Source organism: Phyllobates terribilis, unplaced genomic scaffold (genome assembly GCF_046119375.1).
Source record: "Phyllobates terribilis strain yellow unplaced genomic scaffold, ASM4611937v1 Scaffold_13__5_contigs__length_258822181, whole genome shotgun sequence".
Taxonomy (NCBI): domain Eukaryota; kingdom Metazoa; phylum Chordata; class Amphibia; order Anura; family Dendrobatidae; genus Phyllobates; species Phyllobates terribilis.
Window position 1 is genome coordinate 55,488,595 of NW_027362773.1, and position 72,089 is coordinate 55,560,683.

The window sequence follows — 72,089 nt, forward strand, 5'->3', positions numbered from 1 at the left end:
CTCGTACTCCTGAACCACCCGGTAGACTCCTTGTTTTTGGTGCAGGGGAGTGGAGTCAGCACCCACGTGGAGTTTCTGGCACCAGTCCTCCTTTTGTTTCTGGGAGCCATTACCCTCCGCCTGTGGAGATGGGGGCAACGGTTCCACGGCCCTGATAACTTTGTGTTCAACAGCAAACAGTTTGGCAAATGTAGCGTACCTGGGTAAGTGTACCTCCCTCTCCCCAATGTTGAGGATGCGAACGGGCACCCTCCCATGACAGACATCAACCACCCCATGGGCTGTCAAAATGGTGGGCCTGCTGTCTGAGTACACGGGTTCTACAATGGCTTGGTAGTCTCTGCCTCTCAACCCGATTGCAGTCCGACACCAGATCATCATTTCTCTTTTGGGAGGCATGGAAATGGGGAATGGGTCACTCCTTGTTACGCTACCGATCTCACCACCAGACAGTTCTACCTGCTGCCGTCTCATCAGAGCCTTTATCTCTTTGTTGAGGACTCTCTGTTGGCTGGAACTAGCATTCACCGCCACCTGCTGTAAAATTACAATTATCTCTGAAAGACAATTTTCAATCACGTTAGTACCCACAGATATTTTAGGGTGACTTTCACAACGGTCAATGTCCACAATAATCACCCCCTGTGCCGACAGTTCAACTTTACCAATCTTAATGGTCATCTCTTTGAACCCCATCTGCGGCAAGGGCAAGCCATTACTGGCGATGATGCTCAAGTCATTGTCTGGATACCGTGTTATATCAGCATCAGTCCAATACTGCTTAAAAAGTACATAAGGGATAGTAGTTACTTGCGACCCGGTATCCAGCAAGGCACTCATGGGGATACCGTCCAGCACCACGGGTAAAACCGGGCGCCCCCCGACGTACTTATTACGCCAATTGTATGGGCCTGGTGATCTTATGCCTGGGGGTTGGCCCTCTGCCCCAGGTTGGACCCGTTTAAATTACAGTACCTGGAAATATGTCCGGGCTGGCTGCATCGACGGCAAATGGGCTATCCATCCTCTGCGTAGTGGTCTGTGGGCCTCCCTTGGAACGACGGGGTCCTCCTCTGTCGACGCCACGGGACATCCTCCGGACTTGAAGCCAACTCGATGGGTCTTGACGGGTCCACTTGTAACGCCTGGACGGTCCTGGTCAACGCCGCGATGCTCCTGGTCAGCTCCTGGACTTGGTGGTGCAGATCTTTCGATGGGGCTTGGTTCAGGGCCTGTGCATCGGCCCCCACAGAGTCCATAGAAGAGGGCGCCACCTCCTGGTGGTAGGTGAGAGCAGGGCGCCGGGGGTTTATAGCGCCACTTGGTGCAGGTTCACGGAGCACCCTTATGGCCCTGTCCTTGAATTGGGCAAAGGTTAGACCAGGGTTTTGAAAGAACATGAGGCGCAGCTGGTTTCTGTGCACGCTAGACAGCAGACCTTCTATGAATTGTTCTGTTAGTAGCTTATCTGTATCCTGCACGCTGCCAGGGTCAGCTTGTTTGATGGCTCTCAAGGCTTCCTGCAAATTTAGGGCATAGTCTCTGATGCTGTCCTGTGCCCGCTGTTTACAGCAATAGAACAGTATTTTGATCTCTGCTGAGGTACGGGTGTCAAAGGGACTCCGCAGCCGGGTCAGAATGTCCCTTACAGTCCTTTTCTCCTCACCTGACCATGATTTCACTTCCCGCTGGGCTGAGCCGGTTAACTGCCCCGTCAGAATGCTCACTTTCTGTTCTTCTGTCAGGGGATAAACTTTAAATAGACTGTGTAGTCTTTCTTTAAAGTCAGTTAAGGTATGGGATTCCCCTGAGTATTGGGGCAGCCAGGCTGCTCCGGGGATGTAGGGCATGGAGAATGGCATCACCGCTGCTGCAGCCACGCTGGTGGTAGAAGGTCCCTCCACGTCCGTCATCTTCCTCCCCCCTAGTTAAGCGTGGCCTACCTTCCGTTGATCCTCTTCCGTAGGCCGCGGCTCCGCTGGTGCTGCTCCGGGCGAGGACCTTGCGTCGCATCCTGGTGACGTCAGCGTCGCTCTCACTCCTTCCAGGACCTTGCGCAGCGTCGGTGCATAGGGCGGGGCTTCGGTTCTCGCGCGGTTTGGACGTCCACGCCCCTCTTCTTCCCGCGCGGCATCTTGAAGATGGCGTCCTATGGCGGGAACACGGCTGAGGATGGCGGGAAACGGCTGAAGATGGCGGGAAACAGCTCCGGATGGCGGGAAACCTCTTTTGCAGGTAAGTATGACGTTTTTTCCAGGCACGCAATACCCATTTGTGGCGGGTTGGTCACAATCCTGCCAAATATGCCAGAAAGCTGACTCGCCCCCTGGGCCGTGGGATACTCAGGGCCGGGCCTCTGGATGCGGATGGGGAGTAGTAGTGGCGACCCGGTCCTGTGCTCAGGGTGTCAGGCTTAAAGGGGAACCGTCTTTTGTTATATGTATGGGAAGTTCCGACTACGCCACCAGTGGATTGCGGTCAGGGATAACCGCCGCTGCAGTGCAGACCACTGGGTTGATGTAAGTGTGCAGCACTGAGTAGTATAACTCCCTACGGGAGGAGTGTAGCCCCAGGGCAGTGTAAGTGGATGATGGAGGGGATGATTCCGATCGCAATAGCCAGGAAACGGAGGCCTCTTGAACAGTTCAGGGTCTTTATTGGAACAGGTGAGACGACCCAAAAACAGTCCCGGCTAGGAGGGGGCCTGGATGTCTGAGAACAAGTGGGAAGCCCTCCTGGTCAGGGTGAGGGTGAAGGCCTACCGTGCTATCTGCACTCTTTCTGGCTATTTCCCTCCTCGTGGTGTAACAGCCAACGTTCCTGAGCTCGCCGTGTCTTCTCGCCCGTATGGCTTGCAACTTGGGTCCCTTTCTACTCTTGGCCTGGTGCAACTTTGCTGGTCCCTTCTGCTGTGGCGGAACCTCCGGGCTTCTTAGGCCAAGGGACATACAATCCCCTGCGGGCTGGTTATTTGCTGTAGGACTTGGAATCCTAACAGCCTCGGACACCAAAGTCCGGTAGATCAGTTTCTCTCTCAGCCAGGACAGGCTCACCTCGCCTTTCGTCTCTGGCTCGTGGCTCCTCTACTGCCACACGACCTCCTCAGCTACAGCTGAACTGACTCTCCCTTCTCTGGGACGCCTCTCACTTCAGAGACAGGTCGTCCAGCTCTCTCTAACCCTGCCCCCAGTTCCAGCTTTTATAGGGGTAGCCTGCTCCCCCTACTGGCCTGGGACAGGAGGTGCTGCATTCGAATGGTCCCTAACCAGGGAACCTCCCCCTTGCTCTCAGACACAGCTTTATTAAACATTTGTGGCATCCAGGCCAGGATGACACATATACACAGCCTGCCTGATATTTCTACAGATGGATTAGTCCTCAGAAGGACTGTTTGTTGAGATGGATATGTGTAATATACTTGTTTTCTTACTACACTACCTAATACACAACGAAATCTCTTCCTAGTTCAGCAGCACCTCTCCCTACACTGCCTGATTGCAGAGTAGACTGACGAGCATAGTGGCGCCAGGTCTGATATAGACCTGATGATGCTGTGCGGCCAGCCAGTCACTATAATACCACAACCAACATGGCTGCGGCATTACAGTGAGTGGCAGGCTCTAAAGAGCGCCAAACATGCAGGGAGGGGACCCGAGCATCCGCCCAAGCATCTCGCAAGTACTCGGCGAGCTCTGAGCATCTCGAGTACTGAGATGCTCGGGCAAGTACCGAGTACTTGCGAGTATGCTCGCTCATCACTAATAGACACACATGTACAAGGCACACATATGTATATGGCACACACTTCTAGACACACATGTAGATGGCACACACTTATATTCACACATGTACATAACACACATATGTACACAGTACAAGTACACATGTACATGACACACACATACATGTCACGCACTTATAGACACACATGTACACAGCACACACATGCTGCACAACAAATGCTCAGAAGATATACACATTAAACAAAGAACATATACGTAGGACAACTAATGTTCATATAAATGTGACACAGGTACTTTAGATGCAGTGACACAGAAACACAGAGCAGCCAGTACAAGGTTAATAAACAGGGGGGGGGGGGATTTATTGTAACAGGGTCAATCTCCACGCAGGGAGTAACAGGGGAAATATGGGGACAACAATGGGAGTAGCAGGTAACAAGCTATAACTGACAACACAGAGTTTGGCTAGATGTAGCAGAGTAGAAACGGTTGTAATCGGAAGTTTTACATTTAGCTGACTCTTGTTCCCACAAGGCAGTTGTCGGCTGATGCCAGTGTTGTTTTCTTCTGGCTTCCCCGCCTAAACAATGCTCCGTCTTCTGGCAGCAGCGGGCGGCCTTCGATTTGACCCACTGAGCCCCTAGTCCATAACACTGCACCTCACTTGCTCGGCTCCACGGACCCTGTGTCTCTTCTCCTTCTAGTCGGGCTTGACCCCAACTGTCCACTGCCTGCTTTCCCGTGCAAAACTCCTTTTCCTCCCTCTTCCTAGACACGCGCCCAGCTCCCCGGTCACCTGACCCCTGAGCTATGGCTCTGGACACGCCCCCAGCTTCCCGGTCACCTGACTCCTGTGCTCGCAGTCTGTCTTCCCCCAGCAACCAGAGGCACGGCCCCGGCAGTTCCGGATCCCTTGTTCTGAAAATACTTACACCCCGGTCTTCCCCCTTACACTCCCGCTCTCCGCTGTTGCCATATAAACTGATCTTGTTCTTAACGGTGAGGGGTCACTCCTGCTGTTGTCCGTTCTGACCAGTGTAACTCAGCTTGACTGATGGGGGGTGCAGGGTCACTTGGATTCCCAGTCTCCACCTGCCCGGTGGCTTCAACCGATGGTGTTCCCTACCCGCCTGCACTGGGATCTGCAGGTAATCGAGTGCTGGGGCTCGGAGGTAGAATCAACAATTCTTCCTCATCCACATTGTGGCTTGGGGCAACTGTGACAGGACCCTCTCTAGAAGCAGGTGATCCTTCTTCATCTTTGTCATCTTTAGACAGACAGGGCCGCAGCATACTACGATGAACCACTCTGGTAGGGGCTCCTTCAGCCCCCTCGGGTTGAACTTCATACACAGGTCCTTCAGCGCCATCCCTGCGCTTCACTCGGTGCTTGGTCCATTCTCACCGCCTACTTAATTTGCCCCGGGGTCGCCTGTCTCGAACCAACAGCCGCTCCCCGGGCCTCAGACCTGTCCCTCGAAGAGGCAATGTCTCATGATGTTTGAGCTCCCAAAACTTTTGCTGTACCAACCATCGGAGGGTCTGCAGTCGATGCCGGTGTTCACAGACCCAGGAAGACATCCCCGTCCGTGGGTAGTCCTCCTTGGGGTCCAGCTTTAACTCGGTAATCTCTCGCCCCTTTCACCCGAACAGTAAAGCATAAGGAGTGAACCCCGTCTTACTATTCACTCGGTTGTTGTAGACCCACACCAGCTCGGCCACAAACTCAGGCCATCGTACCTTCCGATCTTCCTCCAACGTGTGGAGCATTTGGATCAGTGTCCGATTAAAGCGTTCACAGGCCCCATTTCCTTGAGGGTGGTAAGGAGTAGTCCGTGACTTCTCAATCCTGTACAACCGGTGCAGCTTTTCCATCACCCGGCCTTGGAAGCAGGCGCCTTGATCGGAATGGATCCTCTTTGGGCAGCCGTAGACCCGTATGAAGTCTCGGCAGATGGCCTGCGCAGCAGATTCGGTGGTCTGGTCTCTGGTCGGGGTCACCACCGCAAACTTTGTCTGTCATCACCAAGCAATGTTCATACCCGAGATGCGCCGGTCCAACAGTCAATAGATCATCAGCACCTCCAAGGGGGCAGAAGTCACAATGGTTTGTATGGGGACCCGCTGCTCTGGGGGCTTAACCAATTCACAGCTCCGACATCTTCGACAAGTGTCTTCTATTGCTGCTCACAGTTGGCTGTGATACACCAGCCCCTTCAACCACTGAAATGTCTTCTCTGGTCCGAATTGAGCCCCTCGTTCATGAGCCTCCTTAGCCACTACTCCGACCAACTTCTCTGGGATCACCACTTGCCAGGTGATCCCAAACTTTTGCAGTAGCTGTACCCATCGGTACAGCAGCCCGTCTCGCAAACAAAGTCTCTCCCATTGTCCCAGCATTTTCAGCGCCCCGGGGGACAGGGTACTCCTCTCCTCTCGACTGGGGACCTGTCTCAAAGCCACCCATTGATGTAATTGGCCAACTTCTTTGTCAGTCTGTTGTAGTCAGACCCAGTCATCTCAGAGTCGTGAAGGGAGCGACTGGCGTACGCAATCACGCTCTGTTTCTCCTCCTGTACTTGGGATAACATGGCTCCCAGACCATGTAGGCTCCCATCAGTGTGGAGTATGAATAGTTGGGAGAAATCCGCATGGGCAAGTATTGGGGCCTCGGTCAGGTCCATTTTTAGGGCATGGAAGGCCTCTTCCTGGCTGCTTCCCCACCGAATCGCCCGATTCTTGGAGCCCGCCGCACTCCCTTAAGTAGCTCCAGCAATGGGTTGGCTATGCGGATGAAGTTCTTCACGAATCTTCGGTAGTACCCGGCAAGTCCAAGGAAGGCCCGAACGTCCTTCACTGTCTTCGGGGTAGGCCACTCCTGTGCGGTGGCCACCTTTTCCCAGGTGGGCCTGACTCCTTCACCGGTCACAGTATGACCGAGATATTCGATCTGTTTGCCGAACAGGTGGCACTTCTGGGGCTTCACCTTTAGGCCATGACTCTGTAGGCTACTCTGTATTTGCTCCAGTCTCTGGAGGTGGTCCTCGAAGGTGACGGCAAAGACAATTATGTCGTCAAGATAAATCAGTGTCACCTCGAAGTTCAAATCGCCCAGGCACCTCTCCATCAGACGCTGGAACATCCTAGGGGCGTTAGTCAGGCCGAAGGGCATCCGATTGAACTTGAACAGTCCCATGGGTAATATGAATGCCGTCTTCACACGGTCATGTTCGGCCACAGGCACTTGCCAGTACCTGCTGGCCAGATCCAAGGAGGAGAAGTATCTTGCCTTCACTAAGGCCGATAGGGAATCTTCGATTTGGGGTAGTGGGTAAGAGTCTCGTATTGTACAGGCATTCAGTCGTCTATAGTCCACACAGAACCACAGGGTCCCATCTTTCTTTCTAACCAGGACAATCGGGGCTGCCCACGGACTCTGACTCTCCCGTATCACACCATTCTGTAACATATGGGCTAGCATCTCCTTAACCTCTTTATACATCTGGGGAGGTATCTGCCGGTATCTCTCCTGCACTGGGGCAGCGATCCCCATGAGAATCTTGTCGGTAATGGCTTCGGTGCAACCAAAATCATCCTCATGGCGAGCAAAGACTTCCTGGTACTGCTCCAGTACCTCCTCAACCTGCTGCACCTGTCAAGGTGAAAGTCCCGTCAATTCAGCCCGCATTTGTTCTAGGATTCTTCATCCCCCCTTCGCACTAGCACTGTGGGATTCCGGCGGCACGGTGACTGCCAGAGTCCAGGGGTCTCTTCGTACAGCGGACAGCTGTACCACATCAGGTTGCACCAACTTCTCTGGCATTCCCAGAATCTGGGCTATTTCCGCCCTGGGAGTGAGTGTGAGATCACCTTTGCCCAGATTAATGCACCGCACTATAACATTGCCACCCTGGATGGTGGCCAGTGTCCGAGCCACCAGGAGTCTGGGGGGTACTTTGTCCATCGATGTTGGTTCTATCTGAACTTTGACCCCCTCAAGAGGTGTGCAGGCCCATGCAGGTAACGTGAGTACAGTTTGTCCTGGTGGTAAGTTGAGCGCCGTAGCTGCTGGTACTATTATTTTCCCCTGGACCGTCCCTTCACTCGACGTCTCCTGAGCCTGGGCGGCACGAATTAATTGTTGAAAAGCTCTCCTTTGAGGGATTCGTGTGTCCCACCGGTCTAGAGGAATTTCCTTTGGCTCAATAATCAGGATTTGCCTGATCTCTTTCAGCATATTCATTCCGAGGGTCACCGGGGGTCCACTTCCGGTTCCCCCTGCGACCAAGACGACCCCTTTTTTTCCCACATCTTTTCCACACACTCGGATCTTCATCCATACCACCCCTGCGACTGGGATTTGCGAGGTAATTGATTAGCTGCCGTGAGTCTAATTACTGGTCCGCATTCAGGCTGCGCTATCTCTGGAAATTGCTGTTGAAAGTAGGCTTCTGTCATCGCAGTCACTTCGGATCCCATGTCAATCAGGCAGTGAAGAGCCCGACCGCTTATTTCGGCCCAGACAGTCGGGTTGGTAGAAACTAGGTTCTTGGGACTTCCTCTTTTTCTTTCCCCTTCCTTAGGCTTTGGGCTGTGTCCCCCAAACACGGAGCCTTAGTTTAATGGCTGCCTCGACAGGGGCCGCCCTCGGCTAGCACAGCCCCTGGCGTAATGTCCTGCGCCTCCACACTTCCAGCAGGTCGTGTCTCTGTCTGTGTAGTGCTGCCTCACTTCTCTATGGAACTATCCTGCAGGGCAGGGCCTGAATTCAATTTTTTCCCTAACTGGGGCAATCGATCTGGGTATCTCTGGTGTCGGTGCAGGGGTCTTCTTGAGACTGGAGCATTCACCCCGTATCTCCTGTATCTCCGTTCGCATCTCTCGAGCCCATTCCGGTTCAGCTGCAGGCGGGGTGGGTACCTCATTACTCTGGACCATCCCTGCCAGGGCTGTCGCCCCCATCTCCTGCTCTCTCACATGTGCCTCCGCCCCCACTTCTAGAAAAGTCATACGTGGGTTAGCGCGCAGGCACTCCCGCAAGGCCTTCTTCAGCTGCACATCCCTGAGGCCTGTCACAAATTGGTCCCTTAAGATCATGTCAGGGGGGCCCATTCCCAAATTCTCCATGTTGTCTTTTCTAGTGATACAGGCATGCACCCTCTTTAATGCATTAACATACTGCATCACAGTCTACCCCTCCTACTGCACTTGGTGAAACAGCCGTATCCTCAGCTCTCTTACATTGGTGGGATCCCCATGCATCTCCTCCACTTTTTCTACAGTATCCAGGTCATGAGGAGGGCGGTACATCACGGAGTGCTGGGCCTCGCCGTCCAGGGCCAGTAAGGCTATTTCGGCTTGTATAGCTGGGGTCATCGGATGCATACCTAACATACTCCTATCTCTCTCAACCCAGTCCCACAGCATCATATTGTCCCCGGTGTAATTTGGGAGATTGCTGTGCATGGCCCCCAAGCTAGATCTAGGGGCTCGCAGGATGGACTGATCTGCAGTGTCTGTGTCTAAAGACTGCATCCTACCGACTACGCCAAATGTGACACAGGTACTTTAGATGCAGTGACACAAACACAGAGCAGCCAGTACAGGGTTAATAAATAGGGGGGGGGGGATTTATTGTTACAGGGTCAATCTCCACGCAGGGAGTAACAGGTGAAATATGGGGACAACAAGGGGAGTAGCAGGTAACAGGCTATAACCAACAATCCAGAGTTTGACTAGATGTAGCAGTGTCGAAACGGTTGTAATCGGAAGTTTTACACTTAGCTGACTCTTGTTCCCCACAAGGCGGTTGCCGGCTGATGCCGGTGTTGTTTTCTTCTGGCTTCCCCGCCTAAACAATGCTCCGTCTTCTGGCGGCAGCGGGCGGTCTCCGGTTTGACCCGCTGAGCCCCTAGTGCATAACACCGTGACTCGCCCAGGGGGATATGTGGGACTCAGTACCCAGGCCTTTACCTTCTTGGGATGTCACGGCAGTCGGCTCCCGGGCCCGTACCCTGAGGTCACTCTTTAAAAGGGGTTTGTTACTCAAAGAGATGAATAACAGTGTTGCCACCTGTGGTTCCCTGTAATGGGTACCGGCGCTGCTGCAGAGCTCTGGAGCAGATGCTAGGGCAGCTTGGTTGGTGCTGCTCTCCACAGGCAGAGCACAGCTTCAGGGCAGTGTAGGTGTAGATGGTGAGGCTAGGCGTTGTAGTGCAGGAGGGATAACCTGGTAGAAATAACTGACAGAAACAGTGGGGTCCAGTCATCCGAGTTTACTCAGTTATTTAGGTTCTTCAGGTGGCACTGTACAGGTGTCAGCCTCCCACATCGCGCTGCATTTACCAGGCAGGGGTTCAGCACTCCCTCAAGTATCTCAAGAGCACTTAACGGGACCCCTTTCTGTATGTTCCTTCCTTAGCCGACTTCCCACGCTGGGTCTCTCCCTCCTGCCCTGCGCCTCGCCACACAAAGTCCCGATCAGGTACCTTCAGATCCCTCTGGGCAACTTAAAGTTCCCAGACCTGACTTGGTGCCCTTTTCGGCGGCTTAGGTGTGAATGTGGCAACTGCACCTTGAAAGTGCAGAAGCCTCCGGTTTTCCAGCCGAGACTTGAAGTAACTCGGCTAGTCCAGGGACCGGTGCCCTTCTTGTGGCCTGATCCCTCTGATGCCTGGCAGATTCGGGCATACGGGTGCCGTCCTGCACTCACCGTACCCCCTGGGATCCCTTCTATTCCTGGAGCATTCCTCCCTGACTCCCCTCTCACTCGTGGGCCTCTCTTACTAGGCCCCACTCTGGAGCAGAGCTCCTTAGGAGACTCTGCTCCTCTCCTCTCTCACTGAATCCAAGACTGACCTGCTACTCTAAGATGGCTCCCCTTTATATACACCTCCTATTCAAGTACTCCCCTGGTCTACGTCCTCCACCCACACCCAATACTGGTTCCCCCTCACTTTTGGTTCCCCCCACTCCAGCTAGGGACGGGGCAGCAGAATAAGTGCATAATGCCCTTCCAACCGGCCTGGAGTAGTGTAGTGTTGAATGCAGGTGGTGGGGTCCCGGGCAGTACTCCATCCTTACCTGAGAGAAGGAGATGCCACACCTCTGGGTGAGGTGCAGTACCTCTGTGGCGACTGAACCCTCAGGGGCGCCACAACTGCACATCCTGTGCTTCACGGATCCTGTGTCTTTTCTCCCTCTAGTCGGGCTTGACTCCAACTGTCCAATGCCTGCTTTCCCGCGCAAAACTCCTTTTCCTCCCTCTTCCTAGACACGCGCCCAGCTCCCCGGCCACCTGACTCCGGTGCTCGCAGTCTGTCTTCCCCCTGCAACCAGAGACACGGCCCCGGCAGTTCCGGATCCCTTGTTCTGAAAGTCGTTACACCCCGGTCTTCCCCCTTACATAAACACATACAAATATCTCACAGACAGCACACACTACACATACTTCAGATACCCACAATACACACACTGCTTTGTGTTGGAGAGAATGAGATGTTCCACACTATGAGTTGCAGCTTCTCCTGCTCACAGCAGCATTGTCCCAGCAGACACCGCCCTGCCCTCTCCTCTGCTGGGAGCTGACAGGAGCAAGAGGAGCTGACATGAGAGGAGCAGTTTCTAACATCACCATGAGCAAACACCAGAAAAGAAGAGATGGAGTAGCCATGAACCATCAAGAAAGGAAAAAGACATATTTTATTATTAGAACATATAAAACAATTTATTCTATGTGCCCACGATGCAGAAATGCTCTGGACTTTTCCTGAGCGTTTCTGCATCTCCCTGGCAGAAAAAATGCATGCGGATTTTACATGCATTTTTTCTGCCAGGTAGAAACGTAAGTGAAGCGTTTTTAACATGCGATTTCGCATCACTTGGAAAAGTGCTTGACAACTTGGTCAAACTATATAAATCCATGCAACCGGCATGGATTTACATAGTGTGACCAAGTTGCGATGCTGCAAATGCAGCATCAATAGTAAAAAAAAATAAAAAAAACATTATACTCACCTTCAGATGGCCCCCGGTCTCCTAAGCGATGAGTCCGGTATCTTCGGCAGCTCCCGGTGCTCTAAAAAGGACCTTCCATGACATCATTTAGTCATGTGACGGTCACGCGTAAACATCACATGACTAAATGACGTCACGAAAGGTCCTTGCAGACCACCGCTGGAAGCCAAGGAGACAGCAGCACCGCTCAGAGAAGACCGGGGGGCGCCAGAAAGGCGAGTATAAAGTTTTTTTTTTATTTTAATTCTTTTTTAACTACAGGTACTATGGTACCGGGGCTGGAGGAGAGTCTCCTCTTCTCCAGACCCAGGTACCATCCGCGCATTAAACCGCATGATATCCGCATGTGAACGTGTAGTCATGCGGATGTCATGCGGTCCAATGCAAGTCAATGATGGCTAAAATGCTGCAATTCCGCAAAATAAATGGTAGTGCTGCGGATTTTTCCGCACAGCCATGCGGATTATCATTGGGGAACATTGCAGACCTTCTATTTTTTAAGCATTTCCGCGGCGGAATTGGCGCTGCAGAAACGCTTAAAAAAACGCATAGTGGGCACACAGCCTTACATACAAAAAAATAGGTCTTTTTTAGGAGGAGCAAAGAAGTAGGAGGCTATCCATATAAAGTATCATACATGGGAGTGCAAAAGCAATTCGCTTTCTCAAGGGGGAGGTGCTCACACAAAAGATCTCGTATCAGGATATATAAACATGTCCCAGCCGGTGGATCCAATTAGGCGGCACATAGACACAGTAAACTGAGCCATATTGGTAGATGGCCAGTGGAATACCCTGGCATCTGAATACACTGAGCATGCCCACATTGGTGGCCATTTTTAAGAAGTCTGGATGAGCACAGCCATATTCTGGGTGTCTAATAGGTAAATATACATCATTCTCTGAAAAATGTGTGTCGAGCAAACACAAAAGAATGACATACAAGATAACTGAATGTTGTTTCACAAATATGAAAAAAGAAAATATAATATGACAAAATCAAAAATACATAAAAAAATATATATAAAAGGAGAAAAGGGAGGTGGGAAAAAAGGAAAGGGGAAGGGGAGGGTAAAAGAAAAAAACGGGGACTATGAAGAGAGGCAAAAGTGACAATGAAGTAGAAAAATATGATTAAATGATACCTAAATAGGAAGAACACCAGAATGAAAATGAAACAAGTAAAAAAGTGAACAGAGTAAAAAATAAAAACTGTGTAAATATAAATAGAAGACAAAAATAATACATGATTAGGGGTGCAGGTGGCACCATGACTATTGGTGATAAATTAATTTCCATTATAGTGCAAGAAAAATATAAAGTATACTACAGCCAAGGGTATATATACAGTGCTGGCCAAAAGTATTAGCACCCCTGCAATTCTGTCAGATAATACTCAGTTTCTTCCTGAAAATGATTGCAATCACAAATTCCATATATGATCAGAACCTCAATAGGACAAATAAACAATGCGCTAAAAGCAAAACAGAAAAGACACATTAAAATTTAATTTCAGGAATCCAAGAACATAGCTCATAATATGCAAGTCCGGGAATGTATAGGGGAGGGAATGGGAGAGAAGCTATGAGTCTTAAGAATTGAACAAAACTGAGTTTTTCATTTAAAGCAATGGGTGACAATGTATTCACTCGTCACTATCCATTTGCATTCTCGTTGTGCCAAAATTAGTCTCGCATTTCCACCCCTAATACCACAGTGAACTCTATCAATGCCCCTGACTTTAAAAGGGTTGTACACTACTATTCAAAATAGCCCAATGTGTTTTTATGATGAAAAGAAGCTTCTTTCTAATTACCTCCCGCTGCTGTTTCTGCCTGTGAGCGGTGCTATCACTCCCCGCTCACAGGCATCACATGACCCCCACTGACATGACGTCAAGCGAGGCGTGACTCAGCGTTGGGGTCCCTGCAGTGGCTTCTGGACTGTGGGCGGGGTTACCGCACGCGTCACACCTAGCATCCACGGCGCGCTTTCCCAATGAATGGGGAGAGGAAGAGCGCTGGGTGTGATGCGTGGGGTAATTCCGCCCACAACCCAGCATCTACCGTGGAACGCAGAAGAGAGACCGTCGGCTGCATCCGGAATCATGACGTGACATCAGCGGGTGTCAGAGTCGGCAGCCAGGAGTCACGTGATGCCTGTGAGCGGCCAGTGATAGCGCCACTCACAGGCAGAAACAGCAGAGGGAGGTAATTGGAAAGAATATTCTTTTCATCATAAAAACACATTGGGCTATTTTGAACAGTCATGGACACTTTGGCTTTGCTTTCAACAGTGAAAAATACCTTTACCGGTAAATGACATTTTACTACCTTATCTGCCCATCCTGTTTCATTTATGAAGGAGGGACTCTGAAAGTCACAAAGCCTATTTTTTTAGGGCCATCAGGCGGCCCTTACTATTGTTAAAGGGCCAGCAGTCGGCCCTCACTATTGTTAGCGGGCCATCAGCTAGCTATGCTTTGTTGTTCCCATTATTAATGAGCGGGTCTCCTACACTGGTATAGCATATGCAGTGACTGTAAGGCCTGCCAAAAATTTAGAAAAACCCCAATACACCTTTGAAGACACATAGAGGGCCTGATTTAAAAAAAGAATTTCACATTATTAAGGAGCAAATCTCCTATACTGTTATAGCGTATGCACTAACTGTAAGAGCTGCAATTAGGACACACTCCAATACCCCTTTGAGGAGGCCTCAGTAAAAAAAAATGTTCCCTTTACAAAGGAGCGGGTCTCCTATATGGTTATTGCGTATGCAGTGACTGCAAGGGCTGCCAAAATTAGGACGCACTTCAAAACCCTTTTGAAGAGACATAGAGGAGGCCCTCAGTAAAAAAATGTTCCCATTACAAAGGAGCGGGTCTCCTATACTGTTATTGCGTATGCAGTGACTGCAAGGGCTGCCAAAATTAGGATGCACTCCAAAAACCCTTTGAAGAGACATAGAGGAGGGCCTCAGTAACAAAAAAATGTTCCCATTATGAAGGAGCTGGTCTCCTATACTGTTATTGCGTATGCAGTGACTGCAAGGGCTGCCAAAATTAGGACGCACTCCAAAACCCCTTTGAAGAGACATAGAGGAGGGCCTCAGTAAAAAAAATGTTCCCATTATGAAGGAGCTGGTCTCCTATACTGTTATTGAGTATGCAGTGACTGCAAGAGCTGCCAAAATTATGACGCACTCCAAAACCCCTTTGAAGAGACATAGAGGAGGGCCTCAGTAAAAAAAAATGTTCCCATTATGAAGGAGCTTGTCTCCTATACTGTTATTGAGTATGCAGTGACTGCAAGAGCTGCCAAAAATTAGGACACACTCCAATACCCCTTTGAAGAGACATAGAGGAGGGCCTCAGTAAAAAAAATGTTCCCATTATAAAGGAGTGGGTCTCCTATACTGGTAATGCCCATGCAGTGACTCCAAGGGCTGGGAACAAATTGGACGCACTCCAATACCCCTTTGAAGAGACGTAGAGGAGGTCCTCATTAAAAAATTACGAATGTGGTGTGGGTAATACCATCTGTAGCAGGAAACCAGCTCCTGTTTCTCTTCCCCCTTATTAGCACCCAATCCACGTTGAGATGAGATGAGGCTGGTCTGTGTGGCATCACCCTGTATGGTTCTTTGTTCCATCTCATCGTGCTCCGCCTACAATGCCTCATCTTTTATTGTGACCAGCAAGCATTTCAGTAGACAGAGAATCGGGATGCTAATTATGATGTCATCACCGCTCACCATCTTGGTGGAGTCCTCAAAGTTTTGGAGGACAACACAGATGTCTGACATTCATGCCCACATCTCAGTACTTATGTGTGGAGGCTGACCTGAAAGCCGACAGGCGTGTTGAAGCTGGTACTCAACAACTGCCCTGTGCTGCTCACAAATCCTTCCCAACATTTGCAAGGTTGAGTTTCAACACGTGGTGACATTGCACACCAGTCGGTGAGCTGGAAGTTGCAAATGCTGCTGAAGCACAGCAAGGGCGGTAGAAGCTGTGGGTGACTTTCTGAAATGGGCACACATGCGTTGTACTTTGACAAGCAGCTCAGGCAGATCTGGGTAGGTTTTGAGAAACTGCTGAACCACTAGGTTGAGCACATGGTATGTGTGGGAGGTTGCCTAGCTTAAGAGCCGCCACCAGGTTCCTGCCATTGTCAGACATGACCATGCTTGGCTGTAGGTTCAGCAGTGAAAGCCACAGATCTGCCTCCTCTGGTACAGCTATAAATAACTCTTCAGAGGTGTGCGATTTGTCCCCTAAGCATATTAGCTTCAGCAGTGCCTGTTGCTGCTTGTCCGAAGCAGGGCTGCAGTGCTTCCAGCTTGCGACTGATGCGGTCATTTTGGAGATGGAGGTTGAGGAGAAAGAATTGCAGGAGCTTTAGAATGTGGGGGCAACTCTGAGAGACCTCTACGTCGAGAGTATGTGTTCCATCCCAAGGTCTGACTGGGTCCCGGCTTCCATTATATTAACCCAGTGTGCAGTCAGTGAGATATACCGTCCCTGGCCAAGTGTCTGTGGTTAGGTGGAGCTTCCCAGTAACTGCGTTGTTGAGGGCACGGCTAATGTTCTGGGACACATGCTTGTGTAATGCGGGGATGGTACACTGGGAGAAATAGTGGCGGCTGGCGACTCATTACTGAGGGACGGCTGCCGCCATCAGGTTGCGCAAAGATTCCATCTCCACGAGCCTAAAAGGCAACATTTCAAGCTTAAGCATTTGAGAAATGTTTGAGTTCAGTATTGTGGCCTGTAGGGCATTGGCTGCGTATATGTGCTTGCATTGGTGTCACCCGCAGACACTTTTTCAAGACCCTGGCGTTCGGCCCACCTAGTCGGGGGCTTTGCTGTCATGTGACTGAGCATGCTGGTAGTTGTCAGGCTGGTAGTTTTTCTGTCTTTGCTAATGCTGGCCTGGCAGATGTTGCAAATGCCCTTTTTGGGGTTATCTGGACAGTCTTTAAAAACAACTAGACTTGGGAAGATCTAATAGTTGTACTGGCAACTTCCATTGTGTTGGTGTTCCAGGGAACTGTTGGCCGCTTTGTATCTGTGGCCACCATACTGCTTGTTCCTGCCTGTTGTGGTGTTATGCCTCCCTCCCCCTGTGTGCTGCGGTCCTCGCTCTGCAGGTCACCTTGCTAGATTGGGTCAGTGACTTCATTGTCCACCACCTCGTCTTCCACTTCCGCACCCTGGTCTTCCTCCTGATTTTCTGGCAATTGTGTCTCATCATCATCTACCTCTTGCGACAGTAATTGCACTTTCCCACCATCTCCTTCGTGTAACCATGGCTGCTCAAATTTTTGGACATTGCTACATACGATCTCCTCTTGCCCCGCTTGAAGCTGGCCGGGCGAGAGGCCCGAATCTATAGATGGAAAAGTGAACAGCTCTTCGGAGTGTCCAAGTGTGAGATCACTTGTCTCCGGGCACTCGGCATGGTGGGAGGAAGGAGGATCAGGATGAGGAATATATGGTTCTGATTCACGGCATCTGAGACTTGACGGTGTGGAAGACAGGGTGGTGGTGGCAAAGTGCCTGGAAGCATTATCTGCTATCCAACCAACAACCTTTTCACACTGTTCTGACTTCAAGAGTGGTGTTTCGCGCCCCCTAGTAATTGGGACAGGAAGGTAGGTCAACATAATGTGGGTGTTTACTGTGCTCCCTCAGCAGGCACAGTTTCATCTTGCCCATGGCCTCGGCCTCAACGTGCACCATCACCATCACGTCCACTTCCCCATCTCTTGCCACGAACCTCTATAATTTTAAATGGAGCGTAATATTTGGCACGCTCCACAATATGTCTGTATTATTACTGCACTAATATGGATCACGTGTGACGACCACGGTTTTAGGCTTTGGCCTTGTAGTACAGTATTGGTCAGCGACCAAGTGTGAATAGGTTTAACAATACACAGATGGCTGACTTTAAATGGAGTGGAATATTTGGCACGCTCCACAAATTGTCTGTATTATTGCAGCAGTAATATGGGATCACGTGTAAGGATGGAAAAGTTTCTCTGCTTGCACAAAACAGCTATGTGAATAAAATAAAAAAAAATGCCTGTATTCTGCTAACACGCAAATGGAGAAGAAAAATAGAGTACTGTATTGCTTTTTAAACAAATAATCAGGATTAAGAGCAAAAAAATAGCCCCGATATGTAGGGTTATGGATATCTGAAACAGCAGCAGCAGACAGAACGTGCACAGAATGTGGAATAGACCCTATTGTGCTTTATACACTGTCCACAAACCCAGCCTAACTCCTACTATCCCCAGTAATATATGCAGCTGGATTAGTCCTCAGAAGGACTGTTAGTTTAGATGTATGGGCATCATGGCTGCGGCATTACAGTGAGTGGCTGCCTATCCCTGCATGTTAATTGGCTCTCTAAAGAGTGCCAAACATGCGGGGAGGGGGCCCAAGCTCCCGCCCGAACATCCCGGAAATACTACTAGAGCGCCGAGCATCTCGAGCGGTGAGATGCTTGGGCGAGCACTGAGCAGTGGCGAGCACTCTCGCGCATCACTAATATTTACCTATTAGACTTCCAGAACATGGCTGCATTAGTCCGGACTTCTTAAAAATGGCTGCCAATGTGCACATGCTCAGAGTATCTGAATGCCAGGGTATTCTGCCAGCCATCTATGACGCATAGAGCAAATGTCATTGACGTCACAGGTTCATATTGTACACGACATGCGAGCGACGCAATGATTTGCGATGGGTGGTGTTACCAATATGGCGCAGTTCACTCTGACCATGCGCCGCCTAATTGGATCCACCGGCAGGTACATGTATATATATCTTGATAGATCTTTTGTTTGAGCACTTCCCCCTTGAGAAAGTGAAACACGCGTTGGGGCAGGGTCAGGTGTCCCTATCTCAATATACCATGGATAAGTTTTGTACTATGCTTAAATTTGCTGGCGTGCTGTGTTTTGCTACTGGCATATGATGCATTGTGGCTGCTGCTTCTGACAAGTCTATGAATTTACATTAGATTTACATGTTTAATTGTGTCTGTGGTCCTCTACATTTTTGGGCTCTTGTTTTGCCCTTTCTACTGGTCTATGGAGTTTATTTAATCCAAGTCAGTGACATATGTATATTTACCTAATGTTGCTGGTGGCATGATATTTTGCACTCCCATGAGTGATACTCTGTGTTACGGGTCCAAGTGGTAGAACCTCAGTGCTGGTCTACCTGCATAGCTTCAGGGGAGGATGCCGTGGTAGAGGCCTGTAGGGAGACTGGCCTTTGGAAGGTTGGTGCAAGGTGCAAAGATTTCTTCTCACGGATCACTTCCTTAGAACCCTCCTGGTACCGGATGTCGATCCGTGTGGCCAAAGACACCAGGTCGTCAAGAGAGGAAGGTATGTCACGACTGGCTAGTTCGTCCTTGATCCATCCAGAAAGGCCCTCCCAAAAGGTAGACACCAGGGCCTCGTTATTCCAGGCCAGTTTAGACGCGAAGGTCTGTAACGGCACCACGTACTGGCCCACAGTGAGACTCCATTGGCGTAGATGAAGAGAGGAGGCAGACGAGGATGTACGGCCGGGTTCATCAAAAACCCTGTGGAAGGCCGAAAGAAAAGCCTGAAGATTCATCACCAGGGAATCCCCTCTCTCTCATAGGGGGTTGAGCCACGCCAACGCCTCTCCGGTAAGATGAGACATGATAAATGCCACTTTAGCCCGGTAAGAAGCTAACTGATGAGGCAAGAGCTCGAAGTGCAGCGTGCACTGGTTGATGAAGCCCCGACATAGAGCGGGATCACCGCCAAAACGTGGCGGAGGAGATAGCCGGGGTCCTAAGCCGAGGGCCACAGTGCCACTGGGTTGAGGTGTCGCCAAAGCAGATGCTGCTTGGTTAGAGGCGACAACAGCCAGAGTGCACAATGCATCCATGCGGGAGTTAACAATCCGCAGATAGGACAGAATTGTAGCAGGCTTGGCTGGCAGACTGACAGGAGGACACGGCTGATAGACAGGCAGGCTGCACTGGGACCTGAGAGCTGGAGAGAGTGTTTAGAACACAAACAACAACTTTGCACAGGCACCTCCATTTTGGAGGAGGTGCCTTAAATAGGGGCAGTCCTCCGGCCATTGGCTGGTGATTTTTTTAGGACGGCGGGTGCGATCACTTTAAGAGGGAGGGCGTGCTCGTGCCACAAGTACAGTGCCTGGGGATCTGCGGCGGTGTGCGTACCCCGGGCAGGCACTGCCATGAAGCCAGAGTGTGGAGCTGGGGACGTCGGACCAGGGCCGCGGCGGTGAGTGGATTGGCGTCTCTGATGGGCTGGAGGCAGAGATGCCGACGCTACATTCTGTATGGATAGGACCACCTTCTTTGTTCCTCCTAAAAAAAATACCTCTTTTTTTAATTGCATGTAAATTGTTTTATATATGTTTTAATAATAAAAAATATGTCTTTTACCTTACTTGGTGGTACATAGCTACTCCATCTCTTCCTTTCTGATGTATGTATGGTATTGGAGTACTGCATCCTTCTCATCATTTCCTTATATATTAGGTGTGGGGAATCACTCCACCTTCCCTGTTCCTAGCCACATTTACCTATTATGTGCTTTTTGAATATTTTGTTCATCACCAGGAGTAGCACAGCACACAGGTAGATACTAAACAACTTATCTGGGAACGCAGCTTGGTAGGTGCTGGGTCTCTGGCTCTCCCTGCTCCTCAGAGGCGCTGTGCAGGAGGACAAGAGCACTGACCAATGAGCACTTCTATCGCTCTGATGGGGAAGGTTCAGAGGCCAGTGCTCTTATCCTTCACTGCACGCTCCTCTTTCAATGCCAGGCCCTCACCAAAGGTCTTGAAGTTCCCCAGAGTGCAAGGCCTGTGGTGACATCACAGTCACATGACAGGTCACATGATTGTGATGTCACTACAGATTCTGAACCAGTCTCTACATTGGAAGCTTCACTGATAATACTATTATCAGTGAAGTACTTGTTGTTGACTCTGGGGGCCTCCAAGGGAGTGGAGGCCCAAGCAGATGCCTAGTCTGCCCTGCCCTAATGCTGGCCCTGTGTATTCTGAAGGATGATGGGGTCTGTATTCACATTTAATATACCATAAACACTGGCCAAGCACTATATCCCTCACAACAGTGTCATCGACAGATCCCCATAACAATGCCTCATCCACAGATTCCCTTAACAGTGCGATAACCACAGATCCCCCATAATAGTGCAATATCCATAGATTCCCCCATAACAGTGCGATATCCAAAGATCCCCCTTAAAAGTGCAATATCCACAGATCCCCCATAACAGTTCAGTAAATTATCGAGTTTCCACTAGTGCTTTTATTAGGACTTTGGCTAGGATAGTGGTGCTATATGATGAGCAGTCGGGACAAGTTTGATGGGGGGAGGGGGTGGGGAGAGGTCAGAGGAGCAGCGGACTGTTATTCTTTTTTTAACTTAGTGTTTGGAGATTCGGAAGTCAATCAGGGTGCAGAAACCATCCACAATGTCCAGACACAAGGGCTTGTGTATTTGGCTGCCGAAGTCACATGTCCCTCTCCATATAAAAAGTGGACATGTTGTTGTTGGTGCCATTTTGTCAATGTAACAGGGCAGAGAAGCTGCTCCTTCTGCAAGTAGTCAGATAGTTAACTAGGCGGTTTGTTCTCAGCTAGTTCAAATAGATAGGATCCTGTGTGAAATCGACCTTCCAAAATTATCGGTCCACATTTCAGAATCAAAACCCTTTGTACTAATAGTTTGGTCAGACACCAGTCCACATTTCAGAATATAAATCCTTTGTGCTACTTGTATGATCCAGACACCAGTCCACATTTCAGAATCAAAAACCTTTGTGCTAATTTAGTGACAGGTGACTGACAGGTCTGGGCCTAGGTTTGTGAAATAGCTGGTTCAAAGAGGGGAAGGGTACATCCAACATGAGTGGGAAAAAGCGAGGTCATGGTGGAAGGGGGAATAGGCTTGGTGTTCAAAGTGTACATTGGGTAGGTGGTAATGTTAGTCAAAGCACTGTTGAACCAACACCGTCATGTCCTATCCAAAGACAATTGACAACTTCTGTTACTGGATGAACTACTCCACTCCCTTTCTTTGGCAGCCTCACAGCAGTATGTCTTGTAGCTGAGGGCCAGAAAGAGCATGTGCTCCAGTGGATGGCAAACGCTGCATCAAGAGGCCTCTCCTCTTCCTCCACCTTGTGGTCCGAGCAGAATCTATACCCTCGTCACCAGACGTTAACCCCCGAGAGTGGAGGTGATACTGATGAGACACAGATACTATAGGCGCACACGGACTGTACTGTGCTGTCAGGGCAGAAAGAGGAGGAGGGTGACTCTCAGGGCAAGGAGTGGGAGAACAGAGAAGATGACGATGAGGTGGTAGATCCCACTTGGTGTGAACCCAGAGACATGCAGCTGTGTACCTCAGCAGAAGAGGAGGAGGATGATGAAGAAGTTACATTGCGGCTTCCCACACAGATACTGAGTGATGCAAACATGACAAGCACAGCATCCTCAGCCACAACTTTGGCTGTGGCCAGCAGCGGTTGCGGGTCTGCAGTTCGCAGGGGCGGCAATGGTTGCCTTTTTGAGACAGCAAAGGATGTCAACTCATGTTATCTGTCAACTTTCTAAAAAACTACTCAGTAGAGGCAAAAATTCCAATAATTTGACTACTTTGTGCATGAACTGGCATGTGCACGATCAACATACGTTTGTGTGGGAATCTCACTGCACTAAAATGTGGACTAGCAGGCCTCGCCAACCACCGGCCGCCCCATCAACCACATCTGCTGCTTCTTCCTCCTTCATCACCGTGGCAAGTGTTCTCACATGGGTCTCAAAACTCCCACTTGTTTACCCACTACAGTTTGGGTGAGTGAAAGCCTGTCAGCTGTTACGGAAGTGGGCATGCCTGCTGTTTTTGTTTCACCGAGCACACCACATCTTTCTCAATCCACCATAACATATCCGCCTGCACCTCACTCGCAGTCCAGCAGTTCGTCGTGTTCACTCTACTTCACCCTCTCTCAGCACAGCACCCAGTCCTCGGCCCCGCAATTTGTGGTCACATAAAAGATGGTTTCCTCCTACACATGCCAAAGCTAAGAGCTTGAACTTCACCATCTCCAATCTGCTGGCCACAGAAATGCGGCCTTTCCGCCTGGTGTTTACAGATGGTTTTCGAAAGCTGATGGCTGTTGCAGTCCCCCAGTAGCAGTTGCCAAGTCGCCATTACTTCTCTAAGAAATCTGTGCCTGTGCTACACCAGCATGTCGCAGACAACATCACCTGTTCCTTGAAAAAAATCAATGTCTGACAGGGTGCATTTCACCACTAACACCTGGACGAGCAAGCATGTCAAGGGACGTTACATCTCGCTGACTGGGCACTGTGAGTGACTCTGGTGGCTGTGGGGGCAGATGGGGAAGTGGCTGCTCCACAAGTTTTGGTCATTGTGGCTGCGTTCCCAGCCGGACCGCTAGCGGTCACCGCAGTTTATTGCCCTAGCTGGAAACGCAACCTCAATGACCGGCAGTGAACTCTATAATGTCACCCCTAGTCACTGAGGCTGAGCTCGCAGCAGCTCATTCATTTGGAAATGTTTGGGCTTCCTTCATGTGTGTTGCCTGAATTTGGCAGGACTCTCAGAGCACCAGGCCTACACCTGTCACTCATCCACCTGTTACTGATCAATGTTTAAGCTAGAAATGCTGGTCCAAGCCCTGTCCCAGGCCAGGTCCCATGTATCCATGCTACACAATTATACTATTTGTACTCTGGGTCAATTGATGCCAGTTTCCCTAGTGTCTGCCCTAATTTGAGCTGTTTTGGCAGCTGTTGGGCCCCTCTGAAGGTGTTGCCTATGTGTTTGGTTTTGCCTCCCATTGAATTCAATAGGGTTTGAATATGCTTGCCGAACTTGCCTGATTCTGCCGGTGAACTGCACGAGCACGTTATGGAACTCACCAGGAGACTGAGAGTGGTGTGTAAGGAGCTAAAAGATTTAAAGCAGCAGCATCAGCAACCTGAAGACTCCTGGTTTCAAAGAGACAGATGCATTTATGGCTCCACAGACCGTGGCTATGACAACCCAGGAAGACAGCCCACAGATCAGTTTGATACTCAAGGGATGCCTGTGGGAAGTGCCCACATCGAACAGGAGTGGCAACAGTTAGGTTAAGTTCACATGTAGCGTTTTTGAAGCGCTTTTTGGGGGCGTTTTTCTGGCCGCGAAAACGTTGCAAAAACGCTTGTTAATCGGTCTGCCATGCATAGCAATGCGAATTCGGATGTGCTGTGTTAACGTGTCAAATTCACATTGCGTTGCAAAACGCAGCATGGCCATTTCTAACTCGCTCACGCCGCGAATTAATGACCATTGAGTTTCATTGAAAAGCAGCAAACTCGCAGGTAAATGTGGATTTGCTGCATTTCAATTAAATTCAATGGCCGCGAATTTGCATCATGATCGCGGTGCATGTGGTACCCGGGATGAAGAGGAGATTACAACTCCTCTCATCCCGACTACTAATAACAGCGGGAACAGTGTGGATGGTAGGATAAGTAGTCTCCTTTTCATCCCCACTACCACGCTCGGTAAAAAAAAAAAAAAAGTTAAAAATAAAAAATAAACCTCTATACTCACCTGTCCGGCGGCCCCCGGCAGCGATCTTCTCCTCCTGGTGGCCGGCGGTACTTACAGGACCTGCGCTGACATCATAGATCAGCTGATGGTCACGTGACCATCAGCTGAGCGGTGACGTCAGCGCAGGTCCTGATGGTCACGAGACCGTCAGGACCTGCGCTGCTGTCACAGATCAGCTGATGGTCATGTGACCGCTCAGCTGATGGTAACGTGACCATCAGCTGATCGTAAGCCCACCGGGGCTGATCATCTCATCTTCAGCTGATCAACCCCAGTGACTGCCTACAGCATGTATACTGACAGGGGGTGATTTTACACCCATGTCAGTATACATTGCTGTATTCTACAGCAGTGACATCAGTGATGGCTGATGTCACTACTGTAGAAGTGACACAAATCGTCGTGGTACATTCGATGGTACATGGACTGTATCGTTGACGGCGGACAGGGGAGGAATATGTTTTTTTTATTTTAATTTTTTTTTCAGGAGCTTGAGTGCTTCGCGGAGGCGTGTAATAAAAAAAATTGTAGATCCATGTGTTTTTTGTTTCATTAAAATACTTTATTCTGGCCGTGTCTTTTATTGAAAAAGCGGTGCCCATTTTACTACGCGGTTAGTAATGGGGGCGTCTTATAGACACCCTCCATTACTAACCTGAGCTTCACGTCAGCCGCCAATACCAGCCAGGCTGATGTGAACCCCAACCCCATTACCCCACTCAAACTGCTACAGGGCAGTGGGAATAGCGGATTTTAAGCACCAGATTTGGCGCATCTTCTGGATGTGCCATTTATGGGACAGCTGAGGGGTGATATTAATAGCCGCGGAGGGGGCTAGTATCCATGCCCCCTTCCCTGGCTATTAATATCAGCCCGTAGCTGTCTAGTTTAGCCTTTGCTGGTTAGATTTTATAGAAGGAACCTGTGTCAATTTTTTTCTGGGGTCCCCCTGTAATCTAGCCAGTAAAGGCTAAACAAGCAGCTGTGGGCTGATATTAATAGCCAGGGAACATTGTTAGCTAATGGCCCCTTCCCCGGCTACTAATATTAGCCCCCAGCGGTTGGCTTTCCCTCTGTTTGTTATAAAAATGAAGCGGGAGCCCACTCCATTTTTTTTTTTTTAATTTCGACTCTGTGCCCACAATCCGGACGTAGCAGCGCTTTGGAAACATATTATTTAATGCACTCCTCATAGTCCTCCATATAGTATAATGCACTCACCATAGTCCCCCAGTCCAGCCATGATGCAGTAATCACCATCAAAATTGATGGAATTTCTTTCTCATCTTTACTCGACACAGACTAGCAAGTAGCCACCGTTGAAGCCTCCTACTATGAACGCTACTGGAATCCTGACCAGTTACTGCACCTTCCAGATGCCTCCATAAATGTTATCACCAGCAATGGACAAGCTGTTCCCCATCAAGGTTATTGGGAACCTATAGTAAAAATTGTCCAAGCGGAGCTCCCAAGACAGGGAGTTATTCTTGTTGACGTCCAGGATATGAACATTTTGGAGAAACAAAGCCAGCTCACCTGTTGTGGTTCATGGGAGGAGCACAGAGATCATCCTTAGTAGATGTGACATAGCATCCAGGCAAAAATCTGTGACAAATAAGGCCGGAACGCTCGTAACACATTGCATTGTCTGTCTACCCCCCACCTTCATTTCCATGGATGTAATTTTTAAAATGGATTTCTATTAAACGTATGATTTTATTTGGAGCTGAACACTCCATTTTGCACAACTGCCTGCAAGAGATGCTGGATGCCCTGAAACATGAATTAACTCTGACTCTATCCAGAAAAAGAGAAGTGATCCAGAGGACTATCCGCCTACTGCATGGGCACTAAAAGCTTGCTGGCCCAGATGGAACCATTGGTATGGCTCGGGTGGTGTGCAGACATCTTATCTTTTTACCCACAGATACTGAGATGAGGATTTGGTGCAAAGCACTAATAGGACCACGAGGTCAATACTATGATGTCCTGGTGGAACCAATCCCGTTGAATGGTGAAATGTCCATTCTGGTTGCATGTAATCTAGCTTCGGGAGCCAGAGGGAGAGTCCCTATTCATTTGCTAAATCTCAGTGAGCAACAGGTGAAGTTGAGAAAGTACCGTGCTGTTGCCAAGCTGTCAAGAGTGTTCATCCAGGATAACCTGAGTCAAGAGGCGCTGAACTGCCAACCAGGTTCCCAGACAGATGTTAGTTCCGTGAAAACCCCTGAAAACCCATGGTGGAAAGAGATTCATGTGGAAGCTCAGAACACCCCAGATGAGAGGAGGAGTAGAGTTCTGAATGTCATGAAAGAACACCATCAAGCCTTCAGTATTTCATTGACTTTGGGAAAGTGGAAGTCATCCAGCACACCATCTCCACTGGTTCACACCCACCTATCCAGCAAAAACACCAGCCCATCCATACATCAATGTACCAGCCAGTGAAAAAATTAATCCAGAACATGAAAAGCACAGATGTTATCAGAGACTGTCACAGTCCCTGGGTGGCACCCCTTGTCCTTGTGAGGAAAAAAGACTGGAACATCCACTTCTCTGTGGACTATAGAAAGCTTAATAGTGTCAACCACAAAAATGCCTACCCCATGCCACGTATTGAGGAATCATTCATGGCCTTAAAGTCCACTGTATTCTGCTCAACATTGGATCTGAACAGCTGCTATTGGCAAGTGCCTGTAGCCCCAGAAGACTGAGGGAAAACAGCCTTCGCAACGATTATGGGCATGTTTGAATTCAACTTTATGTCATTTGGACTGTGCAATGCCCTGGGAACTTTCCAAAGGCTAATGGAATACTGCCAAGTAGTGATGAGCAAGCACGCTCGCTACTGTTCGGTGCTCGCCCGAGCATCTCACTGCTCGCCGAGTATTTCCAGGGTGCCCTCCCTGCATGTTTGGGGCTTTTTAGAGCACCAATGAAAATACAGGGATTGTCTGTGTGTCACCCTGGCCTGGATGCCACAAAATGTAATAAAGCTGTGTCTGAGAGCAAGGGGGAGGTTCTCTAGTCAGGGTAACATTAGCATGCAGTACCTCCTGTCTCAGGCCAGTAGGGGGAGCAGGCTGCCCCTATAAAAGCTGGTGCTGGGGGCAGGGTTAGAGAGAACTGGATGGCCTGTCTCAGGACTGAGACTTGTCCCAGAGCAGAGCAGGGACAGACAGTTGTACTGCACCTAAGAGGAAGTGTGGCAGGAGGAGAGCCCAAGCCAGAGACCAGAGGCGACGAGAGCCTGTCTTGGCAGATAAAAGACTTACTTTACCAGACTTTGGTGTCTGAGGCTGGGAGGATTCTACATCCCCCAGCAGAGAACCAGTCCGCAAGGGACTGTATATTCCTTGGCCTAAGACGCCTGGAGGCCCTGCCACAACAGAAGGGACCAGCAAAGCCATACAAGGCTGGGATCAGAAAGGAACCCACGTCGCAGGCCATACAGGCGAGAATACACAGAAAGCTCGGAAACGTGGGCTGTTACCCTATAACGAGGAGATAGCCAGAAGGAGCACAGAAAGCATGGTAGGCCTACACCCTCACCCTGACCAAGGCCAATTTCCCCATTGCTCTCAGACATCCAGGTCCCCTCCTAGCCGGGACTGTTTGTGGGTCAATTTACCTGTTCTAGTAAAGACCCTGGACTGCAACCTGTTGTCTGCGTGCTCCTTGCTCCTCCAGCACTATCAGCACTGGGACTCTCACTACCATCACTCCCAACATCCATTATACTGCCCTGGGGCTGCACTCTTCCCGTGGGGAGTCACACTACCCTAGCTGCACACCTCATCAGCCCCAGTGGTCTGCATGCAGCGGCGGTTCCTAATAACCGCAATCCACGAGTGGCGTAGTCGGACATAAACATCAGCACATAATGGACTACCGCTGGCCTGACCACCCTGAGCCACGGAACCGGGTTGCCACTACTTCTCCCACCGTTTCCCTATTGCCCGGATCCGAGGGCCCCATGGCCCAGGGGGCGAGTCATCTGTCACACACTGTAATGTCTCAGCCATGTTGGTTGTGACATTATAGTGATTGGCTGGCAGCAAAGCGTCATCAGGTCTATATCAGACTTGGAGCTGCATGCTCGTCACAGTCTACTCCAGAATCAGGCAGAGTAGGGAAAGGTGCTGCTGAGCTAGGGAGAGATTTGCTTGCTTCTTAGTTAGTGTAGGTATACCACCATATATTATTCACATATCAATCTCAACTAACAGTCCTTCCGAGGACTAATCCAGCTGCATAGATATCAGTGCTAGGCAGGCAGACAGTGTATGTGGCAGACTGCAGTGCATACAGCAAGAGTATCCATTCCAGTTCTGTCTGCTGCTGGTGCTTGTGCAGATATTTCTAGAAATAGCCCCGGGTATCAGGGGCCAGGAATAGTGATGAAGGAGTACCGTAATATTCGTAATCGCTATACTTGTAACAAGTGTTGAGCCACCCCCGTAGTGTTCGAGTTCGGTTCGGTTTGTCGAACACCCGTATGTTCGCCGAACTGTTCGTCGAACTGTTCGTCGAACACCTTCGAACACCGTTAAAACCAATGGCAGGCAAACAAAAACACATAGAAACACATAGAAAACACATATAAAACAATTCAAAAGGTGTCCAAGAGCTGACAAACTGCTCAGAAGACACAACTAACACATGGAAAAGTGACAAGTACATATAGTCATGCGAAAAGAAAAGAGGTGGAGGAGTAAAAGGAGGGGGAGACACAGATATAGGCATGTCATGCCCTTCTAAAACCAAACAAGTGCGAAGCCGACATGGCCAGTCCGTTCCTGCCCGTGCGACCTCCGTGTCGCCGGGTTTGTGCCAGAGCCACGGTGGACCCTGACGACCAGCTCCCCTCTCCCAATACTGGTGCCTGTCCGCTGGTGGGTTGAGCCCCCCCCCGCGGTGGTGGGGGAGTAACATCTGCAGAAGAAAGACCATCTTCCAGCCAAACTAAGATGTCTACTTCTTTTCGTGGACAATGTGATATGATCCCTTTCTTACAGACACGCCCATCGCTACAAATTCCAGATGAGGCACAAAAACAGCAGGTGCTTCAACGGATATCAAGTGCTTCTTCAAGTGGGCTCTCCTCCACCTCAACTTCAACATCACAAATACTCCAGTCCTCAGAGGTATCACCTCAATCGCACTTGCTTCCTCACAGCTCCCAAGTCTCCAGCTGCCGGTCTGAGTATGGGGTAACACAGATGGTTGAGTATGCACAGCTGTTTACTCATACTATAGCCTGGGAAACGGAGGTCTGCTCCAGAGCTTCTGTTAATCCAGACGAGGAAATGATCGGCACTGATGCCCAGAATCTTTATGAGTCGGATCCAGGACCAGATGAAGAAGGTTCTGAGCATAATGTAGACCCTCGTTCCCAAACTGTAACTCCTGTTGGTGGAGACAATGATGAAGACGATGATGAGACTCAAATACCTGATTGGAGCGACAACTTGACTTTTCGGTCAGGGCAGGAAGAGGTTGGCTCTGAGGACGACGGGTGTGAGAACACACAGGGTGATGATGACGAGGTTGGAGATCCCACTTACTGTCAACCCACAGTCAGCCAGTCGCTTAGGTCAGCAGAGGAGGTGGAGGAGGATGTGACTAGCCCAGGGGATGGGGATGACTCGGTACCCGGGCCTTTGCCTGGCCTTGGGGATGTCGCGGTGGTCGGCTCCCTGGCCCGTACCCTGGGGTCACTCTTTAAAAGGGTGGATAATTGTTAATTTTGTAAGAGTTTGTGATGCCACCTGTGGTATCAGGTGAGAAGCACCAGTGCTGCAGCAGTCCACTGAGGCTGGTGATAAGGCAGCTCGATGGTATAGCTCCCCACAGGTGGAGCTAGGTCTCAGGGCAGAGTATGCAGGGGGAATGAAGGACAGGCGAGACCCAGCTGGGTCAGAGCAAGAACGGGAACGGACACGGTAGTCACTTCAGTACCTTTTACTGGTGGAAATTCAGGCACATCCCGGAGCCTGTAGGGTGAAGGGTGCATATCAGGATCCTCCCCAATGAGCGGGAGTAGGGCCTCCTGTTTCTTGCCTCTGCGTAGTAAGTTTCTGACCTGCCTGGGGCTAGGCCTAACTTTGTCTCTGTCCTGCGCTGGCTGACCTTGTGGTAGGGCCTTCTCTTGGAGTCCACGCTCCCAGTATGCGGGGCCTAAGCGTCTCCTGGCTCTGTTACGTATCAGCACCTTAGTGATCCTGGGACTTGAAGTTCTCCAGGGATTCCGGTTATGCCTTACTGGGTCATAGAGATCCCGGTAAGCTTGGATCCGGTGTCCGGTAAATGCTCCGGGGTGAGCTGGTTAAGCTCCTCTGCCCTTTATGTACTAACTCGCCACTCACCTTCGGCCTACTTGGGCCCTCACTAGGCTATACACACTAACGGCAGCTTGCCGCGCTTCACCGATCTTATGGCGCCGGCACACCTTAAGCTCTATCTGGGCTCCCTGAATCTAGCTAGCAGGAGCCTCGTGTTCCACTGCTGAACTATTAACTGAGTTCTCTAGACTAGACTGAGCTCCACTGCAGACTGACCTCTCTTAGGCTTCTCTACTGCAGGAACTCTTCAGAGGAACTGAACTGCCTAGCTCCACCTTCCCTATTTATATCCCTAACGGGCTCCCTCTGCAGGTCTGAGGTGGAAGGTGGAGATGTGTGAATGTTTATGGCGGCCTCTTGTGGAGGATTCCATCAATGCACTCTTCTAGGATCTGTGATACCAAGCGCAGTGGGGCGTCACAGATGCTATTGACGATGAGGTTAGGTTGCGCCTTCCTGGACAGAGACGGAGTACTGGAAGCACCTCAACAACTGCATCCTCAACCACAACTCTGCCTCTGACCACAAGTCGTAGTGGCTCTTCAGGTCGCATGGGCTCTAAGCCTTGCATAGCCTGGGCATTTTTTCAGATCGATAAGGATGACCCAACTCATGTTATCTGTAATATTTGTCACCAAAAGTTAAGTAGAGGCCAAAAAATCCATAGTTTGAGTACTTCATGCATGTACCGTCACATGGATATGAAGCATAAGTTGCAGTGGAAAGCTCACTGTGCTACAATGCGGCCTAGCGAGCCAGGCCAACCACTGTCTGCCCCATCTTGTGCATCCGCAGCCTCTTCATCCTCTGTGACTGGGGGGACATCAGTCACACATGTTTTTGGACACAGACCTACCACCTCTTTACCCGCAACATCCAGTGTGATTGGCAGGTCGTCAGTTCATTGGGAAGTGGAAACACCTGCTGGTGTTGAGCGCTCTCCGACATCGAGAGCACCACCTTTGGATCAAGGCAACCTAACATGTCCGCCTGCATCTTCCTCACAGACCGGCAGTTTGCCGGGGACACCCTACTCAACCCAGTCTAAGCACAACAGCCAGCCCTCGGTCCCTCAGATTTCCTCCTAGCCATGACAAAGCTAAGAGGTTGAATTTCACCATCTGCAAGCTGTTGGCTACAGAAATGCTGCCTTTCCGCCTGCAGGACACAGAGGATCTTCGAGACCTTATGTCCGTCGCAGTGCCCCAGTACCAGATGCCCAGTCGGCACTACTTCTCAAAGAAAGGTGTGCCTGCGCTCCACCAGCATGTCGCACACAACATCACCGCTTCTTTGAGAAACTCTGTGTGTGACAGGGTGCATTTCACCACAGACACTTGGACGAGTAGGCATGGACAGGGGCGTTACATGTCGCTGACTGGGCACTGGGTAACTATGGTGACAGCAGGACAAGGGGCTGCTGTCCAAGTCTTGCCGTCCCCACGAGTTGTGCGTCAATCCTCTTTATCTCAAAGTTCCTCCACTGCTTCTGCCTCCTCAACCTCCTCTCGGTCCTCCACCTGCACCCAAAGCCTGTCTGTTCATGCCACAAGCTTTCTAACTGCGCAGAAGGGATCCTGCACACCTCCTTACTATGCTGGCAGTAGGGCTCAACGTCATCAGGCGGTTTTTACTTTGAAATGTCTGAGAAATGTGAGTCACACAGCTGAGGAGTTGTGGTCAGCTCTGGAGAACCAATTTCATGAATGGTTGTCTCCACTGGACCTGAAACCAGGGAAGGCCGTGTGCGACAATGCTGCAAACCTGGGTGCGGCCCTTCGCCGGGGAAATGTCACACACGTGCCTTGTATGGCTCACGTGTTGAACCTGGTTGTCCAGCAATTTTTAGCCCACTATCCCGGACTAGATGGCCTTCTGCAGAGGGCACTGTCGCTGTGTGCTCACTTCCGCCGTTCGCATCCCGCAGCTCAGCGACTTACATCTCTACAGAAGTCGTTGGGCCTGCCACTTCACCGCCTAAAATGCGATGTGCCTACCTGGTGGAATTCAACTCTGCACATGTTGCAGCGACTATGGCAGCACCGACAAGCCCTGGTGCAATACGTTCAGACGTATAGCCTGGGCCAACGAGATCCAGAGGTGTGGCAAATCACGCTGGAGGAGTGGACTCAGATCAGAGACCTATGCACCCTTCTGCACAGTTTTGAAATGGCGACAAAGATGTTTAGTGCTGACGATGCCATTATCAGCATGACTATTCTGGTGATTTACATGCTGGAGCACATGTTAAACAGAATTCGGAGTCAGGTGGTGGCACAAGAGGAGGTGGAGGAAGTAGAGGAGGAGGAGTTGTATGCGGAAGGGGTAACATCTGCAAGGTCCAGACGGTCGGCAGCACCAAGGTGGCAGGCATGTGAGGGTGGGGGAGATGGTTTTACCAGGGCGCATGGTAGCAGCCAAACTAGTGAGGAAGGTGCAGGAGCCCAGGAAGAAGTGGAGGACGAACTGATGGAAGACTCATCAGATGAGGGAGACCTTGATCACATTTCTGTTGTGCGACGTTGGGGGGAGAAGACAGAGGAAGGAAGCATGATTGTTACCTCGCCACCAACACAACAGGGACTTGGTGCTCCTGGATGCGCAACACACATGAGTGCCTTCTTGCTGCACTACCTGCAACATGACCCTCGAATTGTGAGAATTAGAAATAATCCTGACTACTGGGTTGCCACACTGTTAGATTCCCGGTACAAAAGTAAATTTGCAGAAATTATTCCTGCCATAGAAAGGGATGCACGCATGCAGGAGTATCAGCAGAGACTGTTGCAGAATCTTACATGTGCTTTTCCACAAAACACCAGTGGTGCACCTAGTGAATCTCACAGTTGCAACTTGCCAACCATGGGACCGTCGAGTGTTCAGCACTCAAACCGTAACAGAACCACAGTATCTGCTGGTAACATCAATTTTGCGGAATCATTTCACCACTTTTTTAGCCCATCCTTTGCAAGGCCACAGGAGACAAGAAGTCTGACACATAGTCAACGCCTAGAGACGATGGTACAGGAGTATCTCCAAGTAAACATTGAAGCCATGACTGTGTCACTGGACCCTTGCTCTTTTTGGGCTTCCAATCTGGATAAATGGCCGGAGCTAGCCACTTACGCCTTGGAGATCTTGTCATGCCCCGCAGCCAGCGTTCTGTCTGAACGTGTGTTCAGCGCTGCTGGTGGTGTGCTGACAGATAAGCGCACGCGGCTCTCCACTGATAATGTAGACAGACTCACGTTCATAAAGATGAACAAATCATGGATCCGAAACAACTTTTCTACCCCTGTGTCATCCTGGGGAGAGTAAAAGCTTGATGATTGGTTAAAATTACCTCACCAACCGTTTTAAGCTTTCAAATTACTAATCATGTTTATCTGTATCTTGGCTGGAAAATAATTTCGGCTTTGTAGCAGTGTGCAGCACTGATTCTATTAGGCCATCTATAATAAGCTCCACCAGATTTAAAATTACTAATCATGTTTATCTGTATCTTAGGTGGAAAATATTTTGGGCTTTGTAGCAGTGTGCAGTACTGATTCTATTAGGCCATCTATAATAAGCTCCACCAGATTTAAAATTACTAATCATGTTTATCTGTACCTTGGCTGGAAAATAATTTGGGCTTTGTAGCAGTGTGCAGCACTGATTCTATTAGGCCATCTATACTAAGCTCCACCAGATTTAAAATTAATAATAATTTTTAGCTGCATCTAGCCCGGAAAATAATTTTGGGGCTCCGAGATGCGCAAGACACATAAGTGCCTTCTTGCTGCACTACCTGCAACATGACCCTCATATTGTCAGAATTCGAAGTAATCCTGACTACTGGGTTGCCACACTCTTAGATCCCCCAAACTTTTCGATCAACCTTTTCATTTTAATAAAGACCAAAAAAATGGTCATTTTTGAAATTATAAGCATCAGCAGGTTATTAGAAACTGAAATCAAACAGTTTTCAACTCAAAACTTTATTCTAGGTGATGTTACATTTTCACATAGGACCCCTTGTTCGAAAGGAGCTTCTGAACTCTCTCGTCCATTGAATTTGTTAGGTTTTGGATGGTTTCTGCTTCAGTTGTTTTGAATGAGGACAGAATACCCTCCCAGAGCTGTTGCTTAGATGTGAACTGCCTCCCGCCATCATAGACACTCCTTTTGATGATGCTCCAGAGGTTCTGAATGGGGTAGAGGTCAGGGAAGCATGGGGGTCACACCATAAGTTTGTCCCCTTTTATGCCCATATCAGCCAGAGATGCAGATGTTTTATGTGCAGCATGAGATGCTGCATTATCATGCATAAAAATGATCTTGCTGTGGAATACACGGTTCTTCTTCTTGAACCATGGCAGGAAGTGCTGTTTGAGAAACTCCACATACATTATGGAGTTCATCTTTACCCCTTCAGGGATCCTAAAGGGGCCGACAATCTCTCTCCCCATGATTCCAGCCCAAAACATTACTCCACCTCCTCCTTGTTGGCGCTGTAGCCGTGTTTGCGTGGGGTGTCCATCAACCAGCCATCCTCCACTCCATCCATCTGGACCATCGAGCATTGCACGGCACTCATCCGTGAACAAAACAGTTTTGAAATCAGTCTTCATGTAATGTTTGGCCCACTGGAGCCGTTTCTGCTTGTGTGAAGTGGATAGAGGAGGTCGACAGGATGGCGTATGCACAGCTGCAAACCTCTGAAGGACCCTGCATCTTGTTGTTTGGGGGATGTTGGAGGCACCAGCTGCTTCAAAAACTTGTCTGCTGCTATGACAAGGCTTTTTTGCCGCTGCTCTTTTAACCCGACGTAATTGCCTGTAGGAAAGAGTCATCAATTTGCCCTTATCAGCACGCACACGTGTGTACTGTGAATCAGCTACATACTTCTTGATTGCCAAGACACTTCATCCTGATCATCGCACAATGTTGATTGTAGTCATGCCTTGACCTAAACACTCCACAATTTGTTGCTTCTCAGCAGCCGACACATCCTTTTTCTTTCCCATTTTGGCAGAAAATGTAGGCTGCTTAATAATGTGGGACAGCCTTCTTAAGTAGTCTTGCCTTTCATTGGACACACCTGCCAAACTAATTAGCACAGGTGTCTGCAATTGCTTACAGTGATATAAAGAGCCCTGACACACATCACCATCAATGAGTTTAACTGACAAACAAACAAATTCTTCCCTTATCACTCCTAAACACTTTTCGCATAATAATTTGGAACACAGTGTACATGTGCTTTTCCACAAAACACCAGTGGTTCACGTAGTGAATCTTACAGTTCTAACTTGCCAACCGTGGTCTGTATGGAGTTGTTCAATAAAGGGCCCAAAATTAAGATAACATAGATGGGAGAGGTCTCTATGAATAGGAATTCCTAAGTATTTGATACCCTGTGAGGGCCAGGCAAAGGGAAAGTTGGACTGGATGGAATCCTGTATGGATTTGGGGAGGGAGACATCGAGGGCCTCAGACTTCGCTGCATTGATTTTAAAATTTGACCATGTAACAAAGTGATCTATTTCAGCCATAACAGCATGGATGGATATATGTGATTGAGTGATATATACTAGGACATCATCAGCAAATAGAGAGCACTTGTACTCGGTGCCTCCCACCTCAGTCCACCTAATATTGGGGTTATGGCGAATTGATGAGAGCAGGTGCTCCATCACTAGGATGTATAAGAGAGGGGTCAGAGGACATCCCTGCCTTGTCCCATTGGTGATTGTGAAAGGTAATGAAAATGTTCTTATGCACCCCCTGGGCCTTGGGACACCCGGAGCCGGACCCTTTTTGGTGGATGCTGGTGGTTGTAGTCTCCGTGGCGGCGACCCGGTTCCGTGGCTCAGGGCGGTCAAACCAGTGGCGGAACTATTTATGTGGTTTTGATGTTTAAATGTCCGACTACGCCACCCGTGGATTGCGGTCATAGTGAACCGCCGCTGCAGGGCAGACCGCTGAGGCTGGTGTTGTGGGTGCAGCAGAGCGTAGCATAACTCCCCACGGGAGGAGTATAGCCTCAGGGCAGTGTATGCGGAGGATGGGGGTGATGGTGCAGGGCAGCAGCAGTAACGACACGGAGTCAGTGATGCAGTCCAGGGCCTTTACTCACAGTTCTTATTATCCAGACCACGTCTGCAGGTAACGGCTGCCCACGTCGTACTGTGCTCACCAGGTGAGGGGCTCAGACAACTCCCAGATAACTTTGGAGCGCTTCACAGGACCCCCTTTGTGTGTCCTTTGTCTGGCCTTTCTTACCAACCCTTCTGTCCGGCTGCCTCGGGCCTCCTCTTGGTAAACTTGGCGCCAGTTTCCCTGACCCTATGTGGTGCCTTCCTAGCGGGTGTAGCGAGGGGCTGCGCCACATAAAATGTCACAGCCTCCGGTTTCTAGCTGAGGGTCGTTTCCTGCCTCCACTAGTTTCGGGGACTGGTCTCCCCCTTTGGCCTGACCCCTCCATGCAGGTGGATTCGGGCGTGCGGTGGCGACTCGCCCGTCCGCACCCCTGGGATCCCTTCATTCCTCGTTCCTGGAGCCTTCTCAGCTCCTCTTCCTTCCTTCTCCTTCTTCCAGGCCTGGGCCTCTGTTACTAGGCCCGCCTCCGGAGCAGAGCTCATGCAGAGCCCCTGCTCCCTGTCACTTCTGCTCAGACTTCTCTGCACTGAACTAAGATGGTGCCCACCTTTTATACTCCCTTCTCCATGCACCCAGGAACTGCTTCCTCCCTGCTCCTGCACTACAGGGTTCCCCTTCCTCAGTGTTCCCTCCCCCCACTCCAGCCAGGGACAGGGACTGTCGTGCCCATCTCAGGGGCATATTGGTCGCCCTGCCCCACGGCAATGTGGTGTAATGCATGCAGGTGTCGGGTCCTGATCCACACTCCATCCTTATCTGAGGGTGAGATATCACACCTCTGGGTGAGGTGCAATACCTCTGTAGCAACCGAGCCCTCAGGGTGCTACAGTTCCATTTATCTTCAGCCTAGGTGACGTATTGCGATACAGGGCCGTGATTTTGGCTATAAAAGGGTCCCCTAGACCCCTACCCCAAGCTTTTTAAGAGAATCATATATGGCGTGCCAGGAGACTCTATGGAATGCTTTCTCAGCATCCAACGAGAGTATCTAATTACAAATTTTTAACTGCATCTAGCCCAGGAAATACTTTGTGCCTAGTAGCAGTGTCTGCTAGTCAGTGGATTATCCCGGCTGTTAAGGAAGCTACACCACCTGTAGTTTGGACACTTAATTTTTTCAAAGGAAATGCTTCGGGACCACGGGATACTCAGTGAAGAGCATCAGGAGGCACCCCAAGGCATAGGGGCTGGGACTGGCAGTAGGATGCCTTGCGGTGGACAGCCGAGCTCGATCCTTATAAAAGCTTTTTAACTGCAGCAGCTTTAGTGGACGCTACTGGAGCTGGAATTACGCAGCTGCTGGCATGAGACTTGCCCTCCAATAGATCCTTGTAAATGGATTTAAAGTGTATTCATTCAAATTAGAGAGACAATTTAAATTAAAAAGCTTAGAGCTGCCTCCACCACAGGGGGGCTCACTCGACCCACCAGCGGACAGGCACCAGTATTGGGAGAGGGGGGCTGGCCGTCAGGGTTCACCGCGGCTCTGGCACAAACCTGGCGACACGGAGGTGGCACGGGCAGGAGCGGACTGGCCGTGTCGGCTTCTCACTTTTTAGATTTTAGAAGGGCATGACATGCCTATATCTGTGTCTCCCCCTCCTTTTACTCCTCCACCTCTTTTCTTTTCGCATGACTATATGTACTTGTCACTTTTCCATGTGTTAGTTGTGTCTTCTGAGCAGTTTGTCAGCTTTTGGACACCTTTGAAGGTGTTTTCTATGTGTTTCTATGTGTTTTTGTTTGCCTGCCATTGGTTTTAACGGTGTTCGAAGGTGTTCGACGAACAGTTCGACGAACAGTTCGGCGAACACACGGGTGTTCGACGAACCGAACCGAACTCGAACACTACGGGGGTGGCTCAACACTACTAAGCACCCACTACATAGGACCCTCCTGCCAGCTAGGGACCTGGGACTGTGCTCTCCCTTAGGAGCAATCTCGCCCTACCCCCACTGCGAGTATGTGTTGGATGCAGGTGTTAGGGTCCCGAGCCATACGCCTTCCTTACCTGAGGGTGAGATACCACACCTCTGGGTGAGATGCAGTAACTCTGTGGCGACGAAACCCTCAGTGGCGCCACACATCCTTCTGCACAGTTTTGAAATGGCGACGAAGATGTTTAGTGCTGACGACGATGCCATTATCAGCATGACTATTCCGGTGATTTACATGCTGGAGCACACATTAAACAGAATTCAGAGTCAGGTGGTGGGACAAGAGGAGGTGGAGGAAGTAGAGGAGGAGTCGTATGCGGAAGGGATAACATCTCCAAGGTCCAGACGGTCGGCAGCACCAAGGCGGCAGGCATGGGAGGGTGGGGTAGAGGGATTAACCAGGGCGCATGGTAGCAGCCAAACTGTTGAGGAAGGTGCGGGAGCCGAGGAAGAAGTGGAGGACGAACTGGCGATGGGCATGGAAGACTCATCAGATGAGGGAGACCTTGATCACATTTCTGTTGTGCGAGGTTGGGGGGAGAGGGCAGAGGAAGGAAGCATGATTCTTACCTCGCTACCAACACAACAAGGACTTGGTCCTCCTGGATGCGCAAGACACATGAGTGCCTTCTTGCTGCACTACCTGCAACATGACCCTTGGATTGTCAGAATTCGAAGTAATCCCGACTACTGGGTTGCCACACTCTTAGATCCCCGGTACAAAAGTAAATTTGCCGAAATAATTCGTGCCATAAAAAGGGATTTATGCATGCAGGAGTATCTGCAGACGCTGTTGCAGAATCTTACATGTGCTTTTCCACAAAACACCAGTGGTGCACGTAGTGAATCTCACAGTTCTAACTTGCCAACCGTGGGACTGTCGAGTCTTCATCACTCAAACCATAACAGTAACACAGTATCTGCTGGTAACAGCAATTTTGTGGAATCGTTTCACCACTTTTTTAGACCATCCTTTGCAAGGCCACAGGAGACAAGAAGTCTGACACATAGTCAACGCCTAGAGAGGATGGTACAGGAGTATCTCCAGGTGAACATCGAAGCCATGACTGTGTCACTGGACCCTTGCTCATTTTGGGATTCCAATCTGGAAAAATAGCCGGAGCGCGCCACTCACGCCTTGGAGATCTTGTCATGCCCTGCAGCCAGCGTTCTCTCTGAATGTGTGTTCAGCGCTGCTGGTGGTGTGCTGACAGATAAGCGCACGCGGCTGTCCACTGAGAATATAGACAGACTCACGTTCATAAAGATGAAAACATCATGGATTCGCAAGGACTTTTCTACCCCTGTGTCATCCTGGGGAGACTAAAAGCTTGAGGATTTGGTAAAATCACCTCACCAACCGTTTTAAGCAACTGTGAGGCAATTGATGCCACTTAACCCTAGAACGCATGACCATAAAAATCTACACTTTCACATACCTTTTAGGCCCGTGTGCAAATAACATGGAATAACTCAAACTCAAATGACAAACAACTATATACATGAAGAATACCTAGAGTTTCAAAATTCTAACTAAAGTAATCTTGCAGAAAATAGAAAACAATTAACAGGGCGGGCCTGCGAGGCCCCAGGTATGCGTTCTAGGGTTAAGTGGTGTCTGTGACACAATTTTGGGAAAAAATGGAGACTCTTTATGGAGTCCCCTTGCTGTGTCTTACGTGACGTTGGCATCGTCAATTCCAGGTGGGTTGGATCGCTCCCCACCCCTTTTAACTGTAAGAAACTACATACACTATGGCTTGGGGTAACACAGATGGTTGAGTCTGAAGAGCTGTTTACTCAGAGGTCTGCTCCAAATCTTCAGTGTCTGCTAGTCAGCGTAGAATTTTTAACTGCATCTAGCCTAGGCAATACTTTGGGCATAGTAGCACCGCCTGTGTATCTAATAAGAATTTTTAAATGCATCTAGCCTAGGCAGACTGTGGGGACCCCCAACCAAACCCAGACGCTCAGCCCCCTACCGTCCCCCTTTCCTTGACAATACAATAATGTAACTCTTACAATTGGATGGGTGAGGATCGGTCACAGCTTTATTAACTCTTTATACTCATTCCATTAGAAAGGCATTTTATTTCTAAAATAATTCAGCTTGTTGCAGCATGCCCTGGGTCTCCACTCCGGCAAGTTCGCCAACAAGTGTAACTCTCCAACATGTCCTTTCTATTTCCAGGCCACGGAGGATCCTGCGTACTCGTATGCAGGACTCTGACCCCCACCCATCACTCTTAACGCTTGTTCCACTCCATCCTGGAGTCCTGACAGGAATATGTCCAGTCCAATATCCATTAAGTGAACACCGTCGGGCCGTATGAGGCCTGCTTTATCTCCTTCCAGTTGTCGGTGTCGTATCACAACACAGCCTCTGTCTCTTCTAAATTTTGCCATCCGAATATTTATTACCCGCCTTGTCCGTTCGATGGCCGTGATGTCTCGCGCACCTTGCCATACCGCTATCGGCACAATCTCTGACCATACTATAGCTAGTTTTGTGAAAAATTCTATGAAGCGCTCATTGTCTAGTTTCATTATTGCCATTAGTTATGCGCTCTTGTGATGACCTAGGTTGTTTCCCCCGGCCTGTATAACTAAGATGACCAGACTTCTTGCCTCTCTCCCTACATTGATTACTTCCATTAGTACCTGTGGCCATAGCAGGCCTCTAATACCTCTCCAGTTGAAATATGTGTTATGAAACTCTAATTTCCTCCCACCTGGGTGGACTTTCGCCCTTTTTTCTGCCCAATATATATACGAGTGGCCTATCACCCACACTGTTGGCTTAGCGTCACCTGTAAAAGAAACAAATCACGTTAGGATAACAAGTCCGGTCTTATGTATGTCGCCAAACACGTGGATCGCCATCTCCCTATCCTCTGAACTTCCGTTTCTGACAGTCCTGCTCTTGCTGCTTCTGTGGCCGCGCCTATGCGGAATGAGTGTGTCCCGTAATCTTTGGGGTGGTTCCCTGCCGATGTTATGCATTTATTAAATATAGCTTGGAACTGGTATCTTGATAATGGCGTTCCATCAATGTGTCATAGGAAGAAATTACTTTGTGATCTGATGGTTAGATATGTTTTTACTATTGTTACCCGACTCAGTGTACCGTTTGTGGGTTGTAGAAGTACCCAAGTGCCCCTGCCCGCTGGAACCGTTTTCGATTGGCGTATGCGTAGACGTATTGCATTATTGGTTATGACTACGTCCTGGTGTAATAAGCCTCCACTGGTGGTAATTTTGGATTGAGGGACTAATTCGCTTATGCATAGCGCCCCGAAGAAGGCGATCACAAATGCAGTAGACAGTAGTGTTGCTTCAAATTGTGAGTGTCATGTTAATGGTGTTAGGGATATGATGTGAGAAATCAGTTTTAGTGACACGGAACGGGACGTCTACACTCCTGACTTGGCTGACCCCTTTTCCACCCTTTTATGGATTGTCTGATGATGAATCTTTGTCACATCTCCCCAATTCAGTAGTTGGAAGTGAAATGCAACTCCGGTCAGACACCGCTGCGCTGACGCCCCTGATATGCCCCTCATTATTAGCTGGTGGAGAAATTCTATGGTGACATGTAATCTGGCTTGTTCACATTGGTCAACCCGTCTGCCTGCTACTAGTCGTGTTCACTCTTCCCATGCCTTACCGTATGCTTGCCACGTCGACGGGGCAACTGACGCTCTGATTAATGGCATCAACTATTCGCCACTAGATCCTATAGATAGGGAGGGTGGGCAACTGTTGCCCGATGGGTGGGCGTTGGGGAAGAGCTCTGTGAAAATCTGCCAATTGAATTGTTATAAAGCGTTAGCAGCAGCTTTAGACCCCTCAGCATAGTGGCTAGCGCAGACCCATACATTGTGTTTTAGGCACAGGAATGCTAGCCGATGTAGTAGGCCTAGCACTGGGAGAGACGATGATGCCATCTTATTAATGCAATGCGCTAGGCTGGTGTTTTTTATTATGAAGCGTATATTTTTGTTAGCTTGGCACGCGCCCCATATTTCTATTGCTACCACTATTGGGAAGAAAAATTATTTTCAGGGCTAGATGCAGCTAAAAATTATTATTAATTTCAAAGCTGGTGGAGCTTGGTATAGATGGCCTAATACAATGAGTACCACACAATGCTACAAGCCCAAATATTTTTTCAGAGCTAGACGCAGAAAAAAATTATATTGAATTTGCAACCTGGTGGAAGTTAGTATAGATGGACTAATAGACCAAGTCCCACAAACTGCTAGAAGCCTAAATATTTTTTCAGAGCTAGATGCAGAAAAAAATTATATTGAATTTGCAACCTGATGGAGGTCAGTATAGATGGACTAATAGACCAAGTCCCACACACTGCTAGAAGCCTAAATATTTTTTCAGAGCTAGATGCAGAAAAAAATTATATTGAATTTGCAACCTGATGGAGGTCAGTATAGATGGACTAATAGAACAAGTCCCACACACTGCTAGAAGCTGAAATATTTTTTCAGAGCTAGATGCAGAAAAAAATTATATTGAATTTGCAACCTGATGGAGGTCAGTATAGATGGACTAATAGAACAAGTCCCACACACTGCTAGAAGCCTAAATAGTTTTTCAGAGCTAGATGCAGATAAAAATTATTTTTAATTTGCAACCTGGTGGAGGTTAGTATAGATGGACTAATAGACCAAGTCCTACACACTGCTAGAAGCCTAAATATTTTTTCAGAGCTACATGCATTAAAAAATTATATTGAATTTGCAACCTGGTGGAGGTCAGTATAGATGGACCAATAGATCAAGTCCCACACACTGCTAGAAGCCTAAATATTTTTTCAGAGCTAGGTACAGATAAAAATTATTTTTATTTTGCAATCTGGTGGAGGTTTGTATAGATGGACTAATAGACCAAGTCCCACACACGGCTAGAAGCCTAAATATTTTTTCAGAGCTAGATGCAGAAAAAAATTATATTGAATTTGCAACCTGATGTAGGTCAGTATAGATGGACTAATAGACCAAGTCCCACACACAGCTAGAAGCCCAAACATTGTTTCAGAGCTAGATGCAGAAAAAAATTATATTGAATTTGCAACCTGATGGAGGTCAGTATAGATGGACTAATAGAACAAGTCCCACACACTGCTAGAAGCTGAAATATTTTTTCAGAGCTAGATGCAGAAAAAAATTATATTGAATTTGCAACATGATGGAGGTCAGTATAGATGGACTAATAGAACAAGTCCCACACACTGCTAGAAGCCTAAATAGTTTTTCAGAGCTAGATGCAGATAAAAATTATTTTTAATTTCCAACCTGGTGGAGGTTTGTATAGATGGACTAATAGACCAAGCCCCACACACTGCTAGAAGCCTAAATATTTTTTCAGAGCTAGATGTAGAAAAAAATTATATTGAATTTGCAACCTGATGGAGGTCAGTATAGATGGACTAATAGAACAAGTCCCACACACTGCTAGAAGCTGAAATATTTTTTCAGAGCTAGATGCAGAAAAAAATTATATTGAATTTGCAACCTGATGGAGGTCAGTATAGATGGACTAATAGAACAAGTCCCACACACTGCTAGAAGCCTAAATATTTTTTCAGAGCTAGATGCAGATAAAAATTATTTTTAATTTGCAACCTGGTGGAGGTTAGTATAGATGAACTAATAGAATGATGCTATGCCCAAAAGGTTTTACTTCACTAGGTGCAGTAAAAAAATTTGTATTCTATACACAGGTGGTGTAGCTTGCAGCACAGATAGGCTACTCCACTGACTAACACACTCTGCAATAGGCCAAAAAGGATTTGCTTTGCTAGATTTAGCCAAATGCTGTGAAAAAAACTTGCACAGCACTGGCACAGACCTGCCTGGCAAAAAGTGATAGGAACTGATGTAACCTAGCCCTGAAAAGGACTGCAATTACAATTAGTCTTTACTCCCAACCTATCTATTTAAGAGCACAGACCTGCCTGATAAGAGTCGTATGAAATGATGTAACCTAGTCCTTAAAAGGACAGCAATCACAACTCTTTCCTACTCCCAAGCTATCTGTAGATTTGTGCGAAAATTGGCTTGAAATTAATAAAGTATAGCACACACAGCAACAGCGGTGCAGTCTAACACACAGCTGCAGCAGTGAGAAAATGGTGGCGACGGGGAAAATGGCTGGGTCTTATAGGGCAAGGACATGTGACATACACTGCCAATGACACATGCCCTTGCTTGTGTGAAAAAAAGCAGTTCGCTCCGTGTGTGCGCTGCTGATAGGCTGACAGACTGCACCTCCCCCCTGTAAATGCGGGAAAGAGAAAAAAAAATGGAGATCTTCATTATTCCTGCAGAGATCTATCCCCTGCCCCTCCCCCCGCCCCGCTGTACACTCAAACTGCGTATTAACATTAATTTTCAGCATTACTGAGAAAAAATCCAGTTATGATTTTGGTGCACGAACAGTTATCGAACATAACCTCGAACAGCCGAATTTTTTTCAAATCGTTCGTGTTCGCCGAACGGCTCGAGCACCGACCAAAACAGCTCGAATTTGAGATTGGCGAACAGTTCGAGTCGAACAACGCTCATCTCTACTCGTAACGAGTACTTTGTAATAATCGCGTATTCGTTCCGAATAGCGAGTACAATGTAAGTCAATGGGAAATGCGAGTAATTTTCTGCTGGACCCTACAAAGTGGTCTGGGGGCCTGAGGAAAAGGCTGAAATGGATGGGAAAATGATGAAACAGAATGGGAAGAGTCTTCAGAATATGCCTGCATGCATTTCTGACTCAGATATGGTTTCTGGGAATAAGTTTGTTGCAGTATTACGCCACTTTTATAGACACACAAGAACAACTACCAAACCTAACCTAAATTACATTTAACATGCCAAAAAGGTTAAGAAATAGTTTTTCCTGCATAATCACTTGTATATAAGGCTAAATAAACCAGTTAAACCAAAAAAATATCCCTTTTAGCGTTTGTTCACACATACTGTTGTCGCTTTTCTTCGCCTTTTAAAATTGGGAAGGCCCTGACTTATACATTTTGTAGGTCCCTCTGTCATACATCATTTTTAGTTCGCTATTCCCCAGCACTTTATAAGCACAGCTAGAACGTACCAGTAGGTACTGTATGTTGATCTTTGACCTGAGAGGCCTCAGGTGGCTCTGTAACATGAGTTTTAGAGGGACAGCTGTTACTTAGACAGTTGGGCGGTCCCTCAATCACTGACACTCAGATAGTGGAATACATATTCCATAGCAGTTTACAATGTGCCCATTGTAGCGTTGGGCTTGACCCTCCTCCTCCTCTTCCGCCACCTCCTCCACCACCATGTGATACTGCGGCCTTAAATTCAAATGTTCAGAGGGCCTGCAGTAGGCAGGAAAGCTGACTTTTGTGAGACCCCTCGTGTGACCCTGTAACATACATTTTGAAGTGTCCTCCTCTAGGAATTTTGGAGGTCCCTCTTATGTACAGTACATTTGAGAGTGCCCTCTCTTATTCATATTGTAGGGCCCTCACTCTATTATTTAACTCATTTAAGGGCAGAGATTACAGAGAAAAAGGCCAAGAGACATGGAGTACTAGAAGGTAGCAGTGAGTGCGGTCTGCGATCCTCAGGTATGGCTGAACTCTGTGAACCGGAAAAATAAAGCTGTATTAGTCAACTGGATGACAAGCTCAAATATATCACTTGTGCAAGTCAATGAACATAGGATATATGGTGCACCCCCTCCAGGATGGGTTGGAGAAGCTTCTCCAAATGGCTCAGAGATTTTGATTGTCAATATTCCCCATATTACATAGAAATAGAAGACTTCTTGATACTGTACTACTTGGTCTAATGCAGAATGTGTATCGTATTTCCAAAAATTACTCCTCGGGACTGTGTCATAGGTGTAGGAAGATTCCATGACAAGGGCCTCCCTTGACAAACATTATGTATGATGGAGTACTGTAGTAGTTGAATTGAGGGCCACAAGTTTTCAGAGGGCCATCAGTCGGTCATCAACAGTCAGTGTAAATTTCTATTGAATATGTATCCCCTATCTCAGTCACAATGTGGCACAAGCTAGACATGTTTTTTTGACAAATAAGGTGACTGACAGTACATTTCTATTGAATATGTATCCCCTATCTCCGTCACAATGTGGCACAACCTGTGACAAGGGCCTCCAATGACAAATATTAGTTTGGTAGGGCCACTGTACATTCCAGATCTGTCCACTGCACAATGTGCATAGGGTTTGAAAAATTAGCCTTATGGGCTGAGTCATGGTTGACGAAGGAAGGAAATGGGTTTTTATGGGAAGGGGGTGACGTTAACAGCAGTAGCATGATTCTGCATTTTTGGTGAATTTAGGTTGGCTTGCTGTCATCTGGAGGGATTACAAGCTGTCGAAATATCCAGTCCTTGTTGAATTTAATCAGAGTAAGTCTGTGATGATTGCCAGCACTTCCAAGGCATATAAGGAGAGGTCGGGCCAAGTGTTCAGCTTAGACACCTAAAGGGAACTTAAGCGTCAAAAAGGACGCACGTATGTGGTCACTTAAGTACCCCTTGACCATGTTCTGCAACTTATCCCTCCTTGGCAATGTTACAGGCACAGATAGCCCTTGCAGTTGTGCTGGTTTATTGAAAATTGCCCAATTTGTGCACATTTTCCCCCCACCTCTGTTGGAGCTGGTGTTCGTGTCTCTCCCCATTATCCCTTGGTGTTGAAAAGAGCCAGTACCTCTGCCACCAGCATTGTCTGAGGGTAATGTTTTCAGCAACTAATCTACAATGGTCCTCTTGAACGATTCCACTGTAAAACTCTTTGGTGACTCCAAAAGGAGAGAAGGAAATTTCTCCTTGTACCGTGGATCGAGAAAGGTGGCGAACCAGTATAAGTTGTTGGATAAAATGTGTATCACGTGAGGGTCTTGCCACAGACACTTACACATGAACCGTGCCATGTGGGCCAAGCTGCAAAAAGGCAAATGTTCTGTGTCCCCAACAGTAGAAACAGTACCCATCCTCTCCTCATGCTGACTCGCCTCCTCCTTCACCTCCTCCTCCTCTCCAGCCCATCCAGGCTGGACAGACATGAAGCCTGGGTTGCGTATCCCCTCTGTAGCATTACGAGTCCCCTTGGTAGCACAGAAAAACAAGTCCTCTCCCTCCTCATCCTCCTCATCTTCCTCCTCATCACCCAATGCTGCCTCAGAATATTGGCTGGGCTGGGTAGTATCACCCATTGGGAAATCTGGCTCTATACCACCATGCTGGACACTCAAAGCTTCCTCTTTGAGATTATGCAGTGATTGTTTCAAGAGACACAGCAGTGGGTTGGATACGCTGATAATAGCCTGATCACCACTCACGAGGTTGGTGCAGTACTCAAAGTTATCAAGAACCTTACAAATGAACCTCACAAATTTCAATGACTCACACCCACTCGACAGTTGTTATGTGTGGTGGCTGACACTCAGTCTGATGAGCATGTTGAAGCTGGTATTCAGCTACTGCTCTCTGCTGTTCAGTAATACTCGCCAACATATGATATGTTGAGTTCCACCACGTGGGCAGGTCGCAAATGAGTCGGTGACTTGGCAAATTCAAGCGCTTTTGCAGCGCTGTAAGAGCAGCAGAAGCGGTAGAGGAATGGCGGAAATGGGCGCTAATACGGCGCACCTTCTCAAGTAGGTATGGCAAGTCATGCTAAGTTTTCAGAAATTTCTGAACAACTAGGTTCAGCATGTGAGCCATGCATGGCACGTGTACCTGCTTGCCGACCTTTAAAGCCCCCATCAGGTTATGCCCATTATCGCAGATGACCAGATCGGGGTGGAGGTGCAGCAGGGAGAGCCATTGATCGGTCTGTTTTAAAGCTTGCCACAGCTCTACTGCAGTATGTGCTTTCTGCCCTAAACAGATCACCTTCAGCAGAGTGTGTTGCCGCTTTGCCAATGCGCTGCTGCACAGGTCCCAGCTTGGCAATGAATGGAAGGGTAATTCAGCACAGGATAAGGAGCAGAAGGAGGGGAGAGAGGAAGTGGAATATGAAGAGATGATGAAGAAACCTGAAAGAAGTTGGGTCCGCTATTCTTGGCGTGGGTAGGATGTGTGATGTTCCCGTTTGCGCCTTTGTCCTAACCCCCACCAGTTTCACCCATTGTGCCGTGACAGAAATGTATCGTCCCTGTCCAGAACAACTTGTCCAGGTGTCTGTTAGGAGGACCTTCCCAGTTACGGCGTTGGTCAGAGCACGGTTCAGATTGTTTAACACGTGCTTGTGTAACGCAGGGACAACACACCAGGCAAAATAGTGGCGGCTGGGAACACTGTATCGTGGGGCAGCCACAGCCAAGAGATCACGGAAAGACTGTTACCACAAGCCTGCCTAAACGTCAACATCTCCGCAGCTAGCAATTTGGCAATGTGCGAGTTTAGTATTTGTGCCCGTGGGTGCGTGGCTGGCACGGACAATTGGACGCTTTGCTGGGACAAGGAGGTGGATGTGGTTGATGTTTGTTGTGTGTGAGCAACCGCAGCTTGTGCGCAGGAGGTATGAGCGCCTGCTTCCTGAACAGCAGATTCTGAAGGACATAGCCCAGGTGACATGGCATTGGTTTGACCCGCAGATGTAGATTTGGTACCCTGGTGTTCCGCCCACCTACTGGGGTGCTTGGCTGCCATGTGGTTTTGCATACAGGTGGTGCTCAGGTTACCTTTGCCCTGACCCCTGCTCAACTTGGTATGGCAGATGCTACAGAATACAATGTTTTTCTCTGAAGGACTTTCAGAAAAAAAATTCCACACAGCAGCTGAACACCCCCTTGCCCTGACTTGGTGCACAGCAGGGGTGCTCTTGGGAACAGTTGACCCAGTTCTCACTCTGGGCCAACCACTACCCCTTGCTGCCTGTGTTGGTGCTACCTATCCATCTTCCTCTGTGTTACTGTCATGGCTATGCATGCCAACGGTCCATGTCGGATCAGTGGCTCATCATCGACCACCTCGTCTTCCATCTCATCCTCCTTCCCAGTTGACATTGTAGGCTGACCTGATGGCAACTGTGTCTCATCATCATCAGCCTCCACCTCTGGAGACAGTAAATGATGTTCCTCCAAGTGGCTTTCTTCTGGCCGTAGGTCCTCAAATACTTGAGCTTCAACGCACGCCACCTCCTCTTGTTCCTCTTCAATGCTGCATGGTGATAGGCGAGAGCAAACCAAAGGATATGTACCAAACAGATCCTCGGGGTGGCTAAGCTTGGGGTCATATGTCTCCTGTGACTGATAATGGCGGGAGGAAGGAGAACCAGCTTCAGGATTGGATGGGCATGCCTTCTGTGTAATGACAGTAGACTGTGTGGTCGTGGAAGATTTGTTGCTGCTTGGCAAATACGTAGAGGCCTTGTCTGCTATCCAAGACAGAATCTGCTCTTGCTCTTCTGGCTTCCACACTCGTTTACGTTCCAGACTGGGAAATTTTTCCAGGAACATAGTGGATGCATCAAGCTTCTTCTAACCTGACACAGACTGAGTGGCGTCTTGCGCACCACTGACAACACCACGTCCACGCCCCTTAACAGGCTTTTTTGGCATTTTAGGTTTTGTTGATAGATTTTCAGATGTTGCTGGCACAAGCCAAGCTAGCTGTCACAGCCAAAATAGTGGGTAAAATTGCCTGGTGCATGCTTTGTAGCAGGCAGTAGAAAATGTTTGGACTACTGCTTTGTGTAGCACACTAAATGCTTTTTTAAGTGGACTAATGTGGACAGAAGGCAGGCTGTCACCCAAAAAACAGTGGGGAATATGGGCTGGTGCGTGCTTTGTAGCAGGCAGTAGGAAGTATTTGGACTACTGCTTTGTGTAGCGCATTAAATACCTTTTTAGGTGGACTAATGTGGACAGAAGGCAGGCTCTCACCCCAAAAACAGTGGGGAAAATGGGCTGGTGCATGCTTGGTAGCAGGCAGTAGGAAATGTTTGGACTACTGCTTTGCGTTGGGCACTAACCGCCTTTTTATGTGGACTAATGTGGACAGTCAAAGCCAGAATCTGACCCCTAAAACAGCTTGGAAAATAGACCATTGCTTTTAAAAAAAAAAGGCAGCACAAAATGCTACTACTCTGTGTGCTGGAAAAATGTTGCTTTGCCTCTGACAGGAGCTGTTTTAAGATGGATACTGGAAGAACACTTTAACCTCTCCCTACCTAAAACACAATCTCTCCCTCCCTGTATTCTGACTTTGTTGTGTGTCTTCAGCTCTGAAAAGAGCTATTTTTTGGTGGTATTATGGAGCTAGTGAGCAGCTCCTTTAAACACTGAACTAGTATACACTGCAGGTAGCCCTTAAAAGGGTGTTTTGTTTTATCAAGAGGCCTAAACACTCTCCCTATCAGCTCAGCGATCTCTCCCTATGCTTATAGAATGCAGGCTCCAGATGCAATGTGCACAAAATGGCGGCGGTGGGGCTTAAATAGACCCCATGACGCTGGGCGGCCAGGCAAACACAGTAATGCCAAAACCAAGATGTCTGCGGCATTACTGAGATAGGTTAAGAAGCCCAGCATGTTTAATGGCTGCAAAAGAGGCACCAAAACTGCAGGGCGGGAAATCCGAATATAGCAAGGCGAGTACACAAATACTCGCAATATAGCGAGTAACCCAAATACCGTACTATCCTTGCAAATAGCGAATAGTAACGAATACACTCGTTCATCACTAGCCAGGAATAATTTTTTTAAAATATTAATCCTGATTATTTGCTTAAAAAGCAATCGAGAGATCACCGTTTTTCTGCTTCATTTGCTTGTTGGCACTGCAGAATACAGCCATATCCTTTCCATATTACAGAGCTAAAAATCCATCTATTTAAAACGGTGGTTTGTCTGTCACACAGATCACATGTAAGTGCACTGAAAATTCTGCCATTTCTGGCTTCCTTTGAAATTTTGTTACAGTGTGTTAGCAAAGTTATTGACACCAGTTTGCCATTAAAAATAGTTACCTACAGGCCAGCTATTTAAAACTGTGGTTTATCCGTCACACGGATCACATATAAGGGGGCTAAAAATTCTGCCATTTCTGGCCTCCGTTGAAATTTTGTTGAAGTGTGTTAGCGAAGTTATTGACACCAGTTCGCTGTTAAAAATAGTTACCAACAGGCCAGTTATTTAAAACTGTGGTTTTCCGTCACACGTATCATATACCACTGCGGTTCAAATCCAGCCATTTGTAGTAAACGTGGAAAATATTGTCCTCCATTTAAAATGGGCAAGGCGCGTGGCAAGGGACAGGGAAGTGGACGTAATGGTGATGATGGTGCATACAGAGGACGAGGCCGAGGCCGTGGGCAAGCTGAAATTGTGCCACAACAAACAACTACATCTTCTCGCTCGACCGTCCTGTCCCAATTAATAGGGGACCGCAGAACACCACTATTGAACACAGAGCAGTGTGAAAAGGTTATTGGTTGGATAGCAGATAATGCTTCTGTTAGAACCCTCCTGTTTGTTTTTTCCATCTTGTGTTTTGCGGTCACGTGACCATCTGCCTTTATATTCCAGCTCTGCCCTTATGGCTGTGCTGGACTTCAGTGTTAGGCAATGGGTTGAACTAGATGGACTTAGTCTTCCTTCAACCTTAAAAACTATGTTACTATGTTTCTCTAGCCTTGTGCTTCGGTGCCTTTCTCTGTCAGTTCGCTTGGTCCTCTGGGACCTCTAGTACATTTTTGTCAGTTTGTCTTTTTGTGTTCTGCAGCAACTTCTCTGTTTAGGAGGTGTCCCATTTTTGTCCCAGTCCTTAGTTCTTTTAGGGACCCCTTCCTTAATTCTATAGGTCTTCGTTCAGACTAGCCGAGGACTAAGGCGGGTATGTTCACTAGGAACAGGCAGCCCGCTACATCGTAGGGATTCAGCTTAGTCTTACTGTAGGAACAGCTTTCCCCTATCTTTCCTTAGTACATGTTGCAGATGATAACAGTAAGTCCAGCCCAAAAAAAAACTAAAAGGAAAGAAATTCAGGGATCAGTATGGCTTCCATCCAGGATTTGGCTCAACGTCTGCAGGGATTGTCTCTGGAGGTGGCCGAGCTTAAGCAACACATGAGTAGCTGTTCTGGAGCGCATTTTGTCGAACCCAAGGTAGGACTGCCTGATGTTTTTTATGGTAAACAGCAAGATTTTTTTTCCTTTAAAAATGCTTGTTTGTTATATTTTCGTTTGAGACCAAGGTCCTCTGGGAATGAATCACAGCGCATTGGTTTTATTATGTCACTTTTGCGCAATGAACCACAGGGGAGGGCCTTTTCTCTCCAGCCTAATGATCCATGTTTAAGGTCTGTTGAAGAATTTTTTTCTGCTATGGGGATATTATATGACGATCCTGATCGAATCTCATCTGCTGAATCTGAACTCAGGCGCTTGAATCAGGGGTCAGATGATGTTGAAAATTATTGCACACACTTCAGGAGATGGGCTTCAGAAGTTAAGTGGAATGATCCTGCGCTGAGTTGTTTATTTCTTGCTGGTCTGAGTGAAAGGGTTAAGGATTTGCTAACTGCATTCCCTGCACCTGAGACTCTGCAGGATGCTATGCAGTTAGCTGTTCGTATGGACAGGAGACTGAGGTGCAGGCTTAATGAGGTAAAGACTCCTGTAATGTCAGGTCCTAGTCCCCAGAAAATCTGCTCTGACGGCAGAGAACCGATGGAGGTTGGGGCGATGTCACTCCGCTCTCAGGAAAGAGACCAGAGGTTTACCGAGGAATTGTTTCTTTATTGTGGTAAAGCTGACCATTTGATTAAGTATTGTGAGTGTCGTTTAAGTAAAGAAAAAAAAAAGGTCAGTTATGCCCGTATAGCTTGTTTACGCTCTGCAGGAGTATTTCTTTCTGGGAGTACTACTTTGCAGGGAGATTTGATTGAATTTCAGGTATTTGTGGATTGTGGTTCAACACTTAATGTGATTGATAAAGGGTTTTTGGAAAACCTTAAATTGAAATCCAAACCTTTGTCATCACCAATTTCTGTGATTGCAATTGATAATATTCCTTTGAAATGTATTACTCCCAAGGCTGCTGCATTTCCCCTCACTATCAATGGAGTTCACCAAGAAATTTTGGACTTGGTTGTTTTGGATAATTTGCCCTCTCCAGTTGTTCTAGGATTGCCTTGGTTAAAACTGCACAATCCTTTATTGGACTGGTCTACTAATGTGATTAAGTCTTGGAGTCCGAAGTGCTATGATAAATGTTGTAATGGTCGCATTGCGGCTGAGGAAAAAGGGGAATTACCGGTAACTATTCAAGATTTTTGGAGGGTTTTTTCAGAGCAGGAGTCGCAAGTTTTACCTCCTCATAGGGATTATGATTGCGCCATTGAGTTTGTTCCGGTTGCTACTCTTCCCAAAAGTCGCTTGTTTAATCTGACTATCCCTGAAAGAAAGGCCTTGGAGGAGTACATACAGACTGGCCTGGCTGTTGGTCACATTAGACCTTCTAAGTCGCCTGTGGCAGTTGGATTCTTCTTTGTTAAAAAAAAGGATGGCGGTTTACGTCCATGTCTGGATTTTCGTGAAATTAATAAGATTACCATACGCCATTCCTACCCATTGCCGTTAATTCCTGACTTGTTTAACCAGTTAGTGGGAGCCAAGTGGTTCTCCAAAATTGATCTCTGGGGGGCATACAATTTGTTACGAGTGAAGGAGGGTGATGAATGGAAAACTGCTTTTAACACTCCGGTAGGTCATTTTGAGAATCTGGTGATGCCTTTTGGTCTTACCAATACACCTGCATTTTTTCAGAACCTTATTAATGACATCCTGAGACCTTTGATTGGTAAGAATGTGGTTGTGTATTTGGATGACATTTTGATTTATTCACCAGATCTAGAGTCCCATTGGCAGAGTGTACGTGAAGTTTTACAGTTATTGAGTGATAATTCACTCTTTGCTAAGCTGGAGAAATGTGAATTTGCTGTGCAAAAAGTTAGTTTTTTGGGCTACATTGTCTCCAGTGAGGGCTTTGAGATGGACCCTGTGAAGGTTCAGGCTGTGCAGGAATGGCCTAGGCCTATTGGTTTGAAATCTATACAGAGATTTTTGGGTTTTGCCAATTATTACAGGAAATTCATTAAGAATTTTTCTGTAATTGTTAAACCTCTAACCGAACTCACCAGGAAAGGTGCGAATACGGCCCAGTGGACTACTGAGGCCATTGAAGCGCTTGAGTATCTCAAAGAGAGGTTCAGTTCTGCCCCTATCCTTATGCAGCCTGATGAGACCAAGCCTTTTTTGGTCGAGGTCGATGCTTCATCGGTGGGGGTCGGAGCAGTTTTGTCTCAGGAGAACAAGGGTGGAGTACATCCTTGTGCCTTCTTTTCGAAAAAAATTTCGGAAACCGAACTGAATTATGATGTTGGAAATCGGGAGTTGCTGGCTATTAAACTTGCATTTGAACTTTGGCGTCATTTTTTGGAAGGCGTTAGATTTCCTATTCAGGTTTTCACAGATCATAAGAATTTGATCTATCTGGATGCTGCCAAGCGCTTGAATGACAGTAAAGCTAGGCGGGCACTTTTTTTTTCTCAGTTTCATTTTTCTGTTGCCTATATCCCTGGTACTAAGAATGTTAAAGCCGATGCTTTATCTCGCAGCTTCTCTCCTACGGTCAGTGCCGAGGAGGAGGAGAGCATTTTACAGAAAGGAGTTGTGGTGGCGGCTTTGGACACCGTTTTGGAGAATTGGATTCTGAAAGCTCAAGATGATGCTCCATCTAACACTCCCCATGGGAGGTTGTTCGTGCCTAGAGCCTTTAGGAGAGATTTGCTTGTGGAGTGTCATGAGTCTCGGTTGGCAGGTCAACCAGGAATTTCGGAGACTAAGAGACTTATAAGTCGCAGTTTTTGGTGGCCTGGATGGCAGAAGGAAGTCATCAAGTGGGTGCGTCAGTGTACTGTGTGTGCTAGGTCAAAGGTTTCACATACTCATGCTGCGGGCTTGCTTTGCCCTCTGGAGGTTCCTAGTGCGCCTTGGATGCATCGCACAATGGATTTTATTACTGATCTTTCTGTGTCCGAGGGTTTTACTGTCATCTGGGTGGCCATGGACCGTTTTAGTAAGATGTGTAATTTGGCTCCATTCATTAAGTTGCCCTGCGCCAAGACACTCGCTAAGGCATTTGTTAGGAGATTGTCAAGCTCCATGGCGTTCCCACGGATATTGTTTCTGATAGAGGACTTCAGTTTGTGGCTTGCTTTTGGCGTGCTTTTTGTGACAGGTTGGGAGTCCATTTGTCATTTTCGTCTGGTTATCATCCTGAGTCTAATGGACAGACTGAAAGATAGTACCAGGATGTTGAATAGTTTTTGCGTTGTTTTGTGGCGGACAATCAAGAGGTGTGGTCTGAGTTTCTGCCTCTCGCAGAATTTGCTCTTAACAATCATACATCCTCCTCTGCTTGGTGTTCTCCTTTTTTTGGTTGTACTGGGAGACATCCGTCTTTTGGTTCGTTCTCCAAATTGGGGTCGGCGGTGCCAGAGGAGGAGAATTTTTCCGGTGATTTGGAGAGAGTTCGGACTAATGTACGTTGCAACCTTCAAGAGGCTAACAAGAAGCCCAAGAAGTATTTTAACAGGAAATGTAAGGGGGTTTTGTTTACTATGGGTGACATGGTTTGGTTGTCCTCGAAGAACCTACGGTTGAGGATTCCCTCTAAAGAACTGGGTCCTAAGTTTGTGGGTCCATTTAAAGTGCTTCAGGTTGTTAACCCGTCTGCTGTTAGGTTGGATGTCCCTACTTCCTGGAAGATTAATCCTGTGTTTCATGTTTCCTTGTTGAAAAAGGCTGATGTATCTGATAGGGACGCCACTGTCACAGTTCCTCCTGTGGTGGAAGACGGCGAATATGAAATTTCTCATATCTTGAATTCTAGATGGCACAGAGGGAGATTACAGTATCTTGTCTCCTGGAAGGGTTTCGGTCCCGAAGACAACTCCTGGGTAAGGACGGATGATGTCTCTGCTCCTAGGCTTGTTAAAGCTTTCCACAGGAGGTTTCCGGATGGGCCCGGGCCTGGAGAATCCGGAGGATCCTCATAAAAGAGGGGGTACTGTTAGAACCCTCCTGTTTGTTATTTCCATCTTGTGTTTTGCTTTCACGTGACCATCTGCCTTTATATTCCAGCTCCGCCCTTATGTCTATGCTGGACTTCAGTGTTCGACTGTTTCTCTAGCCTGGTGCTTCGGTGCCTTTCTCTGTCAGTTTGATTGGTCCTCTGGGACCTCTAGTACATTTTTGTCAGTTTGTCTTTTTGTGTTCTGCAACAACTTTTCTGTTTAGGAGGTGTCCCATTTTTGCCCCAGTCCTTAGTTCTTTTAGGGACCCCTTCCTTTATTCTATAGGTCTTCGTTCAGACTAGCCGAGGACTAAGGTGGGTCTGTTCACTTGGAACAGGCAGCCCACTACATCATAAGGATTCAGCTTAGTCTTACTGTAGGGACAGCTTTCCCCTATCTTTCCTTAGTACATGTTGCAGATCATAACAGCTTCCAGTCACTTAGCCACCACCACCACCACGTATTCCACACGGTCAAGTCTCAGTAGCCTTGAGTCTGGACTGCTTATTCCTCACCCTGATCCTCCTTCCTCCCACCATGCCGAGTGCCCGAAGACAGCTGATCCCACACTTGGACACTCCGTAGAGCTGTTCACTTTTCCATTTATAGATTCGGGCCTCTCACCCGGTCCACTTGAAGCGGGGCAAGAGGAGATCGCATACAACATAGTAACATAGTTTTTAGGGTTGAAGGAAGACTAAGTCCATCTAGTTCAACCCATATCCTAACATGTTGATCCAGAGGAAGGCAAAAAAAAATCATGTGGCAAACTCTAAGCTCCACATTGGGGAAAAAAATTCCTTCCTGACTCCATACGACAATTAGACTAGTTCCCTGGATCAACACCCTATCAAGGAATCTAGTATATATAACCTGTAATATTATACTTTTCAAGAAAGGCATCCATGCCATTCTTAAATTTTAGTAGTGAATCACTCATTACAACATTATGCGGCAGAGAGTTCCATAGTCTCACTGCTCTCACAATAAAGAATCCGCGTCTGTGATTATGATTAAACCTTCTTTCCTCCAGACATAGAAGATGCCCCCTTGTCCCTGTCTCACGCCTCAGAGTAAAAAGATCAGTAGAAAGGTCTTTGTATTGTCCCCTTAAATACTTTTACATAGTAATAAGATCACCCCTAAGCCTTCGTTTTTCCAAACTAAATAACCCCAAGTGTAATAACCTGTCTTGGTATTGCAGACCCCCCCAGTCTTCTAATAACTTTGGTCACTCTAGTTCAGCTATGTCTTTCTTATACATCGGCGACCAGAACTGTACACAGTATTCTAAGTGTGGTCGCACTAGTGACTAGTATAGAGGTAAAATTATGTTCTCCTCGTGAGCATCTATGCCTCTTTTAATGCATCCCATTATTTTATTTGCCTTTGCAGCAGCCTGACACTGGCCACCAAACATGACCTTGTCATCCACCAATACAATCAGGTCTTTTTCAGTGACAGTTTTGCCCAGTGATTTACTATTAAGCATATAATTATACTTTTTATTTCCTCTGCCCAAGTGCATTACCTTACATTTATACCCATTAAAGCTCATTTGCCATTTATCAGCCCAAGCTTCTTGTTTACATAGATCCACCTGTAATACAAAATTGTCCTCCTCTGTATTGATTACCCTGCAGAGTTTAGTGTCATCTGCAAATATTGAAATACTACTCTGTGTGCCCCTTTACAAGGTCATTAATTAATATGTTAAAAAGATATGTAGCGATACCCAAATATTTGAGCAGCCACAGTCACCTGAAGGCGACGGTGGGTAACTGTCACAAGAGGTGGATGATGATGAGACACAATTGCCAGAAAGTCAGGAGGAGAACCAGGGTGTGGAAGTGGAAGACGAGGTAGTGGATGATATAGTGACTGACCCAACCTGGCAGAGGTACATGCAGAGTGAGGACAGCAGCACACAGGGGGAGGGAGGAGTAGCACGACAACAGGCAGGAAGAAGCAGTGTGGTGTCCGCAGATAGAAGACGGGCAACCGTTCCCGGTAACATCAACACGACGGAAGTTGCCAGTACAACTTTTAGGTCTTCCCGAGTCTGGTTGTTTTATAAAGAATCTGCCGATAACCCCAAAAAAGGCCATTTGCACCACCTGCCAGGCCAGCATCAGCAGGGGTAGCAAAACTACCTACCTGACCACCACCAGCATGCTCAGGCACATGGCAGCAAAGCACCCGACTAAGTGGGCCAAACCCCAGCGTCCAGGAACAGTGTCTGCTGATAGCACCACTGCTTTTTCCACTGTTGTGCATACAAGCCAATCCTCTGTCCATGGCGCATGCGAAAATGCTTCCTGCTCTGCACCTGTCATTGCACACTCTCAACTAGCACCACATCCTTATCCCAGCAGAGTGTTCAGTTGTTCCTACTCCAGTCTTTTGAACGCAAGCGCAAATACGCAGCCAATGCCCTACAGGCCACACTACTAAATTCACACATTTCGTGACTGCTTGCACTCGAAATGTTGCCTTTTAGGCTCATGGAGATGGAAGCTTTTTGCAACCTGATGGCGATGGCCGTCCCTCGGTACTCGGTCCCAAGCCGCCACTATTTCTCCCTGTGTGCCATTCTCACATTACACGAGGACGTGTCACTCAAGAACGCAGTTACTGGGAAAGCCCACCTAGCCACAGAAACGTGGACAAGTGCTTGTGGGCAGGGACGGTACATCTCGCTGACGACACACTGGATTAACATAGTGGAAGCCGGGACCCAGTCGGACCTTGGGGCGGAACACGTCCTCCCGACACTGAGGATTGCAGGCCCTGGGCGAATCAGCGCTGCCCCCTCATTCTACAGCTCCTGTACCTCCTCACCACCAGCCGGAACCTGGTGGCGGCTCTGAAGTGAGGAAAGCTCATACACGTACCTTGTCTGGCACATGTGCTTAACTTCGTGGTTCAGCAGTTTCTCAAAACCTACCCGGAGCTGCTTGTCAAAGTACGCCACCTGTGTGTCTATTTTAGAAAGTCACCTACAGCTTCCTCCGCCCTTGCCATGTTTCAACAGCGTTTTCAGCTTCTGGCTCACTGACTGGTGTGTAATATCCCCACGCGTTGGAACTCTACATTGCAGATGTTGGGAAGTATTTGTGAGCAGAAGAGGGCAATTGTTGACTACCAGCATCAACAAGGCCATTGGTATTCAGTTCAGACTCCACACATAAGACCTCAGGAGTGGACATGAATGACAGACATATGTATCATCCTCCAAAGCTTTGAGGACTCCACCAAGATGGTGAGCGGTGATGATGCCATAATTAGCGTCACCACCCCGCTTCTCTGTCTTCTGAAACATTCTCTGCTCACAATCAAAGAGGATGCATTGCTGGTGGAGCACGATGAGATGGAGCAAGGAACCATACAGGGTTATTACACACAGCCCAGCCTCATCTCATCCCAATGTGGATTGGGTGACAATGAGAAGGAGGACCTAGTTTCATGCACTATAGACGGTACTACCTGCACAACTGTCATACCGTCTGTTTAGCGTGGATGGCCTGAGGACCGGGAGTAGGCGGAGGAGGAGGAGAGCATGGTCAGTCGTAGTCTTGGTGAGGACACGGAAGTCTTGCCTGTTAGCAGTCTGGCACGCATGGCTGAGTTTATGTTATGCTGCCTTTACCTGTGACCCTCGCGTTCTCCAAATTTTGGGTGACAGTCATTACTGATTGGTGACACTTCTAGATCCACGCTACAAGGAGAACTTTATATCCCTTATTCCCGAGGCAGACAGGTCTAATAAAATGGGGCAGTATCAGAAGGCCCTTGTTGCGGAATTATTAAAAAAATTCCCATCTGAAAATGCTGGCAGCAGAGGTCACAGTTCGTTGGACAACCAAGGAGTACAGGCGAGAGAGACACAACTCCAATCCAGCAGAGGCAGGGGAACACTGTCAAAGTTCTGAGACAGTTTTCTCAGCCCCTCCCATCTTAGTACCAACATCCTTCGTCATTCCTCTGTGCCTTATAATTATTGGATATCCAAGCTGGACAAGTGGCAAGAACTAGCTCTTAACGCCTTGGTGGTCCTGGCCTGCCCTGTCGCTAGCGTTTTGTCAGAGTGGGTTTAGTGCCACTGGTGGAATTATAACTGTTAAGCGCATCAGCCGGTCAACTGAAAATGCTGACAGGCTGACTCTTATAAAAATGAACAAGGGCTGGATTGGGCCAGACTTCTCAACACCACCGAATGATAGCAGCGTTACAAACTCAAATCCAGTGTCTTTTTTTGGGAGGTCTATTCCCATGCACCTCTTCACACCTACACATGGGTATACGCTTCCTGATTTTGTCTATTTGCTCTTGTCCTCCTCCTTCTCCTCATCCTCCATCACCATATCATTCACCTCCATATCTTATCTACCATATCACCTCCTCTACGTGTCTTGCAAGGGGCATTGGAGTTCCTCCAAATTTTTGGCAGCTTTTGCATTCACTGTATAGGCAAACACTATGGGAGACCACTTCCTAATAATGGGAACATTGTTTTTAGGAGTCTCTCTGACCTCTGCGTCTCCTGCAAGGGGCATTGGAGTTTATCCCAATTTTTGGCAGCCGTTGCTTCACTGCATAGGCAAACACTATGGGAGACCCACTTCCTAATAATGGGAACATTGTTTTTAGGAGTTTGTCTGACTTCTGCGTCTCTTGCAAGGGGTATTGGAGTGGCTCCAAATTTTTGGCAGCCCTTGCAGTCTCTGCATACGCAATAACAGTATAGGAGACCCACTCGTTAATAATGGGAACAGCAAAGCATAGCCGGCTGATGGCGCTCTAACAATAGCGAGGGCCATCTGCTCACCCTTTAAAATAGACATAGAAATAAAGGTCATATCTCATTTGAATTCCATTCACTGGTGTACAACTCCATAATTATATCAAGTATGAAATGGAAAAGGGAAAAGGGGAAAAGATGTGAATGGAAAATAAAATATAATATTTTTTGAAAATTACTCTTAAAATTAGATAATTGAAAGAACGTGCGTAAATACATGCATAAAAGGTCACCATCCATAGATAGTGACCCACAAAAGCCCGGTCTGTAGTGAGGTAAGAAAATCACAATGGGAATGCCTAGCCCAGTCCCTTATTGTGGTGGGTTTTGGCTGTATATTTTACACATAGATGGGTCCAATGATAAATAGTTGTCTTAGTGTGGACCACTTTTATACTGTAGATTAAGTCAATGAATCGGAGCAAAAAAAATTTTTGCTATTAATTTAACCAGCAGGCATAGATTATTCATATGTATAATATCCTGCATTAAATGTCCGATCCATATGATCTGATAGGCTCTTATATCATCTCACTTATACGGTGATGTAATAGGTGTATCTGTGCACATGAAAGAAAATTACAGCTTTCCGTATTATACTCTGTTAAGGGCTAATTCAAACTATAAGCACAATGCTCCGCATCACCCAATAGCAGCTAATCACAGGATTTTATTAGCGCAGATAAAATTGGCTAGTAGGCTGGAGGATATTGAGAGTAGTCTCAGGGTATTGATCCCTGGCCACTTCATCTGCCTTACTGCCCTTGGGATTGCGGTCGGTATGTTCAAATGCCCGAGCAGCTGAGCTGAGAACTACACGTGACGGCACCTGATTCTCCAAGACGCCGCTCACAAGGAGCTGAGGTCAGCATGCTGCTCCAGACAAAGAGTGGCATTAGGAGTGTGATATCACATAAGAAGTCATTATTTGCATTGGCATTATATTCAATTCCCTTTCCATCTACGCTACAGAATCCGGGACTCTGTCCCTGACGCGCGTTTCACCGGTATACCGGCTTTTTCTAAGAGCCTATAGTTTGAATTAGCCCTTATTGAGTATAATACGGAAAGCTATAATTTTCTTTCAGGTGCACAGATACACCTATCACATCATATGGATCGGACATTTAATGCAGGACATTATACATATGAATAATCTATGTCTGCTGGTTTAATTGATAGAAAAAAAATAAAAATTCTCAGATTCATTGACTTAATCTATAAAAGTGGACCACACTAAGGCAACAATTTATCATTGGACCCATCTATGTGTAAAATATACAGCCATAACCCACCACAATAAGGGACTGGGCTAGGCATTCCCATTGTGATTTTCCTACCTCACTAGAGACCGGGTTTTTGTGGGTCACTATCTATGGATGGTGACCTTGTATGCATGTATTAATGCACGTTCTTTCGATTATCTAATTTTAAGAGTTATTTTCAATAAATATTATATTTTATTTTCCATTCACATCTTTTCCCCCTTTCCCTTTTCCATTTCAAACTTTCCCTTTAAGAATAGTAAGGGCCGTCTGATGGCCCTATAAAAATAGGCTTTGTGACTTTCAGAGTTCCTCCATCATAAATGAAACAGAAAGTGTCTGATGATGTGTCACACACCACATTGCCAGATAAGGTTGCAAAATGTTAAAATGACATTTACCAGTGAATGTATTTGTCTTGGTTGAAAGCAATGCAAAAGTGCAAATACACATCAAAAACGATACGTGTGAACATAGTCCAAGGTGTGGAGGAGCATTTTTATTTGTATATTTATTTTGCCTTATATACAAGTCATTACCCTGGAAAGGATATTCCTTAACATATTTCCCAGGAAAATCCATTTTGGTTTCGTTTTTGCATGTCTTATTGTGAGTCCGTAAAGGTGGCAAAATACCTCTGACAACGTTGTTGACAGCAGTAACCTGGGAGTCAGAAATGCTTCCAGGGGTCTCCTCCATGCTGTTCCCATGTCATTTGAGCACTGTTCCCATTGATTTTGTAAATTTTTAGGCCCTCTGCAGACCGCCGGGGGAAGCCACCTGACAAATGCTCGAGTTTCCCGTAGACTTACATTGGGCTCGCTGCTCGGGTCGAGCACCTGAGCATTCCAATTTGCTCGACCCGAGCATCGAGCATCCAAGCATTTTAGTGCTCGCCCATCACTACTGCCTAGGTCATAAGCACTTTAAGACAGTCCCGATTTATCTGAATATATATCTGCATTACTATACTGAAAAGTAACTGATTGCTGCATTGGAATTTAATCTGTTAAATCATAGCTTATCTGGATGTACCTGTGTATTCTTGCAACAAGTAAAGTTTATCAGCAGCCCCTCTGGCCTCCCTGTTTTCTGGACTATTTGGAGTGCACCACATTACCTCACACTACCAGGAAACAAAGGTTAATTAAGTGTACCCTAGAGTCACAAATTTTCTTTTCTTTTTCTTTTTGTCCCTGCCATAGCAAGGTGATAACATCCGCACATCACATGGTGCGTGACCTATGGCATAGTAGTGCAATACAGTATTACAATAGCTTATTCATTTTTGCTCTTTCTCTAGTCATTCTATGTGCCTGCAGTCTTTTTATTCCTCACATCATACCTAGAATGCTGTGATGATGCTCCAGTGCCAGCGGTGAGACCGAGTGCTCATGTGACTGCAAGTATACGATATGTATACTTCTGGCTACATTCCGACTAAATGTGCATGGCCTCCCTTCATACAAGTGAATTGAGTGCAACCTCACACGTCTATTCAGAATGTGGCCAAGAATATTCATATCACACTTTCTCACCCCCAGCACCGGAGGAATCTCACAGCACGTGCTGCATAGATTCTCATATCTGAAGTCATATAGTGTAACTGCAGACTTTCCCGATAAACCTAAACAACCCCTTTAATTATTGTCAATTAGTTGAATATTTATGTTCCATCTCAAAAATGGATCCTGAAGCAGCAGTCAAGCAAATGTAACATCCAACTTTCATTTTTTATCAAATATATTCAATACAGACTAAATAATACAACTCTAATTGCTACCAAGTTTTAGAAACCAGAGCAACAGTATTAATATGAAAATTATAACATTTTTTATTTCCCATATCCATTGTAGCTATCCCCCACTCTCATTGTGGCTATGTTATTGTTTTGTATCATATTGCACTATAAATTAATTACTGCAATTAACTGACCACAAGCATTACAAAGAACACTACAACAAGAAATTCCTTGGTACCACTCCAGAAGCATTGTCGTCCTCCAAAAAAGGATCAATGCTATAAGCCAATTTCTGTCTGCCAAGAACAACAGTAGTGGTGAGGTAGAGATTGAAAATCTGAAAGCTGGCTTCTGTCCGATCATTTACAGATTAGATAGTAAGAGCACAGAAATGCAGTGCAAAAAGGGAAGACATATAAATGCAAGGGATAATACTATTATTTTATACATGCTTCAACAAATGCAAGCAACGCTGAGAAATAGTATTTACCCATCAACAAATTTATTTTATTTTTGGTAATTTGTCACATTAAAAGAGAACCCATCACTTCCCGTAAATATGTAATTTATTTACCTGCAGTAAATGCTGCTGTTTTTTTAATTTGGTATGGTTTTTCTTTTGTTCCTGAGATATGGCCCCCTTTTCTCTATCTGTAAATCTAGTTTCTTTAGCCAAGTGAGCTTGGATTTCAACTAATAAGGCTAAAAAGGCTAAATTTATATAAAGGAAAGTGGAAGCCATATCTCAGGTATGGAAAGGCAGAGGAGTGAAAAATAATGCCAGATTCAGAACTGCGGAATTTACACCAGGTAACAAATACTACATATATATGCCAAGTGACAGGAACATTCAACGAATGAATGTTTATTTCAATTGTGAAAAGACAACCAGACCCTGAAAAAGTAAAGCATCCCCACACTACCACCACCATGTTTGAGTGTGCGGCAGTGGCATACCGCCAATGGAGGAAAGCCATGTGTCCGCTATGGCGCCCGTAGGTCAGGGGGGCCCGGTGCCAACGACGGCACAAGATGCCCCTCCACCAGTCATCTCACGTTCAACTGTATCCGCATTCTGGATGCTGATACAGTTGAAAGCAATGAAAGAGGAGGGAATATCAACTGATGCTTCCTACTTCATCATTCTTCCTTGATGTCTGATGTTTCAGCACAGCGGGTGCGAGGAGAGTTGTGTATTGTATTTTTTTTTAAATTGTGGTGGCCATAATACTGTATGGAGGACTATGCGGAGTGCATTATACTGTATGGAGCACTATTGGGTGCATTATACTATATGGAGGACTATGGGGAGTGCATTATACTGTATGGAGGCTATGGTGAGTGGATTATACTATATGTAGGACTACCAGCAGTGCATTATACTATGTGGAGGACTATAGCGAGTGAATTATACTATATGGAGGACTATGAGGAGTGCATTATACAGTATGGAGGGCATTATACAGTATGGAGGACTATGGGTAGTGTAGTATACTATATGGAAGACTATGGGGTGCGTTATACTATATGGAGGACTATGGGGAGTGCATTATACTATATGGAGGACTTGGAGGACTATGAGGAGTGCATTATACTACGTGGAGGACTAAGAGGGGTGCATTATACTGTATGGAGAACTATGGAGGTGCATTATACTGTATGAAAGACAATGGGGAGTGCAGTATACTGTATGGAGGACTATGGGGAGTGCAGCATACTGAAAGGAGGGCTATAGGGTGCACATTATACTATATGGAAGGGTATGTGGGGGCTATTATAATATTTAGATGGCTATGTGGAAGCCTTTAAACTTTATAGATGGCTATGTGGGGGTGATTATACTGTATGCAAGCAGTTATTTACATAGTTACATAGTTTATAAGGCCGAAAAAAGACAAGCGTCCATCCAATTCAGCCTATTTCTTGTGCACTGCAGCTATTCCGCAGCTTTGATCCAGGGGAAGGCAACAAAAAACCATGCGGTATAGGCCAATTTACATCATTGAGGAAAAATTCACTTCCCGACACCAATCTGGATCTTCTAGCTGAAGGAGACTCTTCGCTTTTCCCAGAAGGCACCTGGAATATGCAAATTGTCCTCTTCAAGCTTCAATCCCTGGTTTGGCGATGCTTTCCAAGCAGCTGGTCCCGGCTGTACCCAACGATCTTCTAGCTGCAGGAGACTCTTCGCTTTTCCCAGAAGGCACCTGGAATATGCAAATTGTCCTCTTCAAGCTTCAATCCCTGGTTTGGCGATGCTTTCCAAGCAGCTGGTCCCGGCTGTACCCAACGATCTTCTAGCTGCAGGAGACTCTTCGCTTTTCCCAGAAGGCACCTGGAATATGCAAATTGCCCTCTTCAAGCTTCAATCCCTGGTTTGGCGATGCTTTCCAAGCAGCTGGTCCCGGCTGTACCCAACGATCTTCTAGCTGCAGGAGACTCTTCGCTTTTCCAGAAGGCACCTGGAATATGCAAATTGTCCTCTTCAAGCTTCAATCCCTGGTTTGGCGATGCTTTTCAAGCAGCTGGTCCCGGCTGTACCCAACGATCTTCTAGCTGCAGGAGACTCTTCGCTTTTCCCAGAAGGCACCTGGAATATGCAAATTGTCCTCTTCAAGCTTCAATCCCTGGTTTGGCGATGCTTTCCAAGCAGCTAGTCCCGGCTGTAACATAGTAACATAGTAACATAGTTTGTAAAGCCGAATAAAGACTTGCGTCCATCAAGTTCGACCTGTTAGTTCTGTAATTGCTAAAGTTGATCCAGAGGAGGGCAAAAACCCCAAATGATTTAGCCAATCTTCACCTGAGGAAAAATTCCCTCCCGACTCTGAAACCAGCAGTCAGAATAAATCCCTGTATCAACCTACTTTTGCAATTTTTAAACTTTGAATTTTTATGCCCTTAAACCAGATAATTATATCACAGAAAATACAGTGGTATGTTGAAGTTTGGGCACCCCTGGTCAAAATTACTGTTATTGTGAATAGTTAAGCAAGTTGAAGATGAAATAATCTCTAAAAGGCTTGACACATTTCTAGATGACACATTTCCTTTGTATTTAGGCAAAAAGTGTTATATATACTTAGCCATTTTTTTCATTTTAAAAATTACAAAAAGGAAAATGAGCCAATGTAAAAGTTTGAGTACCTTTGGAGATTTGTATGCTCAGATAACTTTGACCAAGGTTTCAGACCTTAAAGGGGTTGTCCAGTCCAAATCGATAAGTCTGCAGTCACTCTGGAGCAAGGCCATGCCCTCTAGTCAGCTACGCCCACTGGCCAGCTGCGTGCCCAATGTGTTACATGCCACAGTAGTTAATAAACATTTACCCCATATGTGCTTCATATCAGCATAATTTTTAAAACATGTTTTTTTGTTAGAAAGTTGAAAGGGTTAAACATTATCATCAATTTCTCATTTTTGCCCAAAAAATTTCAATTTATTCAGAGAGCACATTGTATTTGAAATGACTTTGAGGGCCTATGTGACAAAAAAAACCTCCAAACTGACACCATTTTAAAAGCCACACCCCTTAAAATGCACAAAAGCACATTCAAGACGTTTATTAACCCATTAGGGGCTTCACTGGAACTAAAGCAATGTGGAAGGAAGTAATTAAAATGAGTTCTAGTCCTCTTCATCTCTGAAGAGACAATTTGCATATTTCCCAGAGGAGAATTGCAGCTTAAAATGCTCCTCACTTTGACATGCTTAACATGTCACTCTCCGCAAGGAGAAACTTTACCCTTTGGATACTGGTCAGACGCCTATCACCCAGCCAAACCAGATCTTACACTTTGTTTTTTGAGGAACTGCCCCTCATCAGTGCAATGTCTGTAAATTGAGATTCTAGTTCTAGATTGTATCATAAGTCATGTGACAAGACTCGTTAGAGAGTTGATATTGACTTTTAGGATTGCTACTTCCTATAGGTGGCACTAGAGTTCTAGTCCTCTTCCCCTCTGAAGAGACAATTTGAATTTTTCCCAGAAGAGAATTGCAGCTTAAAAGTCTCGCTTAACATGTCACTCTCGGCAAGGAGAAACGTTACCCCTTGGATACTTTTTCCCACAAAAATGTTGCTTTATTGTGCATTCTCAAAAGGGTAAAAGGAGAAAATCCACCATACAATTTGCAGTGCAGTTTCTCCTGAGTACACTGATATGTGGCGCAAAACTACTGTTTTGGCGCATGGTAGGGCGTAGGGCTTGGAAGAGAATGAGCGATAATTGACCGGAATAGATAGTGGACGCCACGTCGCATTTGCAGAGCACCTGAGGTACTAGAACAGCAGAACCCCTCTGTAAGTGACCCCATTTTACAAACTAAATATCTCAATGAGTTAATCTAAAGGTTCAGTAATCTTATTGACAAGACAGGTGTGTCACAGAATTTTATACCATTGGGCAGTGAAGAAAAAATAATTACATTTTTATCACAAAAATGTTGTTTTAGCCCCAGATTTTACATTTTTACACAGAGAAATGGGTAAAAATGGCACTAAAATCTGTCACACAATTTCTGCTGAAAGTTGAAATAGCCCATATATGGCTGTACAGTACTGCTTAACCACACGACGAGACTCGATAGAGACAGAGCGCTATTTGACTCTCGGAAAATAAATGATCATATAGTACTGTAGTTTCCGGACTCCATATAAAGAGCCCCTAAGTTGCATAAAAGCAGAATTTCCCCCTCAAGTGACCTTTCTTTTAAATTACATCACTCTAGGAATTTATCTACTAGTGTAGTTACGATTTTGACTCCATGGATGTTTTCTAGAGACAAGCAGCATTGGATTTTGCTGAGTGAAAATTACAAATCTGCCATTGTAGTGCCAGTACATTGCAGAGCCCAGTGTGTTTAAGTACCCAGTACATTGTAGTTTCCATACATTTTAGTGCACATACATTGTACCCAGCTCGTGATTCTGGTGACATGCACCCCATATATAAAGCGGGCTTTCATTGCTACAGAAATGGCAAATATGTGAACATTAGTGATGAGCGAATGTGCTCGCCACTGCTCGGTACTCGCACGAGCATCACGGTGCTTGACAAGCTCGGCCCTAGGCGAGTATTTCAGGGTTGCTAGGGCGGGATTTCAGGTCCCCGCCCTGCATGTTTGACTCTCTTTATAGAGCCAATGAACATGCAGGGATTGCTTGCCACGCACTGTAATGCCGTAGCCATGTTGGTTGTGGGCATTACAGTGATTAGCTGGCCGCACAGCGTCATCAGGTGTCAGGTATATAAGGTATATAAGACTTGGCGGCGCTATGCTTGTCACAGTCTACCCCGGAAACAGGCAGAGTAGGGAGAGCTGCTACTGAATCAAGGAGAGATTTGCTTGTTTATAGTTAGTATAGGTATTCCACAATAAATATATGTATAACAGTTCTTCTGAAGACTAATCCAGCTGCAATTATTCAGTGGTGATAGCAGGAGTTAGGCAGGCAGGCAGTGTATTTGGCAGACTGCAGTGCATATAGTGCAAGAGGGTCCATAGAACATTCTTGCTGCTGCTGTTCTTACATATATTTGTAGACATAGCCCTAGGTATCAGGGGCCATGGGAAAATTTTTTTTATCTTAATTCTGATTATTTGCTTAAAAACCAAGGAAGGCAGGGTATGTGACAGACTGCAGTGCATGATACAGCACAAGAGGGTCCATTGCATGTTCAACTTCAGAGCAATCCAGCTGTGACAAATATTTGTAGACATAACCACAGGTATCAGCGGCCAGGGCAATTTTTTTTTATCTTAAGACATATCACATATAACAGCGTTAAAAAATCAGCCATTTCTGCCTTCCATTTCCATTTTGCTGCAGTGTGTCAGTCAAGCTATTCAGACTATGTCTCTGTGAAGAATAGTATTAGTAAATTACAGGCCCGCTATTTAAAACCGTGGTTCTCTGTCAGACGTATCACATATAACAGCGTTTCAAAATATACCATTTCTGCCTTGTATTTTGCTGCAGTATGTCGGTCAAACTATTCACACTAGGTCTCTGAAGAATAGTATTAGTAAACTACAGGCTTGCTATTTAAAACCGTGATTTTCTGTCAGACATATCACATATAACAGCGTTATAAAATCAGCCATTTATGCGTTCAATTTCATTCTAGTGTGTCTGTCAAGCTATACACACTAGGTCTCTGTGAAGAATAGTATTAGTAAACTACAGGCCTGCTATTTAAAACCTTGGTTCTCTGTCAGACTTATCATATATAACAGCATTCCAAAATCAGCCACTTCTGCCTTCCATTTAATTGCAGTGTGTCAGTCAAGCTTTTCACACTAGGTCTCCGTGAAGAATAGTATTAGTAAACCACATGCCTGCTTTTCAAAACCGTGGTTCTCAGTCACAAGTATCACATATAACTGCAGTTCAAAGCCAGCCATTTGTCGTGAATGTGGAAAATATTGTCCTCCATTTATAGATTGTAGCAGTGTGTCAGTGTACACCATTTTACAGCTCCATTTGCTTGTTTTCAGAATACAGCCAGATTTTTTTCGTTTTATTCATATTATGGTATTGTATAAGCAGAAGAGCTTTTTTCAATGATCAGACGCACGTGATCCATATGACTGCTGTAATACAGAAATTTTGTGGAGCTTGGCAAATATTTCACTCCATTTAAAGTCAGCCACCTGTGTTCTTTTGAACCAATTGACACTTGATAGCTGACAAATACCATATTATTAGGCGACTGCCTGAAACGGTGGCCATCAGACGTTATCCCATATGACTGTCCTAATAATCCAGCAATTATTGTGAGCGTGTCAAATATTACACTCCATTTAAAGTATTGCAGTTGTGGGTTCAAACTTATTCACAGGTGGCCGCTGACAAACAGCATATCTGTGAACAATGTTGTCAGAGTATTAAGCCACTTTTACGGACTGACAAAAAGAAACCATAAAAAAACAAGCTAAAATGGAAAAAATGTTAAGAAACATTCTTTCCAGGGTAATGACTTGTATATAAGGCCAAAGAAATAAAAAAAATAAAGTTATGGACTGTGGAAGACACTTATGCGACCAGAATGAACACTCATCTGTAGCTGGTGATGTAACCACCTAGCAGCACCTGTCCCTATTGTAAATGCATCTAACAGTGTTATCAATAGGGAATAAAATAGATTTTAAATGTTTTTGGGCAGTGCCAGCAGCACGCAGTATAAGGCAATAATACCTGGCTGGATCGATGTAATACGCTATCCATACTGCTATACCTCACCCGTAAAAGAATTTCAGATAAGACAGTTAATATTCTAGAATATAGA